Source organism: Diceros bicornis, chromosome 18, assembly GCF_020826845.1.
Source record: "Diceros bicornis minor isolate mBicDic1 chromosome 18, mDicBic1.mat.cur, whole genome shotgun sequence".
In the NCBI taxonomy this organism is placed as follows: domain Eukaryota; kingdom Metazoa; phylum Chordata; class Mammalia; order Perissodactyla; family Rhinocerotidae; genus Diceros; species Diceros bicornis.
In genome coordinates, this window is record NC_080757.1 from 21,229,533 (window position 1) to 21,289,038 (window position 59,506).

Sequence of the window (59,506 nt, forward strand, 5' to 3'; positions counted from 1 at the left end):
GGCGGCTGTGCCCAGGTCCGGGCGAGCGAGGCTCCGGGGTCTGCGCTGCGGCTAGCCTAACCGCGGGGGCGCTGCTCAGGCCGGGAGAGCGTTCGCGTTCTGAAAGCGCTTGTTCCTCGCGGCGCCCCGTCGGCCGGCCGCCGCCGCCCGCGGAGCCGGAGGAGGCGGAGCTGGCGCCGTCCGGGCTCCCGAGCGGGGAAGCAGCGGAGGAGGCGGTGCGGCGGCCCCGGGCGGCCGAGGCTCGGGCGGGGCGGCGGGTGAGGCTGGCAGGCGGCCTCGGCAGCGCGGGGAGAGCGGCGCCGCGGGGTGGGCGCTCCCGGCGAGAGGAGTCCGCTCCATGCTTGCGGGCCGAGCCCGGCCCCTGCGAGCCGCAGACATGAAGAAAGACGTGCGGATCCTGCTGGTGGGAGAACGTGAGTCCGCGCGCCGGGCCGCGAGCCACCGCAGCCCCTGCCGCCCCTGCCCCTGCCGCCGCGGGCCTGCTCGCCCCTCACAGCCCTGCTTTCCCCGCTGCGCGCCCCCAGGCCTCCCAGCGCCTTAGCTCTTCTGTTTCGGCTGCCTGCAGGCGGCCCTCAACCTCTTATCTCACCTGCGCCCTCCTAAGACCTCCTTCCCCTGTCCCTCAGTCGTCGTCCCAAGCCAGGTCCCCATTAGGCTGTGACCGCTCGGCCTCATCCCTCCGAAGGTTCTCTCCTCTTTTTCCTCTTCGAATCCTTTCCTTCTGGGCCTCGGCTTTTCCGAGGCCGCCTCCTTTCAGACCCTTTCGCCCTCCGTGCAGATTCCCTTGTCACTGCCAGGCAGGTGCCGGAACAGGCAGACTGACCAATTGGGATGGTGTGAACCGGCTCCCGGGGAAGCCAGGGGGGAGGGGTGGAGAACTATTCGACTTGTGGGCAAGGTCAGGTTTCTGCATTTTTTTGCGCTCGCCGTTTTCCCTCTCTCTATAGGCATTGACGTTAAGGCATGGCGCGTTTTTAGCGATACTAGTACTTTGAATTAGAATGACTCCTGAGACACCCGATATTTCCTCAAAAATTTAGTGTCAACTTCAAGTTATGCAAGTTGTACAAGTGCTCAATGAATGAATATTTATCTGGGGAGGGTCATTCAGTTGAGAGAATTATTGTTACCCTAAAGCCTAATTTTTTTTTCTCTTTTTAAGCATTATTTATTCCATAGCTACTTGGTAATTAATTTATAAATAACAACAGGCACACATGAGACCCAAACAAACACGCAGACACATAAGATCCCTAAAGATTTTTAGATTTCACCTTTTGAAGATATAATAAAGGAGAAATGCCTTCTGTTCACTGACTTGGGGACGGAACAGCAGGGACTTCTTGATATCATGTGCGAGTTACATGACTCAGTGGGCAGGACTAAAATAAGAAGAAAGTGGGCTGGCAGGGACTGGGTTGTTTGTTTTAAAGTACGTTAGTGAATACTCCGCCGTTGCTGTTTTTGAAGCATTCTATTCTAAACCCCATTCCATTTTAGAGTAGCCCCTCCAGGGCACTGTGATGCACTCCCAAGGAAGAAAGCTAAGACATTTTTACCCTCTTCTGTAGTGTTCTTTGATGTTCATTGAAATCTCTGTTCACCTGCTGTTTGGAGAAATCTTCCTTTAGAATCAGAATTTAGAAGTAAGCTTAGCCAGACACAGTTTACTTTTTGGTTTGCAGTTGTGAACTTGAGCCCTTATAACTGTGTCTTAATCTGTATTTTGCATGGACTTCCTTGACAAAGTTTAGAAAGGTGTTATTTAACATATGATTCATGCTGATGAATTTGGGACAAGATAGAGAAAGTGAGTAGATGACCCGGTTAAAAGACTGATCCTTGAGGCTGGCCCGGTGGCCTAGTGGTTAAGTTCCACATGCTCCACTTCAGCAGCCGGGATTTGGTTCCTGGGCGTGGATCTACGTCACTCATCTATCAGTGGCCATGCGGCGGCGGCAGCCCACATACAAAATAGAGGAAGATTGGCAAGGGATGTTAGCTCAGGGCCCTTAACAGTATCATAAAATAGTTTTATAGTATAGTAATTTTTAATACTAATTTTTTAAAAGCAAAAATCTTGTGTTTTGGTTTTAGTTTTGAATATAGGTAGCGGTTACATATAATCAGTAGTCTGTAAAACATCTAAATAGAAATACTGTACATATGTAAGATATATTATTAGCCTTAGGACACTTAAGGTAAAATGTTAGTATTACTTATTTGTAAATAGATAAAAGGATTAAAAATTTGTTAGAAAAATTACAAGCCATGTTCTGCAGAAATGAAAGGGAATAAGAGAATTGGTAAATGTGTACATGCAAGAGTTTTTTGATCATAGGGAGAAACTTGACACAAGAGAAAGCCTTAGTTTTTGAGGAAGACATTTTTCTTAAAAAGGGTGATACCAAAAGCGTTAGGCCAGCTACCACATATATATATATATAATTCACAAAAATATTAGAGTTATACTTATTTGAAACATGTAATTTTAGTTATATTACAGGCTGGTATTTTGGAGGGAAATGTTTGAAGCATTAGTGTTTGAGACTTAATGTAAATATTTGACAGCTCTCAGCCCAGCTTTGGTGCTTTAAATGCTAGGTAAACATAAGTGTGACCAAGGCTATTTTAATACTGGTCTGATACACGGATTTATCAGGAAAACCACTTTTTTAGGAAAAAGTGATAGTAATTCAGTTGTAGTTTTAAGATGGTTAACTAAGGGGACTGGGAAAAGCAAAGAAGGGGACTGGGAAAAGCAAAGAAAAAGGAGCATCATCTCTGGTGTGCAGCCTGTTCCTCCTCTATTGCTTCAGTACGTTTTATTGCTCTTAGTATCTGTCCCTGAACCACACAGCAGCAGCTGCATTCACTGAAGCTCCGAAATAGTTGTGAATGGTTTCAACATTCTGTTGGCTAAACCTATACTGTACTCTGGAGGTGAAATGGATCTTTTCTTGGCCCATCCAGAATCTGGATTTTGATCCATCCAGGCTTTAATGCTAACTAATTGCTTAATGTCTATTTAGTGCTCAGATCAGAGAAGCTAGGCTGTCTATAAATTTTAAGGTATTTATTTGCAGAGAAAGACCAAGTGTTTTAAATATCATCTAGACCTTGTCCTTTTTTTTTGCTGAGGAAGAGTTGCCTTGAGCTAACCTCTGTTGCCCATCTTCTTTTTGCTGAGGAAGATTTACCCTGAGCTAACATCTGTTGCCAATCTTCCTCTATTTCTTTTGTGAGCCGCCACCACAGCATGGCCACTGACAAGTAGTGTAGGTCTGCACCTGGGAACTGAACCCTGGGGCCACCTAAGTGGAGCATGCCAAACTTAACCGTTAGGCTGCCGGGGCTGGCCCTGCACCTTGTCTTAATTGAACATATTGAATACCATTCAGGCCAAATCAAAAGTCAATCACCATTCTTTAAACAAAACAAAAATTTAAAAATGCGACCACACAAAACGTAGTTCTTCAGGTTATGATTTTTCATGGTCAGATTTGTTGGCTGGAATTTGTATTTAACTAGATATGCATTAGTTTGCTTAGCAAATATCCTTGTTACAATAAAATTAGCATGAGCCTTGTTACCCTTTTATCTAAATCATGTAGCTACATTAAAAGTACACAAGATAGTTTTAGTGAAGCCTTGTTTTTAAATTACATTTAGCTGTATTTTTCTTCTACTGGTCAAATTCATTAAGCAAGTGGAACTGTTATCCTCTTTGTAAATTAATCTGATAGTTTTTACCTGATTTGTCTAACTGATTAGTTTATCGAAACCTCTGCCAAACTAGTTCAAGCCTCCATTGGCTCTGGCCTAGGTTTTTGTAATATCTCCTTAACTGGTCTCCCTGCTTCTAATTTCGTCCATTCTCCGTGTAGCAGGCAGAGTCATCTTTAAAAAATATCTCAGATCCTGTTACCCATTTTTAAAATTCTCCAGTGATTTCTACTTTCACTTAGAATAGAGTCCAAACTTTTTAACACGGGCCTACAAAGTCATTCACAATCTGGCCCTTGCTTTGCTCTTGTACTGCTCTCTCCTTCACTGCTTTCTCTACAAGAATGCCCTGACCCAGGCATTATCCCCACTCCCCTGTGTATTTGTTCACTTGTTTTTTTGTTACATGGGCTAGAAAGTAAGCTCCATGAGAGCAGGGGCTTTGTCTTGTTTATTGCTATATGCCCAGAGCCTAGAATAGGCCTGGCACAAAGTAGGCACTCAGTTGATGAAAGAATGAGTGAGTTCAAGCTAGTTCCATTTATTTAGACTTTCCTTGTTTTCCAAACCACTCCTCTCAGTCCTAAAAACGTGACCGTTCTCCTTTCTTAAATCCAGTCTGCTGTGGTTATTGTTAGGATTTGAAGGGGCAGCATTCATTCAGTCTCTTGTTCCATGTCATCAGTTTTGTTTTGTCTAGGAAGTTCCTGTGTTCTGGCAATAAAGTAGACCAATGACTTATAATGAGAATGCCAAGTCTATTCCATGTCTTAGCTGCCAGGAATTATAGTCGTCAAAAGAAGTCAGCTTCTCCTTGAAACGCCAGAGGTCATCTTAGAGGTTTGAAGAGATTGGGGAAAGAGTCTTCTAAACCAGGTATAAGAGTCAAAGAGACTTCAGGAATAAGCTAACATTTATTTTAGAAAGAAAACTTTTGGGCCGGCCCCGTGGCTTAGCGGTTAAGTGCTCGCGCTCCGCTACCGGCAGCCCGGGTTCGGATCCCGGGCGCGCACCGACGCACCGCTTGTCCGGCCATGCTGAGGCCTCGTCCCACATACAGCAACTAGAAGGATGTGCAGCTATGACATACAACTATCTACTGGGGCTTTGGGGAAAGAAAAAAAAGGAGGAGGATTGGCAATAGATGTTAGCTCAGAGCCGGTCTTCCTCAGCAAAAAGAGGAGGATTGGCATGGATGTTAGCTCAGGGCTGATCTTCCTCACAAAAAAAAAAAGAAAACTTTCTACAGTCCTTTTAAAGCCACGTTGCTCTCCATTCTAGTCTTCGTTAGAATGATATTTGACGATTACACTGCTCCAGTTTCAATTGCGTTTAGTACCTGAAGTCCATTAGAGAGTCCATTCTACGTAGTCTATTCTATTCATATAGAGAGTCTATTCTACATCATCCTCACATATGTGTTGAGACCTGTTCTCCACTGTCTTTTTTGCTCCTCTGGCGCTAGTGTTGATCTTGTTTGAAGGAGGGGGTAGACTATAGCATTTGTCCTTTTGCAGCCCACATCATCTGCATATGGTCAGTCAAATTTTCCTTTGGAACAATGCTCAGCTGTTTCCCCAAATGCTAAAGTTTTCCAGTTAAAAATATAACTCAGTAGTCACTCTTCTTCTCCCAGTGTATTCTAATTAGAATAACTTAGGAAGAGCCAACTAGGCTTTTTAATAAAGAAGCAGATAAAAATGAGGAGTAGGTCTCTTTGCCACTTGAAGTATGGGCTGTGTTGTTATCAAGAAAAATAGCCAATATGGCTGGTAGGGTGGTAATTGGAGCCACAGAATGTTATTTCTGCTTCATGAATATTAGGAATTTGCTGTCATTTAGAACTAGATGTTCAAAAGATGTCATGAAAAGACAAAGATAATCTAGATAATTTGTTCTATAGTGAATTATGTCTCCCATGGATGACCTACTTAGAAGTATGGAGTCTCAGACGGAACTATGGCATGTTGTGTTGAACTGAATCAGAAGGCCTTCTGTCCTTCGGGATAATTGTGGCTGTGCTTTTTGTTTTTATAGATCACTTCAATATTTCTCAGACAAAATAGAGGAAATAGAGTCCATCAGATGGCTGGCTAACAAAGGATAATGTTTTTGTCCTCCATATTAATATTTATATTAAATATATTTGTATTAAAATTTATATATAATATTTCATTAAATTTATTTGTATTAATTATAAACTTGTATTATCAAATATCTATTATATATTATATTTATATTAAATATAAAATTTAATTGGTACAATAATTAGAGAGGAGCTTGAAATTTTGTTCCTTTATGGAAATAATTCTTATTTTCTGGAGCAGTTAAAAATATATAGTGTTTATACTCATATTTGCCATTGTTAAGGGACCTTTTTGATTGTAGGCTTATTTAAATAGTTTTTAAAATTTAATATTCTAAAATATTTCCCGTATCTTTAAGGCACTCATTTATTTCTCAAAATGAGCTCAAAAGTGGCCTATTTTAATTTTAAACCTACTGCTTCTTTGGTAGTCTTACTCAAGGTTAGGTAGGTAGGCCTTGAGCGAAGCAAAAAGCCCTAGTTTAGATTCACTGAAGCATTTCTTAACTAAATCACATCTGTGTAATCTTTATTAGTTAAAGTAGCTATCATTTCACTGCTCTTACAGAGGGAAACCCAAAATGATACTAATGGAAATGTGCTCATTTTCTCCCAAGTTCACTGTAATCTGTCTCTCTTGCTCTAATTTTGAAGTTTTTTTTTTAAAAAAGGAAATTGCTCTTGGATTTTTATGTGGAAGAGATTCATGTTCTTTGCTTTTTAAAAGGCCTTTTATTTATACAACTAAAGAAACTAGATGGAATTAAATAGTTTTATCATAATAAGTGCTAAACTGCCTCAGATTCTTTAACAGATAAGGCAGGGTATGAATGAATGAATAAATAAAAATATCACACTCTAAAAGGTAGTATCAATATAAATAACTTCAGTTGAATTATTCCCATTCTTTGGTACCACAGTCTTGTATATCTGTATGATCATGCATAAGTAAAGCTCTGGAACTGTTGTAGTCTTTACAGTGCCTCCTCTCCTGCCAGGGGGTTTCCTTTCCTGTGTCTGGAGCCTGCCCTGTTGCAGTAGACCTGGTGGCAGGTTTGTACTTTGGCAGGAGCCTGCTGCTGCACAGGCAGCCAGTAATGCCCTGATGAGCTGAGCTGTGAAGAAATCTGAATTTCCTCAGAATGTTGGTCTTTCTCTTCTGAAAATATCCCTGGGGATGTAGAGGGTCCATGGGAAAAGCAGAAAGGGGCAATGGCCAGGAAAAGGGTTCTGATCAGTTTTTTTTTCCCCCCCAAAGCCCCAGTGGATAGTTGTATGTCATAGTTGCACATCCTTCTAGTTGCTGTATGTGGGACGCGGCCTCAGCATGGCCGGAGAAGCAGCGCGTTGGTGCGCGCCCGGGATCTGAACCCGGGCCGCCAGTAGCGGAGCGCGCACACTTAACCGCCAAGCCACCGGGCCAGCCCTCTGATCAGTATTAAGAATAGAGATGAGGAAGAATGGATGAATTGTAATGGTTATGGTGAGGGAGGGTACGTTAAAGGTAACACGGGACACCTGTTGAAGGCCTGAATTTTGCTAAGGGATCCTGAGTGATTGTGATTAAGGAGCAACAAATTCCTTAACTTGGAAACTGGTAGGCATTTTAATGTTGGTAACTGACTTAATTTTGACCATTTTGTTTAACATTTTGAGCTGTGGATTAAAAGTTAGATAAGTTTCTTCTGAAACTGGTGAGGGCCTTGGGTTGGTGGGATATAGACAAAATTTTAAAAAGGTAATTCTGAAAAAGGGATTATGAGAAGAATCAAGGTCTTAAGGGTTTTAAGGTAGGCAAATTTCTCAAGGACCGAGCAAGAGTGAGACTTGTTTTCCTTTTGGTTACCAAGGAGCATCTGAGTTACTGAGTATCTGATTTATTTTTCCCGTTTCTCTCATAGTAGGTCAAGGATGAGGAATGTAGAGATGTGTAAGATATCCAGGAGAGTTCTTCAGAAATGGAAAAGTTTCTGGGAACATCTGTGTTGGTGGTAGTTATGGGATTTTGGAGACACTAGGGAAAAAGCTGACATCTCTACTGGGACCAGAAAAGCCTAGAAGTTCAAAGTTCACAGTAATTGTACAGGCATTGGATCTTCTAAAAGTTTCTTGCTTTAAGTACTTTGGAGTTATACTACGTACTAAAATAAATTACATAAAGTATGGAGTCTGATGGACTTGATTGGACATCACAGCAGATTCATTTTTCTGTCTGGTGATCCACAGAGAGCTCTGCTGTGTGTTATTTGTCTTAAATCAGACATCACCACTCTTTGCAAGGAACCTTATTAGGGCTCTCTCCCAAATGTATTCTTCTTGCTCTGCAGCATCAGTTGCCAAGAGAGAAAAATAGACAGGAGGTCCAAGTTCTCGGTTTCCTGATGCTGGAATAAGAGGATGGTGGCTTGGCTCATTTTAAGATAACTGTTTTGCCTCCATTGTGCATAATCATTTGGAATTAGGATGGACTACTGTGGATGTTGAGATGAATAATACCTTGAGCTAGCTGAAGGTTTGGGGTCGTTGGGACCCTAAACAAGGCCATGATGAAAGGAGTTATTTAAGGAAAAAGTTATGAAATGCTGAATATAAGTCAGCAAGTTCTAGGAATTCCTGACCCCATATAGGCCTGGTGAGTCCCACTTTGTTCTTACAGATAGATGAATGTTCTTGCCAAATCACTTTCCCACACACAATTAAAACAGATAACAGACACAATTTGGGGATATGTCTGCCATTTTTAGGGTACGTTACCTAATGTAATGTGCACTTTTTCATGTATTACAGGCCTGTTTTTTAGGTGTGCTACATGATAGTTTAGATTATTCATAGAATATAAACATTGATAGCATATAGTCCAATTTTTTTTTTTAACTGATGAGAAAATTGAGGCCCAGAGAGAGTCAATGACAACCAGGGTCATACTGTTAATGACAAAGCTGGTTCCCAAATCCAAATTTTCACGTCCATTCCAGTGCTCACTTAACTCCTTTAATTCAAACTCATCATCATCACAACTACCATTCGTGTATTTAATGTGTGCCAGGTGTTGTCCTAAGCATTAGACGTCTGTCTTCTTAATTAATCCTCTCACCAATTCTGTGAAGCTGTTCAGCACTGTATTTTATAGATGAACAAACTGAGACTTGATGACTTGCCTGAGGAAACATAGCTAATAAGTGCTAGAACTAAGATTTCAATCTGGTTCTGATTCCAAAACCTGTATTCTTTTTTGGTGAAATATATATATAAAAAGTATAAGAATAATATAACAAATACCCATCACCAGCTTAAGTAATAAAACATTACCAATCAGTTGAAGCCCTCTCCCCATTGCATTTCCCTCTCTTTCCCTCAGAAGTAACCAACCACTTTCCTGAATTTCAAATCTGTGCTCTCAGCCACTAAGCTGTGCAGCTCCCTTTACTCAGGGCATGTGCTAGGAGCTAGGGATTCAACAGTGAACAAGAGAGACACGTTCCCTGCCCTTGTCGAGTTTCCCGTGGGTGATAGTGAAATACTTGTTCCTTAGTCTTCCTGGAGATGCTCCGTAGCTGGTAGGAAATGTCAGGTTTTCAGCAGGGAGGTCCAGGAAGTCCTTCAGGAGACCACTGGTGATATGCTGGAAGGTTGGCTAGGTATTACACACGCGCAATACTGTCTTAAGAGCGCACGTCTTAACTGAGTTTTCATTTTTTCCTGCTAGAGACCAAAGTATAGATTTCTTTTATGAGCTTTTTGATTTTCTACTATGTTTAGAGACTTCTGGGAGAAGTAGATATTTCCTTTTCTTCCTGCCCTTCCCTGCCCCCTTCCCTTTTTTTAATAGAGCGATTGAACATAGCACTTGATCCATACCTCTTTTATGGCAATTTTATCTGTCTTATTTAATATATTTTCCATATTATCCCCACATAGTATCTAAGACTAGACTTTGTATTTAGAGGGCAATTAGGTAAATACTTATCAAATGAACTAATAGTAGGAGTCTGCATAAGAAAGATAGGTCATTTAGAAGCATAAGTTAATACTCTGTATACGTTCTTCTGGTGTTTTTCCTATTTTGGTCCAGGCAGGGGGCAAATGTGCTTGAGTGGAACTCACATTCTTGGATAGAAGGTCTTTACAGTGTCTCTCAGTTTTTTGAGCTATAACTTCTTTTTATAAACACTTAACTCTTCTGCCCACTACATTCTTACAATTTTCTGATACTAGGTGTTCTACAGTTCACTTCAGTTTTGACGCTAACTACCCTGAGCTAGCATCAGATCCCACAAGTTAAAAGGCAAGGTCCCCAACAAGATTACCCTTACTTTAGACACTAGCTGCCAGTGGGGTCCCCATACTACCCACACTTCTTCCAGTCTGACTACAAATTTGGGGCTTCCCATAACCCCCTTAGGTTCGATAATTCACTAGAATGATTCACAGAACTCAGGAAAGTGCTATACTTAGGATTATGCAAATGAACAGCCAGATGAAGAGGTACCTGGGGCGAGGTCTGAAAGGGTCCCCAGTGCGGGAGCTTTTATTCCCATGGAGTGAGGGTGCACTGCCTTCCCGGTGCATCGATATGTTCAACCAGGAAACTCCCCAGAGCTTTGCTGTCCACAGGTTTTATATGGGGTGTCATTATGTAGGTGTGATTGATTAAATCATTGGCTTCGTGCTTGAACTCAATTTCTAGAACACACACCTTCCTCCCTGGAGGTTTTGGGGTAGGGCTGAAAGTTCCGACCCTCTAATCACATGGTTGGCTTTTCTGGCAAACAACCTCCATCCTGAAACTATCTAGGTCCTCCCCTCCCTCTAGTGAGTCGCCTCATTAGGATAAAGCCAAGTATGATTGAAAGAGACCATAACAATAGACACTCCTATCACTCAGGAAATTCCAAGGGATTTTGAAGCTCTGTGCCAGGAATTGGGGGAAAAGGCCAGATGTATTCTTTATTATATCACACCCTCCTTTAATATTGTTTGATATTTCAACATTAATTATTTTTTACTAAAAACTAATTGAACAAGGTAATTTTAGAATTTTTTTTTTATTGCCTCAGCAGTTACCTACTATTCACAGCTCTTCAGTTGCTCTTAAGAAAAGCTTTGGGGACTGGCCTGGTGGCATAGTGGTTCAGTTTGTGTGCTACGCTTTGGTGGCCTGGAGTTGGTGAGTTCTGATCCCAGGCGTGGACATACACACCGCTTATCAAGCCATGCTGTAGCAGGCGTCCCACATATAAAATAAAGGAGGATGGGCACGGATGTTAGCCCAGGGCCAGTCTTCCTCAGCAAAAAGAGGAGGATTGGCAGATGTTAGCTCAGAGCCGATCTCCCTCACAAACAAAACAAAACAAATTAGAAAATTCAGTTCATTATCCAAGCATTTTCAAATATTTGGTTACTGTGTTAATGTAGACTCATACATGTTAAATATGTACCTTATAATCATAACAGTGTGGTGTAAGTTATGTGGCACAGGAGTAGTTTAAAAGAGGAAGGGGAGGGCTCCAGCGGCCCTGGGATGTCTTTAGGGCTGAGGTAGAATTTGAGCTGTCCTTGGGAGATGGTTGATATTTGGAAGAGTAGAAGGGAGAGAGGGAATGATATTTTAGATGAAGAAAACTGTGAGGGGCAGGATTCATCATGGCTCGTTTGTGCTTATACAGAGGAGAATGGCCTTGTTTGAGCAAATCATGTATGTGGGAAATAGTGGGAAATGAGAAAAGATAGATGAGCTGGGGTTAAATTATGCATGAATTTCACAGGCCAGTAGTATAGTTTCACCTTGATGTGGTAGGTAATTGGGAGTCAGGGAAGGCTTTCGATTGGGTGAGTTAGAAAATGAAAAAAATGTGTAAGAAAGATGGACTAGCATTTGTATTGTTGATAGATTAATGAGAGGAGAGACTGGAGAGAGGGTAGAAAGTTGGGAACTGGGAGTTGTTTCAGTAAAAGTACTGTAATTAGGGAAAAGTGGAAACAGAACAAGAAGGAATGAATATTAAAAATTTCAAAAGAATATCTGACAGAACTTGTATGCTAAGTACAGAGGAAGGGGGAATCAAACAGGGCCACAGTTGTTGAATTTTTGCTTTTTATCCTGATGTGTAGAAAGAGTGTTGTGTTTTTTTTTTTTGTGAGGAAGATCAGCCCTGAGCTAACATCCATGCTAATCCTCCTCTTTTTTTTTGCTGAGGAAGACTGGCTCTGAGCTAACATCTATTGCCAATCCTCCTCCTTTTTTTCCCCAAAGCCCTAGTAGATAGTTGTATGTCATAGTTGCACATTCTTCTAGTTGTTGTATGTGGGATGTGGCCTCAGCATGGCCGGAGAAGCTGTGCGTCAGTGCGCCCCCGGGGTCCAAACCCAGGCCGCCAGTAGCAGAGCCTGCGCACTTAACCGCTAAGCCACGGGGCTGGCCTGAAAGAGTGTTCTTTATTGGTGAAAATTTCATATATCTGTTGGAATATAATCTCCATGAATGTAAAAGTAGAGAAGACCTAGTGCCTTGATCAGTGGTATCCCCAGCACCTGGAATAGTGCCTGGTGTATAGAAGTGCTCAAGAAATGCTTGTTGAAGGGATGAAAGAATGCATTTAACATGTCGGCCTTTAGGTAAATTTCAGTTGCCTTCTGTAAATTTAGAACATGCCAATTTTTACTACAGAAAAATGACTTTTAAAATAATACTGTTGACCTTTTCTAGTAGCAAAAATTATATATGTTTATTGTAGAAAATTGGGAAAATATGGGAAAGCACAAAGAAGAAAGTTAAAATTACATTTACTTCAGAGATAGCCACTGTTGGTGTGTATATCCTTCCAGGTTTTTTTCTTTGCAAATACATATTTATTTATAAAGTGAGATCATATTGTACATGCTGATTTACACCTACATAAATGTCATTTTTCAAAGTAAAATGGAACAATTTGAACCTCCAAATAATAACAGTAATAGATTTTAACCCATAGAATAGTAAAAGAATCCATGAGACCATACTGATATGAATCAGAAGGGAAAGTTTTTCCTTACAATAAATTGCAAAGAAATGTAGAAGGATTGATAGACATAGAAAATCACCACCTAGCAACCGCTACAGCAATATTTGTTTCGGGCAAAAATCATGAATGGCTGCTAAAACTAGTAGTCAAAAGTTAGTGATAAACAGGACATTTACATAGTCTCAAAGTATCTCCTCACAAGATACTTACTAATTACAAAGGGAAAGATAATAACTTTACAGTGAAGAAACCTGGCAGACACCACCTCCTCCAAGTGATGACAGCTGACATCACCAGTAATGGGACAAATCGACATCATCTCCCTTCTGCCGTGACGCACCAAGGACACAATATCACTTCCTGGGTATTCCTGCCAAAAATGCAAAATCTGAAATTAATGATGAGAAAATATCATACAAACCCAATTGAGGGCTATTCTACAAATTAAATGGCTAGATTCTTCAGAAATGTTACAGTCATGAAAGATAAAAAAAGATTGAGGAATTCCTTCAGATTAAAAGAAACTAAAGAGACATGACGATAAAATGCAACATTTGCTCCTGGACAGAAAAAAAACGATTTTTCTTTTTTATAAAAGATAATATTGGGACAAATGGTGAAATGTGAATAAGGTCTATCGATTAGATAGTATTATACTGGTGTTAATTTCCTTGTCTTGACAGTGCACCGTGGTTATGTAAGAGAATGATGTTGTGTTTTAGGAAGTACATACTAATGTGCTTAAGGGTAACAGGGCATCATGTCTGCAACTTACTTTCAAATGGTATAAAATATATATGGAGAGAGAAAATGATATGCAAATATGGTAAAATGTTAACATTTGGGGAATTTGGTTAAAGGATAGACATGACTCCTTTGTGTTATTTTGGCTATTTTTCTGTGTCTGAAATTTTCTCAAAATAACTTAAAAAAAAATTGAGCCAGAGCTGCTGGATTAGTCACCAATGAATCAGTGAATATTTTAATTAACTTATGTAGTATTTGTGTATGCGGTGCTTGCTGACTTTAGGGGTCACCATTCCTTTTTTGTATTATTTGTTTGTGTTAACAATATTTTTTAAAGTATGGCATGAGGAAGAGAAGGAACATTGGCGTAGCCATCAGGAGATGGGTTATTCTCTTAGGTCTGCAACTAATCTTTTAGTGAGACCTTGAGAAAATCACTGTTTGTGGATCCCAGGTTCCTCATCTGAAAGTTCCTGGAGAGCTGGATAAGCTGACATCGATGGCTAGGTTCTAGCAGTTCTGTGACGATGGGCTCTGGATTCACTGATATGGTCGGAACTCAGGGAAATGTTATCTGATTGTCAGCCGCGTGAAAAAGGCTCAAGCTTTCTCACAACTCAGGGGAAAAGATCCGCAGAAATCAGAGCTAGAAGACATCTGTCAACCATCTAGTCTGTCCCTCCACCAGCAGCACTCGCTTGCTCACAAGACACCCCCTGAGTTGTTTTGACCAGTATTCTCCTTTCCAGCCATTCATTATTTTTCCAGAGACTTGTATTTTTAGTCACCTTTTCTTTTAGTCATTTAAGAAAGGAATGTGACTTAACTTTAAAATTTTCCAGTTCTTTTATGTTTAGACTTTACTTTTGGAAACTAATTTGCTATTATGGCAGAGATTAATAGCAGGTGGACTGTTTTCCTCCAGACTCACAGAAGGGTTTAGTTGATAAGCAGTAGAATGTTTAACAATAGTAATTATGTGATGAGAAAGTGATGGGAAAGGAAGTCAAATTTCAGAATGAAAATTAAGATTTTTAAGTTTGTGCCTTAAAAAATTTCTAGATTGGGGCCGGCCCCGTGGCATAGTAGTTATAGTTAAGTTCGTGCATTCTGCTTCAGCGGCCCAGGGTCTGCAGGTTCGGATCCCGGGCGCCCTCATCAAGCCAGGCTATGGCGGCATCCCACATACAAAATAGAGGAAGATGGGCACAGATGGTTAGCTCAGGGCTAGTCTTCCTCGGCAAAAAGAAGATTGGCGACGGATGTTAGCTCCAGGCCAGTCTTTCTCACCAAAAAAAAACACCAAAATTTCTGAATTAGAAAATGTAACAGGCAAGTTTTTTTTGCTTTAACGCTTTGAATAGGATACCCTAAAAGAGAAAGAATGTAAGGATGTACAGAAATAGACATTGATCTTCTATTGGTGAGGATGTAAATTAGTTTATTTTTTTGGAGATAATTTAATAATATCTATTAAAAACAAAAAAGATCATGCATGCTAACTTGAGTTCTACTTCTAGGAATTTTTCCTGTGGAAATACTCATTGCAGCATTGTTTATTAAAGTGAAAACTTGAATAATGTTTATTGTTAGGAATTACATTAATAAATTATGACACATCATACAATGGATTCTTATACAACTATCAAAAAATGTCAGAGGCTTTTTTAATGTTAATATAAAGTGGATTTATTATTGCTGTTTTCAAAAATTATGATAAAATATACAAAACAGGGCCGGCCCCGTGGCTTAGCGGTTAAGTGCCCACGCTCCGCTACTGGCAGCCCAGGTTCGGATCCCGGGCGCGCACTGACGCACCGCTTCACTGGCCATGCTGAGGCCGCGTCCCACATACAGCAACTAGAAGAATGTGCAACTATGACATACAACTATCTACTGGAGCTTTGAAGAAAAAAAAAAAAGGAGGAGGATTGGCAATAGATGTTAGCTCAGAGCTGGTCTTCCTCAGCAAAAAGAGGAGGATTAGCACGGATGTTAGCTCAGGGCTGATCTTCCTCACACACACAAAAATAATTATATATACAAAACAATATTTAGCATTTTAACCATTTATAAGTGTCAATTCAGGGGCATTAAATATATTCAAAATGTTGTATTACCATCACCACTTTCTATTTCTAAGACTTTTTCACCATCCCCAACAAAAACTCTGTATTGTTAAATAATAACTTTCCCTTCCCCTCTCCCAGGAGGTTTTTATATATTGACATAGAATACTGCCCAAATACATAATTAAGTGATAAAAGAAGATTGCAAATAGTATGAATACTGTGGTTCCACTGTGGTAAATTATTATAATATGTAAATATAAGTTTAGGAAAAATCTGAGAGACTAAATATATTAAGTTGTTAATGGGAGATAGTATGAGAGATTTTTACTTTTATGTATTTTGGTAATTTTTTGTTTTATATAATGACTGTAATTTTTCTAAGCAGAAAAAAAAGACATATACTTTAAGTATTGTACTAAAACTTGGTAAATTTGGATGCCTCTGATTTTAGCTAACAAATAATAGACCTTCCTGAGTGGTTGCTGAATTTGTGCTTGTGTAGAACCCAAACACTTTATTAAAGTAATTATTTTATTTTCACAGCTAGAGTTGGGAAGACATCACTGATTATGTCTCTGGTTAGTGAAGAATTCCCAGAAGAGGTAAACATTTTGATTTCTTATATTTAAAATTTTAAAAACTTATCAAAATTGAGTTAAAATGAAGTAAATTCTGTCCTTTTTTGCATGTGTTTCCTTTCTGACAGTTGTGAGTTTTAAAAAGGCTTATATTAGTTTATATAAGCCATGCCTGAAGTATAGTGTAGGAGAAAGAATCAAACTAGATCTGAGTTCACCTAAGTCCTTTGCATTTCCTACTTTTGACCTTGGCTAAGACATTTGTCATCTCTGTGCCTTAGTTGTCTCATCTGTAAAATGAGAGCTGAAAGGGACGTTAGAGACTATCTAAACTGTGTAATCCTTTCTGAAAAATAAAATGTTACTCATAAGCCCAAAGTATGAAATGGATGAGCATTCCTTTAGTTGAAGTTAGGGTGAAAGGTCTGGATCCCCCCCTGCATTCCACCTGACACTCTCTAGTCTTTGAGGCATTGGAACCACTAGGATTCTGACACATGTATTTGAAAACCTTTAATATTATCCACCTTTGTCGTTTTACAAATGAAGAAACTAATTCATTCCACTTTTGCCTATCTCAAAGGATTGTTGTGGGTCTCAAATGAGATAAGCTTAATAATGGTAGAGTGCCACCAAAAGTAAGGTGGTTTTATTACTAGTGGCAATATATTTATTTACATTTTGGAAGTTTCAGTATGAGGGACTGCTGGCTAAGGCCTTATGTTAGGATATTGTTATGGGGAATGGGATCAATGCAAATAGAATGAAAATTATTTCTTTTTATTCTCTCTCTTCACATAGTAGGTATTATTAGTGCCACAGTTTGCATTTACCCTTTCTTTACTCTTGTTTATTTAGGAATATCTATGTAATTTCATTGTTCAGATAGGAATTTGAGGTATTATGTGGTATGTTTTCAACAACGGTTATATAACCATTATTTCTTTTGCTTTTTTTTTCCCTCTTAAGATGGTTAAGTAATTACTTAATTTGTGAAGTGAAGTGAATTTTCATATGTAGTTTGTCGCATCCGTGACATTAATTATTATCACTCAGGGTATAATACCTACAAGTTTTCTATGATAGTTTAACTTAGTTTAGAATCGTCACTTTAACGTGGTCCTCTTGGGTGTGGATAAGGGGTTTTTAGTTGATTAAAAAATCGTACAGTCTTCTTAAAAAATGGAATCATTAAGCATAAGGCTTATGTAGCTAATCAGTTATCTTCTAGAAGAAATGAATTTTGATAATTTATTGTTTTAGTTGATTTATTGTTTTAGTTGAAGATTCTTTTGAATTAACATAGCTCCTCATTTGTAGAGTAACTTAAGCCTTCAACAAAACAGCATGAAAACAACATACTTTAAAAATCTAGTGTTTGGGCCGGCCCCGTGGCTTAGCGGTTAAATGCGCACGCTCTGCTACTGGAGGCCCGGGTTCGGATCCCGGGCGCGCACCGACGCACCGCTTCTCCGGCCATGCTGAGGCTGCGTCCCACATACAGCAACTAGAAGGATGTGCAACTATGACATACAACTATCTACTGGGGCTTTCGGGGGGCGGTGGAGGAGGAGGATTGGCAATAGATGTTAGCTCAGAGCCGGTCTTCCTCAACAAAAAGAGGAGGATTAGCACGGATGTTAGCTCAGGGCTGATCTTCCTCACCAAAAAAAAAAAAAAATCTAGTGTTTGAAAGACTGAATTAACTTAAGTATTGGTTTAGGCTGCATCAGCTCTGAAGTATCCTTAATATGTCCTCTGCCCACACAGGTAGAAATGTACATTTTTTAAGAAGTGTTTTATCGTATGGTTTTAATATCAGTTGCATCTGTGGTAAAGCACAAAAATAAGCATTTGAAAGTATAACAAATACCTGTAAGGACAGATATGGGTGAAAGGGACTAATATATAGATACATCTACATAATCTGTTAACAAGGTTGATTGATAATGTCTAAGGATTTTTCCTTTTCTATATTTGTTTTCAAATGAAGGTTCCTCCCCGGGCAGAAGAAATCACCATTCCAGCTGATGTCACCCCCGAGAGAGTTCCGACACACATTGTAGATTACTCAGGTAATGAATGTCCTCTTGTAGGTGAAGCTGTAGGGTTAATTTAATAGTCCTCAGAAAAGATACTGAGCTTGAAAAAATATTCAGAGAGGGGTGCTCCTTTTTCTCTAGCAGTAAATGATCATTTACTATTCTTGTCTCATTTATATCTCCCTGCCAAACCCCACCCTACACCCCCACCTAAAGCCTCCATCTTGCAGTTGTCTGTCCCTAATTTACAAGGTGAGTTCTATAATAATGAAAAGGAAGGAGGGGTGGTAAATGACACGTAGGAGGTAAATCATTACCCTCCTTGAATTGGCATGTTTGCAGAGAGAAGTTCTGGGTTAATTTTGTTATCAGGCATTCAGGCACGTTCTGATGATGTAAAAAGAGTTCTGAATTTGAGAATTTGTTGGGTTCTACATTGTTCTTTAGTTTGTCAGCCTTTGTCCCAAATAAAATAATAGTTAAAACAGTTGTCAGCTTGATTACATTATATGATAATAGCAATGTATCTGTATTGCTTTTAATCATTAAAAAATTTTCTACACACTACTACTTACTTTTTAATCGTTAAATTATTTTGCTTTGTTCTGCAACTTTTTTTTTTTTTTTTAAAAAGAGTTCAATTGTGGGACCGGCCCGGTGGTGTAGTGCTTAAGTTCTTGCGCTCTGCTTCAGCAGCCCAGGGTTCGCAGGTTCGGATCCCAGGCGCAGACCTATGCACCGCTTATCAAGCCATGCTTTGACGGCATCCTATATAAAGTAGAGGAAGATGGGCATGGATGTTAGCCCAGGGCCAATCTTCCTCAGCAAAAAAGAGGAGGAAGATTGGCAACAGATGTTAGCTCAGGGCTAATCTTCCTCAAAAAAAAAAGGTTCAGTTGTAACAGATGTACCACTCTGATGGGTGATGTTGATAATGGGGGAAGCTGTGTGGGGGCAGGAGGTATATGATAAATCTCTGTACCTTCCACTCAGTTTTGCTGTGAACCTAAAACTGCTCAAAACAATAAAATGTATTGTGAAAAATGGGTATAACTACATTGGTAATACTTTGATTTGCAAGCTGGCATCCCGTGTATCCTAAAAAGGAATGACTAGAACTGTGCAGTCTTACACATGTGACTACTGAACACTTGAAATGTGACTAGTCTAAATTGAAATGTGCTGTAAATATGAAATACAGGTGGATTTAGAAGACGTAGTGTGAAAAAAAGAATGTAAAATAGCTCATTGACGATTTTTCTCTTGAGTACATGTTGAAGTTTTAATATTTTTGATATTTTAGGTTAAATAAAAAAGTAATATTACCTGTTCCTTTTTACTTTTCTTAAGGTGACTACTAGAAAGTTAAAAATTGCATGTATGGCTTGCATTGCATTTGTACTGCACGGTCCTGTCTGAGACGCTGAGGGGATTGGGTGTTTTCTGCTACAGTCAGTCTCATAACTAGCTTTATTTGCAGAATTGTTTTTTCTCCAATATGTGTAGCCGCAAAGTTAGATTCACTTCAGTATTAGAATTGAAGCCTTAACCCATTGGTTATTCATCACATGAAGAGATGTTAAAAATACGACCAATTATTTAGCATAATATAAATACCATTGAACTCATTTACGTTATTTGTCAGAAATAACAGGCATTTTTGGGGGGAAACACATTTAATGTAAGGTGATGTAAATTAGTATGTTGGTAGTTGCTTTGCTCATCATTTGTGTACTTCTTCATGCTAGCTATATCATGCGTATCCCCTGCGCCTTGGGCTTATAGGCACATCCACCCATTGAGACCAGTTCTAGCTAGAGATAGGTGCTAGAGAATCCTTGGCTCTTCATTGTCATGCTCTAGTTTTGCTTCTGGGCCTGGTTAATATTACTCATATCTGCTATCTAGATCTTGAACTTGTATTGCCCAGACTCTCCCGTGGCCTTTTGACCCTTTGTGTATAGGCTCTTTGTCTGGGCTTCTGACTCTTCAGCACCCAGTCTTCTAGCTTGGGTTTCTGATCTCTTTTCCTGACCCTTCTCAACTCTGGATCAGATGCCAGCCTAGATTTATCACACGATGCCTTCTGCTCTTTGATGCCTGAATTATCCCCTTTAGACTTGTCTTTCAGTGTCAGCCAGCTTCCTTATCGTAGTTCCACTCTGTCCTTCCCCTGGCTTGCCCTTGTCTTTGCCACCTAGTCTGGCACTACATTGTGTCATGAGGGATGAGGGATGTTTAGAGGGATGTTAGATGGATGTCACAGAGATTTTATTTAGTTTGGCCATTAGTTTTTATGAACATTTTAAAAATACAGAACTTTTTTTCATTTTGTCGTTTGTAGAAGCAGAACAGAGTGATGAACAACTTCATCAAGAAATATCACAGGTGAGTTAAAAAAAATAGTTGTAGTTTTTTTTTGTGGGAAATCAGTGATGATTCTGAGTCTCCCTTTTTCATCCTGTCGTTTACCACGAGGGCTTTTTCAATCCTTTCTTGTTATCACTGACTTTGAGTATGTATTTTTGTTGTTAAGTCCTTAGGAATTTTTTTCCTCTTAGAGGAATGCTAAGTATTTTTTTTTTTTTTTAGTTGTCAAATTTTGTTCTTCCTTTGGCCCAAATATATTAACTAGTTGGTAATTAAATGCTACTGTTTACCTATTTATTATTTCAAAACACCATTAATTTGTTAATTTTTCTTGTAGGCTAATGTCATCTGCATAGTTTATGCTGTTAACAACAAGCATTCTATTGATAAGGTATGAATGTGTGACTTTTTCCACTATATTTAGTTTAATTTCAGTGGGGGCATTTTCGAAATTGATCCTCAATTTAGAAATTTAAGAGTCCCAAGGCAGAGTATTTTTCAAAGAAGATCCTCATCATGGCTTGGCTCTTGTTAATTTTCATTTTAGGTAACAAGTCGATGGATTCCTCTCATAAATGAAAGAACAGACAAAGACAGCAGGTACTTTTTCTCTCAAACTTTGTATATTGAAAAATGTCAAACTTGCAGAAAAGTTGCAAGAAATGGTACAACGAACATTTGTAAACCCTTCGCCTAAGCCTAAACTGGATCCACCAGTTGTTAACATTTTACCACATTTGCTTTATCTATAGATCTTTCTCTCTGTTTACACACACACACCTTTTTTGGGAGAAATTATTTGAGGCAGCACATATATTTGATAGCCAAGCAGAAAATAGAGCTCTGATACTCTTGATTATTCACAATTTCAGACATTAAATATTTTGATAATTAATCTTACATTTCTCTTTCTCAAACCGCTGCTTGAAAAGTCTCAGCTTTAGAATTCCTCTTCACCTGTATTGTACGTGCCCTCTCTCTTGAGATGCCCTTTTGAGGAGGAATGGCATCCCCCTTGTCATTGATTGCCTACCGTGTGGTGTATGTAAGAGCACAGGACTTGGAGGAAAGTGAACAACCTTTGAAATCTGGCTTGGCCACTTATAAGCTTTAAGACTTTGACTTCACTGGGCCTTAGTTTCCTCATCTGTAAGTGAAGATGAAGATAATACCTGTCTTGGCTACATGTGGTTATTTTGAGAATCCAATGAAATAATGGATGTGTAAGTGCTTTATAAGTTCTCTAAAAAAACTCTAGAGATCCTCATTTAGGAATTCATACAGGGAAATTTCTTTGAAATTCTTTGGAAGATATATGTGTGATGGGGAAAAGCAAGAGAACACACATTCTGTAATTTTCTGAGCAGAATGGTAGTTCTGGGTATAAATACTTTGGGTTTTAAGTCAAAATGGAGACAAAACATTTTTCTTGCAGTATTGTTTAATTGAACATCTTATTTATGAAGCATTTGTGTCTTTTTAAATGTTAGGAAATCAGACTAATCTATGTCTTATACACATCTGGTCCTTTACTTAATTTTTTAGACTTCTCCTTTAGTTGGGCATTTTTGTGCCTTGAAACTCTAAAGATCTGGTTCTAAACAGATGAATGTGGTCACTGACCCTGTCTCAGATATTTACGGAGGGAGACTTTGTGGCTGAGATGGTGTTGTATGTGCTGTGCCTTGTGGCTCTGATGGCTCCTCTTTATCATGGTTTTTACTGACAAGGTAGAAAGAGAATGACCCTCTAGAGCTACACTGTCCAGTGTAGTAGCCTCTAGTCAGTTGCACAATTTAACTTTAAATCAAGTGAAATTAAATAAAACTAAAAATCCGTTCCTCGAACACACTTAGCCACATTTCCAGTGCTCAATAGCTGCTTGTGGCTAGGGACTACAGTAATGGACAGTGCAGATAAAGAACATTTCCGTCATCACAGAGGGTATATTAGACAGGGCTGCCTTGGAACTCCTGACACCTGCTGTTCTTGCTGATTACTTGAGCAATTTCCAGGAGGGACTCTTCAGAGAAGGCGGTTTACCACTGAATTTTAAAAACTTGGCTTTACTATGACAGCTTCCTAAAATGCTGTCCTTAGTTTCGTGGCCCTTTTAGTACCATCTGAAAGTGGCTTTTAACATTTGAAGATCTAATTGAGCTTCCTCAGGTGTAGTTATATTTTTTTCCTCCCTGAATCGTATGAGCATACTTATTTTTCTTGTGGTTGAATTGTCCCAAGGTGGTCTATTTCTTTGTTATATAGACCTTACACTTTCCAATACCTTCTTCCCTGGGCCTCATACTTTAAGTTTATGTTTATTACACGTATATTCTTCCTGGACTTCCCTGGACCATTGTCACAGTGCTTCTTAATCAGGGGTGCCCATCACTGTCACCTGATGTACTTTAAAAAAATATAGATGCCTTTGCCCTACCCCTAGAGTTTTAGAATCAGTAGTTTTGGAGTAGGGCTTGGACATGTATATTTTTTTTAAGCTCCCTAGGTTATTCTGAGCACACCTTTGGTTGCAAACTGCTATATCTTTGGAAACCCTCCTGGCTCTGTTAGGAATCTATCTTTGGGTTATATAGTGGGCCAGTCCTTTAATGTGTAATAACCACACCAGGGGAGTAAATAAATGCTTGCAAGTGTTTCTATTGCAGTCTGGAGTTCCATCAGGGTGGTTTGCTTTCCCTCCAAGCTCTCTTGCAGGATGCGCAGATAACAGTTCGCCACTAGGCTAGTTCTCCTTGATATCCGCATTTAGATTTCTGATAAGCCCGTCAGATTTAACTTGTCTGAAACAAAATCCTTAATTCCATGTCCTCCCAAAAATCTCTCAATCTTTTCAGTCTTAGGAGATCTACCCATTTTATCCAGCCAAAAACCTATATATTTTTTTGATTTCTGCCTTTCCCTCAACCTCCATATCTAATCTACCAGCTCCCCCATCAGTTCTGCTTCTAAAAATATATCTCAAATCTGAATACTTCTTCTCCATCTTCAGTGCCCTAATCCAAGCCACCACATTTTTAAAAACTTTTTATTACTGGAAAAAGTCAAACATATGCAAATATAGAGAGAATAGTGTAATGAATCCCTCTGTATCTGTCATCCAGCTTCAACAATGATCAACTCATGGCCAGTCTTGTTTAATTTATTACCCCTCCCATTGGGATCATTTTGAACAAATCGAGACATCATATCATACTGTAAATATTTCAATATGTATCTCTAAAAGATAACAAATGACTGCATTTTAAAATGTCCATCGGGGCTAGCTACATGGCGTAGTGGTTAAGTTCGTGCGCTCTGCTTCAGCAGCCCAGGGTTCACAGGTTCAGATCCTGGGGGCAGACCTACACCACTCATAAAGCCATGCTGTGGTGGTGACCCACATACGAAATAGAGGAGGATGGGCATAGATGTTAGCTCAGGGCCAATCTTCCTCAGTACAAAGAGGAAGATTGGCAACAGATGTTAGCTCAGAGCTAATCTTCCTCACCAAAAAAAAAAAAAAATGTCCATCAGATCATGTCACTCACCCACTTGTAATCCTTCTGTAGCTTCCCGTTTACACTTACAATAAAGCCTGTGGTCCTCACTACAGCTGTAAGTCCTCACGTGTCTGGCGTTTGCTCCTCTCTCCAACTCCATTTCATACCTCTTCCCCTTTGTTCAGTACTTTCCAGCCACTCTGGCATTTTTCTTTGGACTAATCAGGGTGTTTTTTCAGTTTGGAGCCTTTGCACATGCTGTCCCTTCTTCCCAGCCAGCTCTTCCCTGGCTTGCCACGTGGCAGATTCCATTTCATCCTTCACTCCTTGGCTCAAATGCCACCTTGTCAAAGAGATTTTCCCCTGATTACCATATATAATTAGCTCCCTCCCCTTACTCTATCTTGTATCCCCGTTTATTTCCTTCATAGCACTTACGGAATTGTAAAGTGTCTTGTTTGTTTATTTACTTATTATTCATTTTCTGATTTTCACTATTAGAATTGTAGGGACCTTGTCTGTGATGTGTCCCTGAAGCCTAGAACAGTACCTGGCTTATAATAGGTACTCAGTAAATATTTGTTGAATATGAACATGCTCGCTAGGGGGATTGAGCTAACTACAGTACAGGGTTCATGTTGGGGAGATTAAGTAAAGCTTATTAGTTAGAATGGGTTATGATATGTATTGAAATATAAATCTATCTTTTGCCTTTCTTATTATTACAATATGCCTTGTTTATTTTAGGCTGCCTTTAATATTGGTTGGGAACAAATCTGATCTGGTGGACTATAGTAGTATGGAGACCATTCTTCCTATTATGAACCAGTACACAGAAATAGAAACCTGTGTGGAGGTATGCCTTATCATTTGATTTCAAAATTTCCTGTTGGTGAATTGTCACTAAATTGAGGTTCAGAATAGGAGGGGAGATGTGGGATTGAATAAATTTTCTGTTGTTTGTGAAGTCATATAAGCCAAATAAAACAGAGAACTTGGAGTTGGCCTCTGAGCTCTTGGTAGACAATCATATTGTGATATACACTAAGAAAAATGCATTTTTCAGTTTCTTCAAGGGACCTTATTACTTTATATTGATAGTTTAAAAATTGTTTTTAGCTCTCGTAGTTACTTTCAGAGTGTAAAATTTTTAACTTTTTTTCCAGTGTTCAGCAAAAAATCTGAAGAACATATCAGAGCTCTTTTATTATGCACAGAAAGCTGTTCTTCATCCTACAGGGCCCTTGTACTGCCCAGAGGAGAAAGAGGTAACCCACCCCCTCTTACCTCCTAGGTCTATGTTAGTAGGGGCTGAAATGTGTAAGTAGTAACTCTAGTATGATAGTGATTTTTAGTAACTCTTAAGTATTCTTGTAAACTGCTGAAATTTAAATTTATTACTTATTAAACTGTTACATTTTCTAGGTACTTTTCTTCACAGACATTCACATTAAATACTGAAGGTGGTACTCCAGGTCAAATACTATTTCAGGAAATGCCATTAAAACAAACAGAAGAATTAGCAACAATAACAACAAAAAGTCCAAAGGCTTAGCTAATGGTCTGTTTGCTTTGTTGCTATAAAATCCACAAACTTAAAAAACACACACTCATGAAAAACTTGTGTAGGTACTTGACATGGGTACAACGTGTAATCAACTTGAATACTGTCTTTGGTTTCATAGCTAAGAGATGGTAATTCCTTAAAGAAATATGTAAGGGGCCGGCCCCGTGGCTTAGTGGTTAAGTGCGCGCTGTCTGATGCTGGCGGCCCCTGTTCAGATCCCGGGTGCGCACCGACACACCGCTTCTCCGGCCATGCTGAGGCTGCGTCCCACATACAGCAACTAGAAGGCTGTGCAACTATCTACTGGGGCTTTGGGGGGAAAATAAATAAATAAATCTTTAAAAAAAAAAAAAGAAATATGTAAAATTTAATGATATTTTGCCATAGACTTTTAAAGTTAATTTTTTTATTGAGATATAACTTGCATACCATAAAATTCACCCTTTTAAAGTATACAATTCAGTGGTTTTTGGTATATTCACACAGTTGTGTGTCTATCACCACTATCTAATTCCAGAACATTCCATCACCCCAGAAAGAAACCCTGTACTCATTAGCAGTCACTCCAATTCCCCTTTCCCCCCAGCCCTTGGCAACCACTAATCAACCTTCTGTCTATCTGGATTTGCCTATTCTGGACATTTAGTACAAATGGAATCATATAATATGTAGTCTTTTGTGCCTGGCTTCTTTCACATAGCATAATGTTTTCAAGGTACATCCATGTTATACCATGTGTCAGTACTTCATTTCTTTTCATGGCCAAATACTATTTCATTGTATGGATGTATCACATTTTATTATCCATTCATCTGTTGATGGACATTTGAGTTGTTTCTACTTTTTGGCTATTGTGAATAGAGCTGCTATGAACATTCACACACAAGTTTGAACACCTGTTTTCAGTTCTTTTGAGTGTATATTTAGAAGTGGAATTACTAGGTCACATGGTAATTCTGTGTTTAATTTATTGAGGAACCACCAAACTGTATGAGGGTTCCAATTTCTCCACGTCTTTGCCGACACTTATTTTCCCTTTTTTTTTTTTTTGGTTTATTATAGCCATCCCAGTGGATGTAAATGGTATCTCGTTTTGATTTGCATTTCCCTGATGGCTAATGATGTTCAACATCTTTTCATATGCTTATTGGCCATTTATGTATTTGCCCATTTCTTGAGTTATTTGTCTTTTTATTTAGTTTTTAAGAATGAAATCTGCAGATTTTTTTCAGGAAGACTTTATAGTATAGGTGAGTGGTTGGCAGACTTTGACCTGTGGGCCAAATTTGGCCTGCCACCTGTTTTTGTATAACCTGTGAGCTAAGAATACATTATGCGTGTTTAAATGGTTGAAAAAAAATCAAAAAATAATATTTTGTGATATGGGAAAATTATACAACATTCAGATTTCATCATTAATAAATAAAGTTTTATTGCAACACAGCCATGCTCCTTTCTTTATGTTTGTCTGTCGCTGCTTTCGTGCGACAAAGGCAGAGCTGAGTAGTTGCAACAGAGCTCGTATGTAGTACTATTGTCACTTCTCAGTGCTGAAGTGCACAGCTGACTGCTGAGTGCTGCCTGATGCACTGACACAGTTACAACTGGACAGCATTTCAAGTACCATATGTATCATTGTACCATGACATTTTATTTTTTATTATTAGTGCTTTACCTGTCACGCCACAACAAGAAAAGAAAAAAGTTGATTTTTAGTTGGCAAAGAGATATATTTTCTGAGCTCAAACTACAGTTCCAGCATCATTTTTTTTTTGGACCTCGATGCAAGTGCAAAGGAAATTTCCATATTTTATAATCCATTTGACTATGCAGTTAAGGAGCTTCCACCTAACCTTCAGTTGGAACTGATTAATCTGCAGTGTAATGATATGCTAACAGGCAAAAATCAAGAAAAGAATCCAATATAATTCTATAAATGCCTTCCAAGCAATGAATGTGCTCAGTTAAAATTATATTTATGGATATCTGTCGGTATTGGCAGTATGTATCTGTGCAGAAAGACTTTTTCAAAGATGAAATATGTAAAATCTCATTACAGATCAGCATTAACAGGAGAACATTTGCAATCGGTTTTCATGATAAAGGGCAAGAATTTTGAACCGCAATTTAGCAAAATGTTCTATCTCCAAGAATGCCATTCTTCTCATTAGTGGACCTGTATAGCAAATTTATACTCAGTTATTATTATGTTTTGAATTCCATCAATAAAAACTTCGTGAAAATTTTATTCTCTCTTGCTATATAAGTACCTACATGATGTCCTTGATTTTACCTGTTGGCCTCCAAAGCCTAAAATATTTGCTGTGTGACCCTTTACAGAAAAAGTGCTGACCCCTGGTATAAGTAATTAATCTGAATTACCCCTTAGTCTGACCCTGATTTACTCTTCCTTAATCCTGGTTTACTGTTCCTTAATTGGAATGCTCCTTTCTACCTTAACCTAGTATTTCCAAATTTGCCTCATAATAGTCACTAGGCTTACTTGTTAAAAACGCAGATTGCATTCTGATTCAGCTAGGTGGTATATTTTATAATCAAGGAAATTTGGGAAACAGTCTCATACTGTAGAGATTTTCCTCTGAGGCCTTAGCCTAGCGGTACATTAAATCCCCTCTGTTACTTTGTTCTCAGTTCTTTAATTGCTGCTTTTTTTAGGCCTATTATTAGTTCTGCTAATCTGCTAATAACCCTGCCCCTCCCCCAAACCCATAAGAGTAAAACATCTACCATCTGTTGTTTGTTTCTTAGGTGCACCTGTCTGAGGTGGAATCTGAAACTTTACAGACTGTACGTTGTCTTACACAAGTACAAGCTTTGAGTCTAACCTTATACCAGAATCTTTTATTTAGACAACAATAATAAGGTTTTAACACAGATCTGAGGTGGAATCATCAAAAATGATCACCGGGCCGGCCCGGTGGGGTAGTGGTTAAGTGTGCGCGCTCTCCTTTGGTGGCCCGGGGTTGCGGGTTCGGATTCCGGGCGCAGACCTGTGCACTGCTCGTCAAGCCATGCTGTGGCGGCGTCCCATGTAAAGTGGAGGAAGATGGGCACGAATGATAGCCCAGGGCCAATCTTCCTCAGCAAAAAGAGGAGGATTGGCAACGGATGTTAGCTCAGGGCTAATCTTCCTCACCAAAAAAAAATTAAGGCCCGAATTGTAAATATGTTTTCAGTGATGATGGACACTGTATGACCCATGAAGTCCTCTGCTGACCTAATAATGAAGATGTGACTTTTGTGTAATAATAATGTTTACTGTGTGAGAGTTTAGGTTACTCATATGTGAAGTGAGTTTATATTATTACTGTAAAAATTTTTGAGGTATAATTTATTGAGGTATAATTTTTAAAACTTTTTCAAAGTCGTCATTTTTTGATGTTGTATTTTAAGGTGGTTAATATTTAAACATCACATTGAGCCAATATCTTAGAAGCACTTTAGCTTCTGATGCATTTCAAGCTTTAATGAAAAATGCATCACTATTTATTTTTCTTCAAATTATTTTTTAATGTAGCTTTTTATGATATGAGGAAAAACCACTTGCACAAAATAAAAAGTTATTTTTAGATTCTATTTTTTATGTCCTAGATATTGCTACTTTTTGAGACATTTAACTTATATATAACAGATTTTTAAAAGGAAAAATAAAATATAACAATGTAGTTTTTATTTATTAATCTTGAATATCTAATATTAGGATCATGTTTATAGAAGCAATATCTTACCATTCTTTATTTTAAAAAAATCACCCAGGATTGTAGATGCTATAGATTCTAGCCCATTTAGTACTATTTCATGTAAAGGAAGCCGTATCCAGTGCTCTGTAAATGTTTGACTTATTTTTTTCAGTTCTTTCTAATCTCTTTGTATCTTAGGTTTTATGTTTTTCTCACTGTATCAAATTGCTCTCCTAGAGACCCCATTTAAAACAAAGAAGGGATTATCTGTGTGTGTTTGGGAAAATAACTGTTTTCTTTTCAATTTTTAAAAGAATTTCTTTTCTGCATGATCAAAACTCATCATTGTTTGCTCTGGATAGCCATGTGACTGAAGTTAATAAGTTAATAAGTACGCATTTCCTCACTTTGCCATCTCATTTCTCTGATTCACATGTGTCCATGAGAGGTCTACCTGCAGGTTTATGCGCTGTCCAAAGATCTTCCTGAGAGTTTTATTTTCTCAAAATTGTTGACAGTGACTATCCTATAGCAATTATACAAATTACAAGCTTCTGAGCCTTATCTTTTAATTTTTTTTTTGGCTGAGGAAGATTCACCCTGAGCGAACATCTGTTGCCAGTCTTCCTTTTTGCTTGAGGAAGATTGGCCCTGAGCTACCATCTGTGCAGTCTTCCTCTATTTTGTATGTGGGTCACTGCCACAGCATGGCCACCACCGAGTGGTGTAGGGCCACTCCTGGGAACCAAACCTGGGCCGCTGAAGTGGAGCACGCTGAACTTGACCACTAGGCCATGGGGCTGGCCCCTGTGGGCCTTATTTTTAAATAGTCAAATATTTGTTCGTTCCATTATGGATCCTAAGACAAAAATTAAGGAAGTTGTCAAAGTATATTTCCAGCAGCATTACTTAGAAAAATTTGAGAGTCACAAAAGGCAAGGTTCTTTTTTAAATGTTAAGTAATTCTTATCTCATAATAGGAAATTAGTAAAAAGCTTTTACACTTGCCAACCAGTGCTATTTTGCCACCTATTTGTGAATAAGCACATTTTATCTTCCAACTTTTGGCATACACACATACAGAAGTGACAGATCAAAACATTTAGTCCCGTTCTGGTACCAGAAAGTTGATGGTCAGAAATCAGCAGTTGATTATACCTCAATAAAGCTGAAATTTTTTAAAAAATCAGAAGTTGCGAAGGAAAGCCCTTAATAGTTTTATATGTCAGCTTAAATTCTTTATGGAATGAAAGAGGGCATAAATAAATAAATATTTCTTCTTTATATGACTGGAAGAATGAATCTTCTCTAAAGATGAACTTCTCTTTTGACCATTCTTGGAGGATTTGTGGTCATGAAGGGAGTATGACCATTCCAAATATCGGTCCAAGTAAATATTGCCTCATTTACTTGAAAAGACTTGGGTATAAAAGTAAATGTCTTTGCTTTAGTTCATTTGCATGTTGGTTGTATTTGATGTTGTGTATTTGGCAATAAAAACAATCAGAATTAATCTCAGCATTACTTATGAAGATCATATTTTACTATCCCAACAATTTTAATTAATACAATCGTTTCTTTTCTTAATGGTTTATAGATGAAACCAGCCTGTATAAAAGCCCTTACTCGTATATTTAAAATATCTGATCAAGATAATGATGGTACTCTCAATGATGCTGAACTCAACTTCTTTCAGGTAGCCCTCTTCATTTTCAGATATTTGCAAATATTGGGGTTTTTTGCTGAGAAAAGCTATAAAATTTTCATTAGCTTAAACAATGACATTGATAAACATGTCACTTTCATGTAAAACTATCTTTCACTTCAAGCTATTTAAGTTCTTATGTAGTGTATAAAACTCTTAAGCATAGGAATTGAGGGGACTCGTTAATAGTCATTTGATGGTATACAGTGGGCGTATTAAGAATGACTTGAAGTCTGAACTCTGAATTGTTTTTCTTTCTTGGTTTTCTGTAACATAGCTACACAAAGAGCTCCTTGTTTTAGACACTGGAAGGGGAGAGTAGGGAAAGTTGCTTTCCTTCTGAGGATGCCATGTTTTACTTAAATAACACAAAGCAGAGACTTTCCTAAATTAGAATTTGTTTCTTTTGGTTGTGACTCTTTGGTTTAATGTTGTTTTGTACATTAATGTTTTATATTATTTGTGATTTTAATGCTGATTTGGTTTTAAATGTATTTTTATGGTTTTTGCTAGAGAATTTGTTTCAACACTCCATTAGCTCCTCAAGCTCTGGAAGATGTCAAGAATGTAGTCAGGAAACACATAAGTGATGGTGTGGCTGATAGTGGATTGACACTAAAAGGTGGGTGAATGGTGTTTTTCCCCCTTTTGAACTTAATATTTTCAAAATTTGACAGAAAGTGAAGGTCTCTAGAGCATTATTTATACTTAAAGGGAATGTTAGTATTTACTAATATGTCTAAAATCCAACTTGGATATTTAAGAGTTGGAAGAAAACAGGCCATTGCTGAGGATAATTATCCTTACTGTCAGCATAAATTACAGATAGGGAAATTGATTGGATCTCAGGAATGCAAAGGTCCATCTGAGAGAGAGAGATTTCTGGAACAAACAAATTTATCTTAAAATTCTTCCTTTTCATAAGCATTCTTTAAATAGAAATTATTTTTAGGGAAGGCATTTTGTCTACCAGTCAAATTTACCAAGTACAGAATGTTCCCTGTAGAATATATTATAGAGCCACAGTGAAATGAGAAATGAAATTGAAAACCAGAATTTTCCATTACAGAAATAAGTGCAAAGATGTATAAAATGATTTCATTTGTTTTTATCATATAACTTTGTGAACATCCGTGTATTCCTTAGGATGTGTTTTTGGCCCTTTCGTCCAGTGCCATCTCTTGCTGACCTGGGAGTATATGTGAAATGATTCTGAAATCTGCTCTGTTTCATCGAGACACTTGTGAACTTTGTTTTGATTTGATCTTCAGTATGCAGAACTAGTATGCCCATGTCCGTGAATCGGGCTCTTGCCGTTATGTGTTCGTGCTTATCTCCCATGTGACTCTGGACCCTTTTTCACATCAACTGTATTTACTAATTTATTTTATTTCAGGTTTTCTTTTTTTACACACACTTTTTATCCAGAGAGGGAGACATGAAACTACTTGGACTGTGCTTCGACGATTTGGTTATGATGATGATCTGGACTTGACACCTGAGTATTTATTCCCCTTGTATGTACCTTTGGCTTTCTGATTGATTTCACTTGCCAAGTATTTTTAAGTTTTATTTAGCACATAGTTGGGTAGGCTTTGAGCTACTCAGGAATAATTTAGATTTATAGAGAGGTTTGTAGCAGGGTTTTTCAACCTTGTCACTATTGACATTTTGGACTGGATAATTCTTTGTTGTAGAGTCTGTCCCACGCATTATAGGATGTTTAGCACATCTTTAGATGCCAGTAACACCTCCTCCCCCAGTTGTGACAACTGAAAATGTCTGATGTCTCTAGAAATTGCCAAATGTTCCCTCAGGAGGGAGATCATCCTCAGTTGAGAGCCACTGATGTATAGTATGGCTCGGACTTTTCCTGTTCTTCTCATGGAGAGTACAAGTATCTTTTTAAATTCATTTTACTGAGGAAGGAGATAAAGATGCTAGACAAACTTGTTTTTGGAATCAAGTTTGGTTATTGGTTAGCATTTTTCTTTTCTTTTCACTGTCCTCCTCCCTAAGTTTTACAGCCTGTTCTTAGTTCAGGATAACATAAGTATTTTTCCTAAACAACCAGTCTATTTGTGGTTGTCTTCCTTTAGATAATGCTGTGTTTAAGTTCTCTTTGTTTAAAAATGGACCCAGTGTCACCCCAAAATAGGAGGCTGCCTTGCTGTAGGATGCCTCTCTCCTATATCCCGGGGAAGTGGGCTTTTCAGGGAAGTGAGTTCCTGAGATCTGGCCTTTGAGTCTTTGGCCTTTCTTCACTTTTTCAGTAGTCTTTCTTTTTTTTTTTTTTTTTTTGGTGAGGAAGATTAGCTCTGAGCTAACATCTGTTGCCAATCCTCCTCTTTTTGCTGAGGAAGGTAGGTGCTGAGCTAACATCTGTGCCCATCTTTCTCTACTTTTTGTATGTGGGACGCCTGCCACAGCATGACTTGACAGGTGGTGCGTAGGTCCACGCCTGGGATCTGAACCTGTGAACCCAGGGCCACCAAAGTGGAGCGCATGAATTTAACCACTACGCCACCGGGCCGGCCCCTTTCTTCACTTTTTCAAAGACACGTTATTTTCATGGTGTCCCTTTTTGTTTTAGCATAGCACCCCTCATATCTATGTAGGGGTTCAGAAAGTCTTTGTTGTTTTCTTCCTTCCCCATCATTGAGAAAGCAAAGTTCTTTCTAGTTGGATTCCTGGTCCATCAGTCAGTTCTAAGTTAAAACTTCCCTTGTCAAAGTTATTAGATCTTGGAGCCGGCCTGGTGACATAGTCATTGGGTTTGCACACTCCGCTTCGGTGGCCTGGGGTTCACAGGTTCAGATCCTGGGCATGGACCTACGTACCACTTGTCAAGCCATGCTGTGGCAGTGTCCCATATACAGAATGGAGAAAGACAGGCACAGATGTTAGCTCAGGGCCAATCTTCCTCACCAAAAGAAAAAAAAGTTATTAAATCTTGGCTCAAGTAATTTCCCAGATTTTTTCAATAATTATATATTGAATGAATGAATTTGTCAAGTTTTTTGTCAAGTTTTCTGTGCCCTTTGTGTGGGTAGATAAATTCTACAGGAGGTTGCTTGTCACTTGCTTAAGTGTGACAGTGAGGAAACCCCATCTCTTATGGCTTTGTGACTTACACTAATATCTCTTTCAATTCTTTATGCTCTCTGCCTTTAATTTTCTGCAAAATAACCCCTTAGAGGCACCACTTGAATCATTCTAGCCTTCTGGTTTGTTTTGTTTTTTTGTGAGGAAGATCAGCCCTGAGCTAACATCCATGCTAATCCTCCTCTTTTTGCTGAGGAAGACCGGCTCTGAGCTAACATCTAGTGCCAATCCCCCTCCTTTTTTTTTTTTTCCCCAAAGCCCCAGTAGATAGTTGTATGTCATAGTTGCACATCCTTCTAGTTGCTGTATGTGGGACATGGCTTCAGCATGGCCGGAGAAGCGGTGCGTCGGGCGTGCGCGCCTGGGATCTGAACCTGGGCCGCCAGCAGTGGAGCGCGTGCACTTAACCGCTAAGCCACGGGGCCAGCCCTGTTCTAGCCTTCTTATTAAACTCTGCCTCTGTCCTTCACACTGCTGCTAGATTACTAGATATATAAATACAGATTTGGCCATGTCATTTCCCTTCAAGGCAGGATAAAGCCCAAGCTTCTTAACATGGTCTGTGAGGTCGTTCATGATCTGCTCTGCTCATGCTCGCTCCCTGCCTTCATTCTAGAAGTAAATACTAAACTATTTATGGTCCACGAATCATATGTTGTTTCCCACTCTAGGCTTTGCCCATGGTATTTTCACTCTCTCTCTCCCTCTGTCTCCAACCTAATTAATGCCTTTTATTCCTCAAGTCTCAGTTCAGGTGACAGTGTCTCTCAGCGGTGCTAACATCGTCCCATCCCCAGGCCAGAGATGTTCCCTTTCATGGCCCCCCCCAGCATCCTTAGCTTAACCATACTCAGCACTCGCCTCATTCTGTGGAGATAGGGAGGTTATCTGTGTGTAGTCAGTCTCCGGCTTGAATGTGGTTCCGTGGAGATAGGGAGCCTGTCTTGCTTTTGTGTCCCTAGTACCTAGCTTGTGCGTTTGATAAATGTTTACTGAACTGAATTTAGGGTGAGTCAAAAAGGTCAACTCAGGCAGAAAGAACATCTCTTCACATCGTTTTCGACTCATTGCATTGTTGACATTGTATAAAGCCCATAATTATGACTTACGACTTGTTTATAGGAAGAACAAACCCATTACAGTTTAATCAGTGTTATTTGTAAAATTTTTATTTCAACCTGCCCTTCAGATTTTAAGACTATATATGTCAGCTCGAAATGACCATTATGATGACTCTTCTGAGGATTGCCATACCACTCCAGTGACTTTCCCTGGGAAGGTCTAAATGGCTCCAGCAAAGATATTTTGTAAATGATGTCATCCCACAAAAAGACTTGTTGCAGTTTTATATTCATTGCTTAAATTAAATTTTAATATTTGATTAATGATTTATTTTACTCTTAAATTTTTTTCATCAACAGGCTAAAAATACCTCCTGATTGCACTACTGAATTAAATCATCATGCATATTTGTTTCTCCAAAGCACCTTTGACAAGCATGATTTGGTAAGCTTTTAGCTGCAATTTTCCATGGTATATGATAAAATATTTTTCTGTGGATGATTTAACTCTGTTCCCTTAGCTATGGGGTACTTATGACATATAGCCAAAATTATTCAAACTCTTTTAATTAAACTAGCAAAAATACCTTCTTTTATTTATTTATTTTTATTGTTTTCTCAAGATGGAAAAGTCCAGTTTCTGATAGACTCTTGCATAGGTTTTCTTATATACGTGTAAGGAATTTTCTTGATAAAATGTAAAATTTCTTTTTGCTTGTTAGTTTTTAGAGGCATAGCTTTTCTAACCTTAGGGGGCTTTTGTGTTTGGGAATTGTTCTCTTAGACATCTAAACACTATGTATATTTTCTTGTGTATTTTCAGGATAGAGACTGTGCGTTGTCACCTGATGAGCTTAAAGATTTGTTTCAAGTTTTCCCTTACATACCTTGGGGGCCAGATGTGAATAACACAGTTTGTACAAATGAAAGAGGCTGGATAACCTACCAGGGATTCCTTTCCCAGTGGACGTAAGTATAGGGCTCACCTATTTCCTGTAGAGTTACAGCTAGTTTAAAATCATGGTGCATTACATCCCTCATTTTGTAAGTTTGTCAGATCTTACGAAATGTAAATCCTATAAGCAAGATTTACAGTGCTACCGCTATCTCTAAGATGAACTTTAGATGTTCTATAAATTTATCAGGAATGGATGTGTTTGCTTTTGGATGACGTACAGGGACATTATCCAAATAGTAATGTCTTACATCAAAGACTTAAGTAATAAGTCTTACATCAAAACTGAACTAAATTTTAATACTTTTTTGATTAAGGGAAGTGGAAACATCATTGCTGTTGCACAGTTCTTACACCTTCAGAATATGGGGATATCATATTTTACTTGACACTGAAGGCTTGTTTTGAGGCTTGTTGTTGTTGTTTGTTTTTTTTTTTTTTTTTTTTTGTGAGGAGATCAGCCCTGAGCTAACATTCGCCAATCCTCCTCTTTTTTTGCTGAGGAAGACGGCCCTGGGCTAACATCCGTGCCCATCTTCCTCCACTTTATATGGGACGCCGCCACAGCATGGCTTACCAAGCAGTGCGTCGGTGCGTGCCCGGGATCCGAACCAGCGAACCCCGGGCCGCCGCAGCGGATCGCGCGCACTTAACCGCTTGCGCCACCGGGCCGGCCCCTGTTGTTGTTTGTTTTTAATGCACTCTTAGACTTAGTGAGGGTTTGTCTACAATCTAGTTACACCATAGTTGACATTGTATCTGGGTGCTCAGGAAATCCTCTGGTCACACATGATGACGTAATTACTTTAGCCTTGGTGAGACTAACTTTCTCAACACCAGGATTTATTTTTTCAAATCATAAGAAAGGCTAACTAATTTCAAGTGCCTTTGAGTTCTTTTTGCTCCTTTCACAATTTTCAGACTTAATTATCATTAAGTCCTCAACTAGGCAGTATCTGCAGTACACTGTATAACTTGGGGAGCAGATAACATAAAATATTCCTGCTCTACATTTTACCAGCAGCTCGTTGCTCATCTTTGTGGCCTTGCTCTCTCTGGGCAGGTAGAGTAGTTACGGGAATCCCCCCACATCTTGCATTCTCCCCCCTTTCTTCTCTGCCTGAAGAATGGCAGTGTAGAAAAAATCATGGTTGGGCGCATGGGAAATTAAAGCAGTCTGACAAAAGTTATCTGGGTCTGGAGGTAAAATTATTTGAGCTGTTGGAAATTTTTTTTCTGTAAATGCTCATTTAGTAACTTTCCACATTTTAAACTCTACCCTTTCCTAGGCTCACGACCTATTTAGACGTACAGCGGTGCCTGGAGTATTTGGGCTATCTAGGCTATTCAATATTGACTGAACAGGAGTCTCAGGCTTCAGCCATTACAGGTAAGTATTTGAATACTATTCAGCTCATGATTAGAAAAGTATTTTAAAACTCCAGTTTCACATGTGAAAATAAACTCCTGTTCATTAGTCTCCCATGTCTACACTCTGTTTTCCCTGTGGTTTGATAATTTCTTTTGAGTTGAGATGCTTCATTTTATTGTTTATCAATAAAGAAAGAGTAGAGGTCTTATTTGTAGTTTACCCCTGTGGATACTCTACTGAGGAAAATAAGGGAGGGCTATGGGCATTAAAAGTATTTACCAGTCCGTCTGGTGTTTTAATTTTCTTCAAACATTAAGAACAATGCCTATGAACATGATGCTGATATTGAACTAATTGTACATCTCTTGGCTTTGTACCCATTTCTACATTAATAAATTTTTCACAGATCTTGTAATTCTTGCCAAGCAATGTGCTCCACTGACAGGAAACCCATAGGTATGGAAATAACAAATTAGGGAACTGATGGTTTCAAGAGTTTCTTATCTCCTAATTGGTGGAAAAAAATGCCATATCTTATAGGAAGCCCCAGCACAAGAAGAAAACCAGTCTTAAATTGACAGAGCAAGTACCTTTTAAAGTACTTAACCAGTTAGACAGTATTTGATGCAGCACCAAAGAGTAAGGATTTAATTGCTAGCTGGCGTGAGGTTCCTTCACTCAATAATGTGGACATTTTTCTATATCAATATGTATACTTTTACATATCTTTAATTTAAATAATGTGTCGTCATAGGGATGTTCTATAACTTATTTATCTCATAATTATTGTATGTGTTTTATCATTTTCAGATTTTTGCTACTATAAATAGTGCCTCTGTTGAGCTTTGTTGTGGTTGAATCTTAGGATACAGCTTAAGGAGGCTCTTTACTTCAGGAGGAGATGCCCCACTGCTCTGCTGATACAGCATTGTTTTCTGGCCTGCCTCTTTTACACATTTACATTTGAAAGGCTGATTAACCCCAGAGTGCATATCCCTTTCCTATTTTTTGATCCGGGAGAGTGCAGATTTGAGATAGCTTCTTTTAGTTTGTAATTTGTTATGACAATAGTTTATCACAGAAAAAAATAGATGGGATATAGTGATGCCTATAGTCATTGTAATTTTCATTCATTTTTAAGATGTCATTTTTCTTATGAAAATATACTACTTATTTTATGATGAAATAAGTATTATTTGGATCCTAGAAATTCACTTTACAGCCAACTTTCAGAAATGCATCTTTTCCACTAAGTAGAAAAGGCTCTTCTGTGTTATATTTAGTACTTTATTTCACATACAGCTCAACTGTTATACAGTATGTTTGTTTATTGATCAAACACTTAATAAATGTAATAAATAGCACTACCCTATTTTGCAGAAGGTGAAATGGAGGCTCAGTGAGTCTAAGTGGTACATAATTAGTTTTTTTTTCGTTTTTAGTAACGAGAGATAAAAAGATAGACCTTCAGAAAAAACAGACTCAAAGAAATGTGTTCAGATGTAATGTAATTGGGATGAAAAACTGTGGGAAAAGTGGAGTTCTTCAGGCTCTTCTTGGAAGAAACTTATCGGTGAGAGTTCTCAGAAAATAATACCTTATCCAACAAATTTTTATAGTCACGAGTTTACATAGTTTTTTCAGAGTCGTTAACCTTTTTCAATGCTTACTAAAACTCAGTGACCTATGTATATTAGTAAAGTAAAATCTAAAGTGTAACAATGATCTCATTGAACTGGCTTTATCTTTGTTTCATTGATGTTAGCTATCATTTGTCTTTCTTTTTATAACCAGTGTTTAGATGGGGATTAAATTAATACACATGTGAAAGTGTCTATCTCAGTTCTTGGCATGAAGTAAATGTACAGTAAATATTTAAAATTGAATATTGATATCTAATTCTGACTACTGCCTTGAGTAAGGAGGTTGACGTATTTCCAGATGAGTTTCATAACAGACCAAATTATAGTATAATGAGAGTTGCCAGCAGGTGGCTCTGGAGTACACACTTTCAAGCATATAGTTTACTTCCTTTTCAGTTGCAGCTTTCACTTTATGCAGAGCAAATGCATCTTTTGTCTTAGACCTTAAGAGCTAAGAAACATGAAATCAATATCCCCTTTGTACTGATAAATAATACATAGTGTAGAGAAGAATGCCTTTTATTTATAACACACCCACACATACATGCAGAGTATGTGGGTTGATGAAAACTAGTTACTGTAATTTCTTACTGTAAATATTGAGATTTTTGGTTGCTTTCAGAGGCAGAAGAAAATTCGTGATGATCATAAATCCTACTATGCGATTAACACTGTTTATGTGTATGGACAAGAGAAATACTTGTTGGTAAGAAATTCTCTGGCATATAAAGGTTATTGATTACCAGGTACATTTTTAAATGACTCTTTGAAAACACAATTGGATTTAATTTAATGGCTGTATGTAGAACTTTTGTGTGATTTTTTTTTTTTCCACCTGATTTATTCACTGGAATTTATTTTAATTCCCTTGATCTGTGTGGTGATTACATGGGTGTAGATATATGTAAAAATTCATATTTATGTGCTTAATTGTATGTTATACCACAATAAGAAGGTAAAAAACATTAACTCCTCTTTACTCTTTCTTCCACTTTTATATAAAAAAGTGATGTCCTTTACTCTTGACTAGAAACTAATATGAAAACCTTTTAGTGCAGGCGCTTGGTAGTTTATCTGTAATCTGATCGAGTTTTATCTGTTTAGCAGGGAGGAGTATAGTTAACAAATGTGTTAGCCTAAAAAATGAGTGAAAGAAGAGTATGACTGAAAGATATTACGAAAGACAATAGAAAGAGATTGTGTGTTCTCCTCGGATTCAGTCAGATTTCGATTTGAACCCTGGTCCACCATTGATTAGCTGTGTGACCTCAGGCAAGTGGCTTAGTCTCTCTGAGCCTGAGTTTCTTATTAAGTTAGCTAATAAGAGAAGCTCCTAACAAATAATAGGTACTAGAAAAAGTTTATTCCCTTTCTTTTTGGAAATAATTTATTCTGCCAGACAGATCACATTGAATTTTATGCATATTTTACTCTTTATGATAAAAGTTCTTTGTTAGTTTCTTATTAAATCTTGTTTATCTCCCATTCTTCTCCTATAAGTATAGTTCTACTTATTGGATACTCAGTAAATATTGCTGACTGTTAATTTTCCTGTTTTTATTCTTACACTATTCTTTGTAAGTTGATGTCTTTCGTGTTTCTGAATATCCATGCTGTAACAGTGTTCTTTTGGGAACATATTGAGTCACTTCTGACTCTACACTTCCCCTTTCTTCTCTTCAAGAAGGATGCACTGTCTTATATAACTCAGTGCTGAATTTTAGTCTTGTTGGATCATTATTATATCATAGATGGGATATTTCATTAGAGATTTTATAATAAACCTTGAAAAAAAGTAGACAGTGAAGTAAAACAGAATGACCTTAGTATAAAGAGTCTTTTGCTTTGTGTTTTTGATTAATGGGAGAAAAGGTGGTGTGGTAGAAAGAAAATAGTCTTGGAGTCATATCTGAGTTCCAGTTTTGGTGTGATAACCTGTTAGAGGTGTTATCTTAGGCAGTTGACTTAATCTCTTTAGCCATTCTTCTTACCTATAGAATGTGGAGGATGCATGTAAAGGGCCTGCCCAGCGCTTGAGTCACTCACTAAATGGTAGCTTCTGTAGAACCTTAATCACCATTTTTAATTCACAAAATCAGAAGCTACTTGTTTATCTACACTTCTCACTTCTCAGAATGGTCTGAAAAGTTATACTTAACTAGTATTTTTTATTAGGAAGTCAGGTTAAGCAAGTGATAAAACATCATGACTTTAATTATATATCAGTGTTATGATACTTATGTTTCTCGTTATCTTTTTCTTTACACAAGTTGCATGATATCTCAGAATCGGAATTTCTAACTGAGGCTGAGATCGTTTGTGATGTTGTGTGCCTGGTTTATGACGTCAGTAACCCAAAATCCTTTGAATACTGTGCCAGGATTTTTAAGGTTTGTCACTCTTTTGGTCTATAACTAAGTTTAACTTTATGTGGAGTTTAATGGAATTGTAATGTGGTGTTTTCTAACCAGGGAAATGCAAGACAATCATTTCGGGAGCTTTTTGAAAATACGTGCATCTGTGTCCTATCCCTAAAGGTCCTAGTTTCATTCCAAGGGAGTGGAGTCCCAGACATCTGTATTTTTAAAAACATTTTTTCCACATGTGACTCTGATGTACATTCCTGGTTAAGAACGTCTGTAGTGGGGCCGGCCCCGTGGCTTAGCGGTTAAGTGCACGCGCTCTGCTACTGGCAGCCCGGGTTCGTATCCTGGGTGCGCACCAATGCACTGCTTCTCCCGCCATACTAAGGCCGTGTGCCACATACAGCAACTAGAAGGATGTGCAGCTATGACATACAACTATCTACTGGGGCTTTGGGGGAAAAATGAATAAATAAATAAAATTTAAAAAAAAAGGAACGTCTGTAGTAATGGAAAGTTTTCTTGGCTGTTAGGAATGTTCATGGGTTCTATATTGCCAGTTACACCAAGAATAATAATAGCCAGAGCAAGGGGAAAAATCAGAGGCTTGAAAAGTTATCAGTCACTTTGAGATTATCAACAAGATTCAATAGCAGTAAATTATATGTACAAAGGAATTTATTCTGGCATTGTTTTTAATGGTAAAAAACTGGAAATAATTGAAATGTCTAACAATAGGAGGATGATTTACCAAATTAAGATAAAATAATCCAGTGGAATATTAAGCAGCCATTAAAAGTAATGATTTTGCAGTCAAATGCTCTACCACTGAGCTATACCCCCTGAAAGTAATGATTTTGAATTCTGAAAACATGAAAGATTCAGTATTATATTTTTAAATATAATATGTATGTCCAGCATGACTGCAACTGTATAAACATATTTATAAATGCATGTGCTTAAGGACTAGAGGTAATATGAGAAAATGAAAATAGTGTGCTTTAGGATAGAGGAATTTAGGTAGATTTCTTTTTATTTCAAAATATTGTCTTTTTAATCAAAATGTATACTTTTTCAATTTGTAGTGAATCTGAAGAATTGTCATAGGTTTGTATTATTACCAATGTTAGAAAAGTGGTCTTGGTCTTCTTAGGAGACTGACTGGATCACTGCTAATCTTTCCCTCTTAGTTCATTTTCTCTTTGAAACTATTGATACTTTGCCTATCTAGAGAAAGTGTTTAGTGCACATTTAATTAAATTTGGTCATTTTAGAACTTGTCATCAGATTTTTATTTCATTTTTTATTCCATAGCAACACTTTATGGACAGCAGAATACCTTGCCTAATCATAGCTGCAAAGTCAGACCTGCATGAAGTTAAACAAGAATATAGTATTTCACCTGCTGATTTCTGCAGGAAACACAAAATGCCTCCACCACAAGCCTTTACTTGCAATACTGCTGATGCACCCAGTAAAGATATCTTTGTTAAATTGACAACAATGGCCATGTACCCGTAAGTACTTGCTCTGCCATTGTTTTCTTGTTGCATGGTTCATAATAACATTGCATGCCATTATTGGGTGGAATCTTTGTCACATAGAAGTTGTTCAGCAACAGAAAGAGACTTTGTAATGAGAAGGTACAAATTTATGAGTAAGTGCAAGTTTGGTTTGGGTGCCATAATAAAATTATATAAACATTGCTTCTGACAATATTTGTATATTTTTGAGCAGACTGTAACTATCTTAATAGGATAGTGCAATAAAACTCAGCCTCCCACCCGGCGTTAAAAAAATAGTCTTACTGCAATAAAACGAGGTTAGCATCATGTTGCTTTATGCTTACAAGGTATTTCCATATGAACAAAAAATTCATTTTTATATTTTCCTGTTGAGTAATTAGCCTTGAGTATTGAAAGATTCTAAAATCTTTTATGAATTTATGTTTAGATTATGGGTATGTTTGACTTTAGGATAAAATGTCTTTTTTAAGTGCTGTAAAAAGTACTCGTAATTGGAATCCCACTATATAAATGTTTTACATTGTGTTTTGAGCCACAAATTTTATGTACATTTATTGTATATCTATACATGCGTATGCACAAGCACATAACTGTGGTCATCTTTGTAGTTTACTAACTGCCTTAAAATTGCATGGTTCTTAATGGCATTCTCTTCAAGTACTGTGTTTGTATAAATTCTGTTTTGTAACAAGGTAGTTTTTCAGGCAGTGCGTTTCTCAGAACTTATAGTTTATGCTATTTATTATTATATTAGTCTCTAAATTATTTTTCTTATGAAAATTACAGTATAAAGTAGGGTGGTAATCAAACATTGCTATAAACTGACAAGTTTTTCAGAAAGGTGTTAATTTGTACAGATTTTTCAAATCGGAGTTAACTTGACTGCTATTTCATTAACTAATATTTCTTAAAAAAAATGCAGCACACCCTTGAAATTCTATTTGTGTTGGAAGACAAGTCATTCCTATTACTATAAGATAAGCAAAACCTTATTTATGTTTTACCTTTGCTTTAAAACTCTCATGTATGTTATCTACAGAGAGGATCAATACAGAGACAGACTCTCCCGAGACATGGGCAACACTGATAGAATAGAGAATTTGAGAAAAATCTGGGTCTTTCTAAAAACTGCTTTGTAAGTTACTTTTTCTTTGTGGCTTCTGTGGGATTTTGTTGACATTTTCTTATAGATGACCAAATCTCCTTTCTTGCCATAATTAACATTTAGTAATTATTCAGAAACGCACTGCTTGGTTGGCTTACTGCCTAACTGTATATTATGGTGTCTTTTTTTTTAACTGTGTAAGTGGACTATTTTAATCTTGAAAATAACTGCAGCTGTGTTTTTAGATCTGCATCTTTAAAACATTTTACTGCGATTTGTGTGTGTGTGTGTGTGTGTGTGTATGTGTGTGTGTGTATATGATAAATGTACATACATGGACACTTGTTTAAATGGTTAATCCCAAACTACTTCTCATGAAGCATCTCCCTGTTGCTAAGCATACTTTGCATCCCTCCTTTTTGGTGGGTGGAGCCTATGTATGTTGAAGAGTCAGATTCAGTTTATAAAATAGCAGATGGATTCCAGTATGACAGCTGGCAGTGACTTGATAGCAGTGAAATGTTCATCATCACAAGTCTAGTTTTAAAAAGGAATGTCTTGAGCCTATAAGAGTTTTTAAAACAATTAATTCTTGTTTTTCTTCATGTTGGGAATTAGGCATTATTGGGATGCTGCTAATCTCCACAACCATGCCACCGTGTGCTGTGGTCTCATCAGATCTCACAAGCTAAGCCAAGTCAGATTGGGCCAGTCCTTTGACTGAGAAGCCTCTAAAAAATGTTCAGGTGTTACAGGAAGTGATGGCATTGATTCATCAGGTGGCGCTCTTCTGAGTGCATTCTGTGCCAGTACCTCTTCGGGGGTGGTGTGATGGTTTTGTATGTCTGAGTGGTTCTGACCACTGAGCAGTCATTGGAGACCCCTACTTTGATTGTTAGGGTGGAGGTGAAATGGTTGCTCCATGTGCCTGTACCAACTGGTGCAACTCCACTCAACCAGAAAGGAGTCAGAAAGCCTCCCTAAATTTCCTATCTACTATCAATTGGATCCATTGTTGATTTTTGCTTCCTTACCCCAAGTTTCATACTATCATACTTAGCTGCTGTGTTTTAGTAGCAGATGAAATTAACCCTGTCTTATGTTCAAGTGGAAATTTATGAAGCACTTTGATTTCCTTTGGGAGCCAGGGTGCTTAATGAATTAAAGACGATGTTGTACATATCTCCTCAGGGTTGAATATACTCGTCTTTTGACGCTTTTGTGTATTTGTCACTCTTCTCCTTCCTGGTTTTCAGGCATGTGTGTATGCTGAGGGAGGAGGAGGGAACGGTTATTCAAATGTTAGCAAACCTTGTCCTTTTGGTGGATGCTATGGCTTACTCAGTTTTTTTTTTTTTTATTAATTTAGTTGAGGGTGCCATCTATTGCTGTGCATATTTATTCCACTAAAATTCCACCCTTATGTTAATAATTCCATCCCCCCTCCAAAAAAAGCAAAAGTGTTAGCTAATTTTCCTTAGATTTTCTATAGGGAGGGGGGAGGGAGCTATTGCCATTTATTGTATTTTTAGTAAATGTGGAATTCTGCACAACTTTAGCATGCCCCACACTATCCTTTTCCTTAGTGTTGCTTATGCCTAAAGTTTTTTTTTTAAGTTGGCACACCCTGACTTGTGCCATATTTGTAAGTAAGAACTCAACTCCTGTCCTTCTGTGTGTTTTCGCAGCCATGCCCGGTTACGCTGTATGTGCACCTGCAACAGGTGTACATTTTGCATCTGTCAGAACTTCCTCAACTCAGACTTGCTGCAATCTGTAAAGAACAAAATCTTCACTGCAGTTCTTAACAGGTTCTTAACTTTATTTACTGGGTACCAGGCATTCTGTTAAAATACAAAAGAAAAAAGTGGATAACTATTTATTATACAGATACTCACTACAAAGACAACAAGCTGACTGATGCCCAGCTACCTTCCACTACAGTTCTCACTGTGGTGACAAGGTTTAGTTTGGGAATCATCCTTAATAATGTTTTTAAATTAATAGATATATTTAGAGGACTATAAAATAAGATTTTGGTGTTTTTTTTTTTCATTAAAGTATCTTTCATATTAGAGGATAATACATGTAGGGAGATTAAAATTTTTTGGCTGAGAGTTGTAGAACTAGATTAGGACTTTCGTAGTAAGGAAAAGACATGCTGTTCCCAAATGTTATACTATACTCAGCTTTCATTCGAATAATACAACTTATTAAAACCGTACTAATGTGAACAGTATCTTAGGTTTGAAAACATTCTCTGTTATAAGGACCTGGAATGTTTATTTGAAAGAACATCGTTTCTGGAAATGAGGATAATAAGCAACTTTAAGGATTCAAAGGAATATGGAAAAGAAAAAAAGATCTGTAGCACTAGTTTTTGAGGTCTTTATAATTGAGCCAAAACATGAAGTATGCCTAGAAAATAATATGCTTTTAAAAAAGAAAGAAAAACAAAAAAATAGGATATATACATCCCCTCAAAGCAGTGAACTTGGAAGGTTATATTGTTATTCTGGGCATGCTACTTTTGTTCAAATTGATTTTACATTTTGTGAGCATTTAAGAGCCTATGTAATATTAATTTGTACCTGATGTCAAATTTTTGTGTGTCTAAGGGTAAATTAGGTTTTCAAAGTCATTCAAATGTCATTGGGAGCTAGGCTTCATTAAGACAGATGATCAAGCTAAATAGGTTTTGATTAGAAATGGGTCAGTTATTTGGTTTACCACTGAACTCGCACTGAGGCCGAGGCCCTGACTATACCAGATGAGTAGGATAGTTTGTATCTACCAGCAATATAGTAGACGTGGCTGTGAAACAGTGAGACTATCTTATGTGAGTCAGAAGCTGACTTTGAAGGCATTCTAAAAGAGTTTCAGTGATGTTTTAAGCACTAGCACCTCTGGAATAAGAATGCAGCCATCTCAGGTGACTGCTTTGAAGGGATCACCACGCTTGTTTGGTGGTAAAGCTCTGCCTCTGTCCTTGGAGTGACATCTTATAAAGTAGTAACACAGGCAGATTCTCTCATGACAACTGTCTGGGAAAAGGTAAGGCTAGTTCAAACCAAACAACACTCAGGAGCTCTGGTGTCAGAAATGGTGGAGTTGGAAGAGATTCTGGAATTCGTCTGGCCTAACCTCCCATTAGAATGCCTTCCTGCAAGCCTTCCTGAGACGGTGCTGTGTATCTGCTGATAGCTTTCCTCATTGGAGAGGGTTTTTGCTTTTGCTTTGCTTTCTATTTTTTTTTTTAACTACAATGATTTCCCTATAACTTTCTCTCCTTTAGTTTTAGTTCTGCCCTTTAGAACAACACACGACTATTCTACTCCCTCTTCAACATAGCAATCCTTCAGACATTTGAAGACGGCCATCATGTCTCCCCTAATTTTCTCTTCTCCAGGTAGAACATCCCCATTTCTTCCAGCCTTTTCTTAAATTAGATGGTTTAGTGACCTCATCATTCCTGGTTGTCCTTATTTGAAAGCCCCGTAGGTTTTCAGAGTACGTCTTAAAAGGTGCCACTGAGAATGGAGAACAGTGCTCCAGGTGTGATCTGATTAGCCCAGAACAGTGGGCAGTCGTGTTCCACAGTTAGGACAGCACCTGTCTACTGCATGAATTAACTTTTTAGCAGCCCCATCCCACTGTTGATGCATATTAATCTTGGGGTTAACTGAAATCACTTGTTTTTTTCGTATGAAGTGCTATTAAGACAGTGTCCCCTCCTCTCTAATTGTGTATTTCACATTTTTAGTTGACTCTTTAAATCTAAATGCAGATACGTATGTATCTCTATTAAATGTCATTCTTTTTGATCCATTTGTTCTAGCTCAGTCATTTCAAACATTATTTCTGTCATTTGTCCCATTATATATCTCTCAGCATTGTGTTATTTGCAAATTTGGTAGATATGTCTTCTTTATCTTTGAAGTTATTGATGAAAAATAATGTTAAGTACTTGGAGATTGGAGAGAGAGAGAGCGCTAAAGGAGCAAGCCCTATAGTACTCCACTGGAGAACTCTTTTCTTAATGACACAGGTTCAAAATTCTTGGGGAAAGATTATTTTGTCAAAAATATTTTATTATCCAGCCCATATTTTACCTTATTATTTTATCAGAGATTTCATGGATGGCTTTTTTGAAATCTATATATAATTTCTACCACATTCCTCTGATCTACCAATGCAGTAACTTTATCTGAATAGGAAGTGATATCTATTTGATGTCTTATTCTTGGTAAACCCACCTTGGCTCCTAATAATTGCTGATCACAAACTATCTATTTTATTTATTCTAGAAGCTCTTGATTGTCCATAATTGCAGATTGATTCATTGTCTGCATCTTTGTTAACAATTTTATTCTTGAGTTGGTTTACTCAGCTTCCAAATGAAGTAGGTTGGGTGTGCATTAATGGCTGAGCTTGGTCATAGTAAGTTACTCTGTACAGTGCTCCTCAAAGAGAAGTCAGTACATTTTATCATATCTCTTTATAAACTAGAAGTAATTTAATGGTAATGTCAGCATATATCACCGACATCTGGTAATCAAGAATGGAAAGAATGAAAAAGATGAGGAGGGAAACGAGTGTACCTTTCAGAGAACTCCTTCCTGATCCCTGGTAGTATTTCAATAATTTATTTTGTAGAAGTACAGTGGAAATTTAAGAGTTTTATATTGAAGTTTATTCTAGTTTGCAAAAGGATGTAGATAAGGTAGGTGGAAGTGGAGGCCCCCAAAACTTAAGTGCCTACAGGATCTGGATGGATAGTATAAATGAATGAAGGTGGCTAAATATAAGAAATAGGAGAGGTGGGGACTGCGACGGGCCTTGTCTAAAAGAGGCAGCCACAACTCAGCTTTGGCCATTCATTGTTGTCCAGGCCTGGTGTTGCCAAATCTGATTCTATGAGACACTAGAAATCAAGATTTTTATGTGACATTTCCTTATATTTGAATAATGGCAATTAAATTTAAAAATTTTAAAGTACTAATCAGAACAAAGCAAGCATGTTTACATGCCACCAGTTTGCAACCTCAGTCTTAAGATATGACGTAGAGTTGTGAAAATGCAGGCAAAAAACCCCATGTATACCTAAGGAATGAAAATGTCACTTAGACCCCCCCACCCCACCCCACAGTTTTACTCCTTTCTCTTGAAAAATTTGAAAAAGTCACGGGATGACTGGGTGAGAATGGAACCACCTTTCCCTACTGTTTTTTGGGTTATGGCTGCCTTTGGTGATTGGTCACTATTGGTTTGCCGTGCTAGGTATATCTTACTGTTAGATAAGCAGAAAAAGGATTGATTGATTGAGGCATTTAAGAATTTTTCACTGTAGTTTAATAGGGAGAATTCTCACTCAACACTAACTCTTAAGTCTTTGGTTTTAGAAATGTCATGCCTAGTGTTAGATTTAGAACTGTTGGTTAAAAGAGCAGTTTTAAAATTTTTATTTAAGCAAAACATTTTATTAAATGTCTGCAAAGAAATAAATAGAAAAATATTGGTACATACATGTTGGTCTCAAATTAGTGCATTGTAGAAATTTTTGTCTCTGAAATAGAAATTACTTCCAGAGATAATACATGTTTGAGGCCACATTCTCCCTTTACCTCACCCCTCCTTTGATTTATTCGCTCAAATACTTAATTTAAGTACCTGCTTTAGATGGGATCCTGCTGTGAGCTGGAGCAAAACAGTGAAGGGAAGGAAGACATGGACTTGCCTTTAAGTACCTTTCTGAATATTCTGTTGTTAAAAACTTTTCTTTAAACTTTGGTTATATTTTCAACGGCCTTATTCCCTCATGCTAAAAAAGGAAGTGCTATAACCATAACCTGATCATGCGAGGATTTAAACCTAATTAATTAATTTATACTTAGGCAGTTTCAACAGATTCATTTCTGAAACTGTCCATTTTTTTCCTTAGCTATCTGTCTTTGACCAGCAAAGACTGTCCCTTTTTTTGAGCTTATTTCCTGACACTGCATATTTTAAGTAGAAAGTAGTAATAAAATTTTTTTTGTTTGCAATTTAATTGAATGTGTATTGATTTCAACATGTGAGAGAGCAACTACGTATCTGACAAGTAACTTTGTTCTGTTGTAATTATGGGCTCACCTTTCAGATCTGGATAGGTTTGTGTTTTTCTTTAGAATAATTTATGAATAACTAGAATTATTTGAATTTAAATACATTAGGAAGGTGATTAACATGTCAGATGATTTTAATCTTTGGTAATACTTTCATTTCAAATACTGTAAATTATGTTACTGGGGAAAAATACCTTTTGATTATATTTTAATTTTTAAATACCTTTTAATCTGAAAGTGTTAAAATGATTACATAGGAGTGAGCTTGATTGTTGGTTTGAACTACCCAGGATTTTGGTTTATTAAGTATTTATTATTCTGACTTTAGAACACTCCTACTTTTTGTGAGGATGTCACTATACTGTAGTGTGCTGTGAACTTTGATTTGTCTCTTCCTTTAGGTGTTTGTTTTCATTTGTTTGTCTGTGCCACTTAGTCGTTTTCTTAACTCCTCTTCATCGTTTTCCCAGCTAGGTTTCTGTGTATGATCCTCCCACTTCTCCTAACCTATAATTTAATCAAAATTGCTTACTTTACAATTTATTATTTTGGTGTGATTTTCTTTGATGCATATTTTGATTTTAGGATTTCTTTCATCCCATTTTATTATTTTCATTAATCATATAAATTATTTGTTCATGTTACTTCTTAAGTTTGGTAGCAGCGTTTTACTTTCGCAAGCAAGTGCATAGTTCACACTGAGTATTTACAGAGACCCAAAGGTATGATGGACAGTCATCATACCCATTGTATTTTTAAATGTATTTTTTAAATTGGATTTGTGTGACATTTATTTTAAGCCATTCATTAATGACTTCATTTGTCCATATTGCTTTAATAATCGCCTAAGTTGCTCCTTTACATAGTTTAAAATCATATTACTTAATATAGGAGCCCTTTTTTTAAAGAAAGGATTTTACTATCATCACACCAAAATGAACTGCCTTTTCATAGGATCGCCTTATGAGGAGGATATGTTCCTAGAAATCTTCATGTTATAGAGATTCTGTTGGGAATGCAAGAGTTCTTAGAATATTATGTTACAGTAAAATATTGTATCCAAGGAAGTCTGTCCTGTGTTTTAGTTTCATTTGAAACTTCTACGTTCCCCTGAATGAAGGTCCTTACCAGGCTTTTCTTTGAATTTGGATACATAGTCATATGTTTGAAATTATATAAGAGCTTGTGTTTTAGATTCTCACTAAGTAAGCTGCTGCTGTGTATAATTTAAAAAATATTTGCCTTTTGGTTAGCGTATGAAAGGACATGGCAAGGTGAAGTTTGCCTATTCTGATCTTTAAGTATCAGTAGTTAATGTGTAGATATTATGTGTTTCCCATGGAGTGTTTCCCATGTATCTACGATCACCTAGAAATTTTTGATTCCTCTAACACTTGGTGAGCATTTCTTGACATTGATGCTTACCTATGTTCTTTTCCGAAGTATGTTACTGTTTAGGCACGCTCAGTTAAGAGCTTTCTTATGACTTGTGTTGCAGTTCATCTTTGTTGGACACAATATTTTGATTTATTAGCCTATTTTGAGAAATATCTTTTTAAAATATTTCATGCCTACTAGTTCAATTAGGAGAATTAACATTATTAAAATTATTATTAGTGGCAACAGCATTATTATTAGAAATAAATATTAAAAAAAACTTCACCAGGCGGAAACACTGAGAGGAGTAAAAACAGGGAATTCCAGAAGACTTTTTAAAAAATGAGATATCTAAAAACAGAAAACTTAACTATAGTTTTGGTGACCTCAGTACAGTTTTCAACTTGAGATATGTAATTGCAAATAGGAAAAAGCTGTATTTGATATCTATGAGCCCTCGTAACTTTAGGTTACGTGCATTACAGTTATATAGGCTGTTTCAAAGTATTAACTTAAAAATTCATACCTGAGATACATATATGGATAGAATTATAAAATTAGAAGACCATTTATATTAGTGCATTTGTACACCTCTGAGTTGTGTTTGAAAAGGATAAAACAGTGAGATGGGAAGAAGGAAAAATGGTAAATTCAAGTTTATTTCTGAGAAGTTATATGGAAAGTGACTGGGTGGAACTACTCTTGCAACAGTCTCTTAGCCTCGCTGCTTTTGAGTATATTCTACTGAACTTTTCTTTCCTCTGCATAATAGCCTGCAGTCTAAGTCAAGGTTAATTGCTATCTGGACCTTTCTGAATTCTCCCCCTTCCTCAGATTCTAATTTTTGCAGACTGTTAGGTCTCTGCAATATAGTTTTTTACCCCAGACATAAAGTCCTGTGACTCATTATAAAAAAACAATATTAAAAATACCCTATTTGGGCCGGCCCTGTGGCTTAGCGGTTAAGTGCACGAGCTCCGCTGCTGGCGGCCTGGGTTCGGATCCCGGGTGCGCACCAACGCACCGCTTCTCCGGCCATGCTGAGGCCATGTCCCACATACAGCAACTAGAAGGATGTGCAGCTATGACATACAACTATCTACTGTGGCTTTGGGGGAAAAAATAAATAAATAAATAAAATTATAAAAAAAAAAAAAATACCCTATTTGGGGGGCTGGCCTGGTGACGCAAGTGGTTAAGTGTGCGTGCTCCGCTGCGGCAGCCTGGGGTTCGCCGGTTCAGATCCCGGGCGCGCACCAACACACTGCTTGTCAAGCCATGCTGTGGCGGCGTCCCATATAAAGTGGAGGAAGATGGGCATGAATGTTAGCCCAGGGCCAGTCTTCCTCAGCAAAAAGAGGAGAATTGGCAGATGTTAGCTCAGGGCCGATCTTCCTCACACACAAAAAAAACACAAAACCTATTTGGGAATAGCTAGAGTGAGTTTAATTCCATTGAGCCCTTTAGAATTTGATTATTTTATGTTTATAAATAGTGCAATTGATAACATTTCCTTTATTTATTATTGGTTAAATACATTGAACCAATAAAGATTTTAGTTCATGTTCTTTTATTCACCATAAATTGCAGAGTTAATCAAAGGCATCTGGTATGTCTTCTTTTAAGGCGTTCTGTGCAAAAGGTATGTAGGAATTTTGGTCAATCTGTTATACACTTTGTGAGGCTCTTCACACAGTTCTTAGTTTAACTCTTTTTTTTTTTTTTTGTGAGGAAGATTAGCCCTGAGCTAACATCTGTGCTAATCCTCCTCTTTTTTTGCTGAGGAAGACTGGCTCTGAGCTAACATCTATTGCCAATCCTCCTCCTTTTTTTTTTCTACCCCCAAAGCCCCAGTAGATCGTTGTATGTCATAGTTGCACATCCTTCTAGTTGCTGAATGTGGGACGCGGCCTCAGCATGGCTGGAGAAGTGGTGCGTCTGTGTGTGCCTGGGATCCGAACCCAGGCCACCAGTAGCAGAGAACGTGTGTTTAACCGCTAAGCCACGGGGCCGGCCCTTTAGTTTAACTCTTTATTGCCTGAGTTTTGAGACATTTCTCTCTCTCTGCCTTATTAACTAGCAGCCTTAATAATACCCGAGTCCAAATATGTTGGTCGGCTCCCACACCTGTGTGAGGAAGGGCTCGTCATCTGATCGACACGGGCCCTCAGCACTTCCAAGGCAGAAAGCCAGCATCCGCCACGCAGGAGCTTTCCACCTAGGAACTTGAAAAGTTCTGAAAAGCTTCAAAAGATTAATTAAGGTTATATTCCGTATTTAGTCATTATTTCATATGTTCTAAAAAGAGATACTGCTGAACTAAGTTATGTTATTCCACATAGAGTAGGAAAATATGGTGATTCTAGTATATCAATAGATTAAAAAAAGAACATTTACACACATTTTTCACCTTGTAATACTCGTTTTTGGAAAGTGTCTTAAGGAAACTATCCTAAACACAGAGAAAAATCTTATGTAGAAAGGTATTATCACTTTAGTTATAGTCACCAGTAAGTGGTGACAGCCACCAATAGGAGAATAGAATGGAATGCAGCTATTTAAAATGATGTTTCCATAATTTATGAAAAAGTCCTTATGTAATAGTAAGTGTTTAAAAGGATATAAAATTATGTAAATTATACACTTCGTGTTTGCAGCTATGTAAGAAATACATAGAAAAAGTCTAAAAGGAAACATCCCAAATTTTAATTAGTTGCCTTAGGTGATAGAACTTTAGGTGATTTTTTTCTTCCTGCTTTTATTTTCCACATATCTTATAATGAGCATATATTACCTCTCTAATGGTCAAAAAAATAAACTTTAAGAAGAAAGAAAAAGTATGCAATAAGATATAATTTATTCTGAGATATTTTATGTGAGTCATTTTGAAAGAATTATACTTTTGAATTGTGGAAGAATTATTTTTGCTTGAGTTTAGAGATGAACTAGGAAGCAGCTTTATGAAACTGTTGCTCTGCTTCTGCTTGAGACCTGACATGACAGACATGGCTCAGTTCTTGATACTTATGGACGACGATTAAGATTGCACTGTTCTCTATTCAGGTGTCACCAGTTAGCTCAGCAGTGACAAATGTGCCGTCTACTATAAATGCTTTCTCTTTTATAAATAAGCCTGGTTAGTGCAGCTTTTAAATGCACATGGTAAAGGCATCACATAGTTCTCTAAGCAGCTTTCCATGTCTAAAAGTGTCTTAAACAACTACTGTAACATTGATGGAGTCATTGAAATACATTTTATGAGTTAATAGTTGCCTTAAGTTTTAAACTAGCTCTATCTTGAGCATGTATCTATATTGTTTCTCATATATAAATATGAACTACTGTTTTACCTGTTGAAGGCTATGCTATAGCTTGGGGAAAATAATAATTACTGTCTTGAAATGCAAAAGAAAACTAAGCAATACAGTCAGTCAGAATATATTATTTCGTGATGGTAATACTTTCTTAAAATACAACAGAGGGAGCTGTCTGAAACAGATTCCATATTTAAAGATAATTTATGAGGAATCATTTTGACTGATTTTAATGTGATTTCAGCTAGCTTTAATCCTAACCCCTTTCTTCCCCTACATTAAAAAATAAATGTTAAAATTTTTTTTTTAAATCCTATCAGTGAAGGTGCATAAAAGTCGCAGAGAGACCAAAGCCGGGGCAAAAGCTCTTACGCACTTTTAACCTGTGTTCTCACTTTAAATTCTATACATCTCTATTGACTTAGAGGTGTAAACTTTGAAACTCTCATCATAGATCCATCACTGTCTATGAGTTTGGGATGTTGGTCTTAATTTTTTACAGGTGTATGTTTATAGTTTTGGGTAGTCTGAAATTAGTAGCATCTATAAACTTAGTGACTAATAGTTGTTAGCCTCACTTTGAATGAATACTTATGGTCTCCACATATTGTCAGGACTGCTTATGGTATAGGTTTCAAGGGCTTCTCTTAGTGTTTTGGATATACCAAGACCAGCCTCTGAGAGATATGTAGAGAATGTATATAACAGCCATAGGTTACCTTGCCTGGTATGTGAGTGTCTTAAGAGTGCGTATAGATAGATTTTTTTTTTAAGTTTGGAAACTTGCTATAGAATACATTTATTTTAAATATAGAAAGCATGAGATGCATTGTATAAGGTGGCAGCTCCATTTCTGTGTGGGATGTTTAATTGAGAGATGTTATTTTCAGTCCCCTTCTTTTGTGAGCTCTGCTGTGAACTGCAAACTGTGTGCATGTGTATAAAAGGTTAAGAGCCCGGGTAGCTGAATGGGGTGCCATGCTGTTAGCAGACGACGAAGGCAGTATTACTCACCAGGTGCACGCCGTCAGCTCTGTAGAAGATTCCATCTTCATGGAGTCATCTCATGGTCCACTTTTTCTTGAAGCCAGGTAACATTTCCCACAACTAGTGGGTTGGCCTTGTTGGAGTTTTTCCAGCTGGAAAAACTGAAACCTAAGTATTCTCTTCCCTAACTTTTTAAAAAAAATAAAACATTGCCTGTTGGAAGAACTAACTTTCAAGGTGGAATGAGCCTGTGTTATCACTTTGCTTTGTAAAGTAGTAATTATGTAAGGAGTGGTTTTTTTTAAATAGACTGGGGAGGATAAGAAATTGGAGTGCTGTGTGTTGTTTTGTCATGGTGATAAGCATGGAGCACCCTGGCTTGCATTATAGACTTGGTTCTAGGGATGTACAGGTTGCATTTTGTGATAACTAATCTGATTGTTCACTCTTTGACTATTACTGAGACAAAGTAGTTGTGTACAATTTATATTCTTGGCTCTTAACTCTTTTGTGTATGTCAGTGTCCTGGTCTTTTAATGATGTCTGACTTTTGCTGCAAATCTGTTTGTTTAACTTAGTTGTGAAATAACCTAAACTAGACAGTCTCTCTAAGCTCTTAATTCTGTAAGTTTTCTACATCACCTCAATTGTATTCACTTAACTAAAACTTCAGTGACACTTGAATAAAATGTTCCAACCTTTGCTTTAAAGCTGTATCCTCTTTATGGTAAGCTGTCATACTTGAGACTCTTGAGGGTGCTTAGCAGTGTTATTAACTGAGCATGCTCACAAACTCAGTTTGTGGTACAGGCTGTCCCTGTTCTTGTCATGCATAATACAGCTTCTTTTATGTCATCTACCTTTCAGTCCATCCTGTTACGTTATGTCCTTTAGTTGGTACCATTGTCACTGCCTGTCTGACTAATACCAGGGTTTGGTGTTTTTTTTTTATTTTTCTTTCTTTCTGTCTTTAATCAGCAATAACCAAATTAATGCAAAGTGGTAAACCTTCCCCTCCCCCTTTGGAATTTTTTTGGTAAATTTTTATGGGGCTGAATGTTTCCAAAGTTGACTTTAAGAATTGCTCTTAGAAAAGTATTGTCACTTGTCACTTAACTGCTTACAAGAGAGCTTTCGGTTCCTGGGGACAGGAGATTGCACATGAAGTTCCATGAAATTGACTCTCAAAATTATGAGATCTGTCTTACCTCTCATTTTGAAGGACCGTGGTGGTATTAAAAAAGTGGTAGGTTGATTTGTCTAAGTTCTCTGTTTCCCATGTGAAGAAAATGTATAAAATTTTAGATGTTGTTTACTCCTAAATAGTAGCTAATTGTAAAGACATTTGTCTTTATTAATGTCTACATTCTGCCTTAAGATAATGATTAAGCAGTGTACATGTGGCTATATTGATAAATGTTTTTGGTAAGCATTACTGTATGCAATTAGCCTGACAAGTGTGCTAATACTTCCCTAAAAGTAGACTGTTAATATAGCTGGTATTTTCTTTCTGATCGTGTTTTAAACATTAATTATATTTTCTGACTACAGGCACGTGACACAAGCTGACCTCAAGAGCTCCACGTTTTGGCTTCGAGCAAGTTTTGGTGCTACTGTTTTTGCAGTTTTGGGCTTTGCTATGTACAAAGCGTTATTGAAACAGCGATGATTTAAAAAAAAATACTGGCCCTACCAAAAAACAAATACTTTTATGTACATTCTGAATGCTTTAAATTCTGCTAGAAATATTGAGATATTTATACATGCAGAGTTACTTTATTAATATTTGTAATTCATGCATAAGAGTATTTTAATGATAGTTATAACTGCAGTATTGGCTAGCGTATGGAAAGAAACAGCTTAACAGCCAAACTAAAATGGCTAAATTTCAGAGGCCAAAAGGGAATATTTTGTAAATAATGTACATACTGAGGCAAGATATGGTCTCCCAAACTGAGTTCTAGAAAAGATGTTTCTAGACGTTTCTACATGGTATTGTTAGTGCTCAGTGGGCTCACTCTCCTAGGTTTAAGTCAGCTCAGAGATTGTATTTACTCACGGATCACTTATTTATTTCACATTCTCTCAGAATGATCTTTGGGTTCTTTAAGTACATGAGGCACAGTTTGCCATTTTCTCTGCGTTTTTAAAAACAAACAAGTCGGTGTCAGCTTACCAACACAACTTGCAGTCACTCATGGTAGGCCAGCCGCGGAGCCGCCCTGCAGTCTAGAAAATTGCATAGCTGAGTGTGAGGCTCTCCTTTAAGGAAGGAGCAAGCTAAAGGCAATCAGAGGCCTTACCATGTGATTATGTTGCCTCCTTTGTCAGTATGTTGGATTTTATAGCCCTTCCAACTAAATGAGAAAAAAAGATTTGTATATTATCAATGTTTTTAGTTGAAATAAACAGTCACCATTACTACTTCCCGAAGTGTAAATCTGTGTATAATGGCTGTGTCTATCATCGTACGTTACAGCAGCTGCACGTGTCCTGAAGTGTTCTGTATCTGGCTAGGATAACCTAGAAGCAGCACTTTTTTTAATGGTAAAATAAATCTAATGAATATAAACTCTCATGATAAACCTATTTTTTCCATCATTGACCTTTTCAAGTATTTAAATAAATAACTGCTGTGTACTGTGATCTTGAGTTTTTTGTCTTACAAAGTAAATATTTCTGTACAGATGTGAGTGAAATCCTCTGGTTTCTATCTTTCTTACCTTAAATTATTTTTATACAAAAAATGTACTCAGGTACTCATTAGGAAAGAAGACGAGTATGATTTATTATATATGAGGAAATCTATTTTAAAGTTGTGGGGAAATCTGTTCTTAGAAAAGGCGAGTTGTTTTCCCCTACACATACCTAACTAATGTGGTTTCTGCTATGATTGCATGTTTATTTTCTCCTTTAATGTGACTTTTTCCCCTTTGCTGTTCTGAGGGACGTTTTCTCACAAGATCTCACTCCTTGAGCAGCTGTAACTGCGTAACTTACCAGCTATAAGCTTGTAAAGTATTATATGCCATATTTAGTTGCATACTCCCCTGTCTCTCTCCCCTCTTTTTCATTCTAAATTTGAGGAAAAGGAAAAGTAAGCAAAAATCTGGGGACTCTTCGTTGTCATTATTTTCTGAGATTTTCCAATTTACCAAATAAGTTCTGTCAATTAGACAGATTCTAATAACTGTAAATTCTTTCCTAGTTTTTCCCTGTTCAGACCAAAATATTATTTTAAATGAATATGCCTTATAGATTGCTGTGTTCCTGAGAAACAGAGGAAAGAAGGTAACTTGTGAAGAGGTGACAAGTGGTGTGTTGATGTATTTAGATTTTCTCTCTTACTCTCTTCCTTGAAGCTTACTTGTTTGATTCACGAGGAGGCAGACTGGCAGCTGCCCTATTTCTCACCTGCTCTTGGCACATCTCCCTCGCTAAGCCCAGCAGCTGTTCTCAACTGTCAGTCAGTCCAGGCGTGCGGGTCAGCAGGGGGAGC

The 59,506-nt window shown here is 37.6% G+C and overlaps 1 protein-coding gene across 4 annotated transcripts; it reads left to right on the forward strand.

The window, feature by feature from the left end:
• The first annotated feature begins 217 nt into the window (after positions 1–217).
• RHOT1 (ras homolog family member T1) lies at positions 218–58,653 on the forward strand. Of its 4 annotated transcripts, XM_058560335.1 has the most exons (21): positions 218–413; positions 16,176–16,234; positions 18,204–18,285; positions 20,597–20,640; positions 20,960–21,013; positions 21,170–21,222; positions 24,870–24,978; positions 25,289–25,390; positions 30,988–31,086; positions 31,609–31,717; positions 32,492–32,612; positions 35,622–35,706; positions 36,085–36,230; positions 37,506–37,606; positions 39,031–39,161; positions 39,854–39,937; positions 41,502–41,621; positions 42,909–43,111; positions 44,160–44,255; positions 45,914–46,036; positions 57,559–58,653. In XM_058560335.1, the coding sequence occupies exons 1-21, from the start codon at positions 338–340 to the stop codon at positions 57,674–57,676; spliced, it is 2,115 nt and encodes a 704-aa protein (XP_058416318.1). In that variant the 5' UTR covers positions 218–337; the 3' UTR covers positions 57,677–58,653. The 4 variants fall into 4 exon arrangements, with proteins under 4 accessions (XP_058416318.1, XP_058416319.1, XP_058416320.1 ...); XM_058560336.1 differs by lacking the exon at positions 44,160–44,255 and having other exon boundaries at positions 220–413; XM_058560337.1 differs by lacking the exon at positions 45,914–46,036 and having other exon boundaries at positions 221–413.
• Positions 58,654–59,506: the final 853 nt, after the last annotated feature.

Excerpts from the sequence above, each read along its gene's own strand:
- RHOT1 (XM_058560335.1), top strand. The coding sequence starts at position 338 with ATGCTTGCGGGCCGAGCCCGGCCCCTGCGAGCCGCAGACATGAAGAAA. Across the intron at positions 31,718-32,491 it reads TAGTGGATTGACACTAAAAG|GTTTTCTTTTTTTACACACA; the intron begins GTGGGTGAATGG and ends ATTTTATTTCAG. Across the intron at positions 46,037-57,558 it reads TTCACTGCAGTTCTTAACAG|GCACGTGACACAAGCTGACC; the intron begins GTTCTTAACTTT and ends TTCTGACTACAG.